Genomic DNA, 64,510 nt, shown 5'->3' with positions numbered 1-64,510 from the left:
AGTTTGATACTTGTGCAAATTGTAAGAAATTGTGTTGTAAAACTGGAGTTGTGCTAGGACCACTAAAAATGGCACAACTTTGTGCCACAACTCGCCACATGGCGAGTTGTGACTGGTGAAGGAGTGTCTGTGGGCCATGTAAGGACACACCTTCACCAATCACAACTCACCACGAGGCGAGTTGTGGCACAAGGTTGTGCCATTTTCAATGGTCCCAACATTTTCCGCTAAAAGGTAAAACTTTCCATAGAAGAACTCTGTTGTGTATTTTGAGTAAACCAATCCTAGATCCTTTGCCCAATTTGTTGACAACCACCGTGCTTTTGGTTAGCAATAACATTCTCCACCATTTGGATTAGCTTGCCCCAGCTCATATTTGAGGCGGTGGTAAGAGTTTTTGTGCATTTTTACAAGGTGATATTGTCATAAGTAGAGGAGAAGTACTATATCCGCAATATTTTCACATCAAATCCTAGTTGGCAAATTATTACAGGTTTTTAATTTGAATTCACCATTGAAATTATTTTCTTGCTTACCAGTAATAACCTATCACATAAGATTTGTTGTAAGAGTATTGTAGACATATATAGCATTTCTCTAAATAGATGATATTTTAGGAATTTACACCCAAAAAATTAGGCGTTGCAAAGATGTGTTTGTTGTCTAAAAAACAATGTTTCCCAAAAAGCTGGAAGTAGCTCTGATTTTGAAAAGCAGGTTTTTTCCCGTTCTCTAAAATGCAAATTGTTAAAATTTGTGAACCAATAAAATGTGAAATTATTAGGTGTTTTAGTTGTAATTTTGTGATACTTACCTTTTTGTGGTAATTTTAGCATAGAATTTTGATAATTTTCATGGAACTAGTATTATGCTTGTGCCACTCAAGATTTGATTAAAAATTTATACGTAAATATATTATATTAATAATTAGTGTGTCAATTGAAACCTTAATAGAGCTTTAGGTAAAGTAATTAACTTAATGAGTCATATGAAAGAAATACATGCATTAATTTTACAAAGTGTAATACATACATATATTAAGTCACTTCAGGTAACCACAATGTGTAGTATGTATATTTTACCATATTAAAACAAAAAATTATGATGTATAATCAAAGACTCAAAATAATGAAAAGAAATATTAAACTTATTTTAAATTGTTTGAAACTTTTGATGATAGAATTTAGTTGAATTTATAAACTTTAAATTTCTTGAAAAGTAATATAGAGTTTGACAAATCAGTAAAACTTAGATACAATATTTTGGCTACTTTTCCTTAAGTTTCTCTCTTAAATTTTTGTCATCTATCCAGTTTAACAACCTAGACAAATATTATAAAACTTAAAATACATCTTCTGCTTTTATCCTTCCTTTATTGCAAGAGAACCCATGGCCGTGAGTTTAGATCTCTCAGACCGCATGGCCTAATATGTTCTTTCTGCTAAAGAATAACTAGAGACCATCGTCAAAGCAAACAAAACAGCCCCAGCAAAAAAATGAATAAAAGCGCAACAAAACGCTCTCATTCCATAAAGTATATTGCTAAAAAAAAATGTGTAACTGTTATTGTTATGTTTATTGTTATTGATATTATTCTTACCTTTTAATTACACAAATTTTGTATATTGGAATTTTTCTTATATTAACTGGGACAAAGTTAATTATGTTGAAATGAATCTTCTATTACTTAGGTTCTACATTAATATTAAAAGGATAAGTTTTGTATTGTTTGGGAGGCAAGAAATACCTGTGTAAAAAGTTTGTGTAATCAATAATGATTTGAAATTATGTATCATGATTAAAAAAAATTAAATTTTAGTATTCTTAGTATCGCTTTAATATATTTTAAAATTAAGTAACTGAAGTGCTATACCTTAAAAAAATTAAATAATTGACTCAATTAGTAGTATTTATATTTGCATCACTAAACTCTTTTAAATGAAATTTTCTTTTGCAAGAACAAATTGTCTAAAGTAAGGAATAGGGAATGGGTCCGAAAGGCTTTTTATAATAAAATTTGTAAAGAGTGGACTTGGAATCTAGGTTTTAGTAATGTTATAACAAAAATAATGGGCTTTTTCACAATGATACACAAAAGAAATTGTTTATCATAGTTTTGAAACCCGAACTGAACCGTACGGTCCAACCGGGATAACCGAGAACCGTTCATCAAAACGGTTCTTTTAGCTCCCAAAACCGGCATAGGTAGAAAAAGCAGCGAACCCAATGAACCGCGGTTGAACCTCCCGGTTTTGAAAACCGTGGACGGTTCTTAGAGGTTCAACCAAGTCAGATTTTTTTTTTTTAGGATACTTACCGCCATTGTTGAAGCTTCTCAACCACGGTGAGATGCAGTCAGATCTTGAGCTTGCATCTCCATTTCTTCTTCTTCTTCTTCTTCTTCTTCTTCTTCTCTCTCTCTCTCTCTCTCTCTCTCTCTCTCTCTCTCTCTCTCTCTCTCTCTCTCTCTCTCTCTTTTCTTCTTTCTTTCTGCGTTTTTGCTGTCTGTTCTACATTTTGGGTCTTCTGAAGTTTGCTATTTCTTTGCAAATAAGATGATGAATATCAGAATATGAGCTTTTAGCTTTTACTATCACGGTCTCCTACAGTACTAGAGAGTAAATGGTTGGCTGTTAAAGACTCAACATGTAAAGTTTCAAATACTTGTACCAAATTCTTGGCTGTCATCCACTAACTTGGCTTTGTATTAGTATTTAACTAATTTTGTAATGGTTAAGTCTACCAAACTTCCAGCTTTTACAATTTAGTTTTTAAAATTTTAAATTTCATAAGTAGTTGACCATTTAAATGGACTTTTCAGTCTACTATTATAAAGGTTAGATCTTTTTGTAGTTGTACTCTAATTATTTAATGTATTATAAACTCGGTTAAATCATGATTATTATTTTTGTGTGTGTTCTAATAAATATTATTGTTTACTAAAAAAAAATGTTTATCCCACATTGGTTGTGTGTGTTTAGTGTCCGCTATTTATAACCTTAGTCTACAACTACAAAAGGTTGTAGTTGTACTCTAGTTATGTAATGTACTATAAACCCGGTTTAAAATACTGTTATTATTTTTATGTGTGTTCTAATAAGTATTACTGTTTACTAAAAAAAAAGGACTTAGGCATTAGAGAAAATTTAAGATTAATTTAAATATAGGCTTGCAAAAAAATGTTAAGGATATATATATTCCCTCTCTTCACTAAATTGAAACAATTTCCATTATGTTATCAACTCCCTTGATTAAGAAATTTGATATCTAATTTATTTTTTCTTATAATTTAATATTTCGTATTTGTCTTATAAAACTTATGATATAAAAAATACATTTGAAAGATAAATTTCAATATTTATTTTAGTTATTTTAGTCATTTCTCTCCTTTTAATAAATTTAATAAATTTATTTATCTTTTAAAAAAATTTAAATTAATTATGACATCATCATGGTTTGACCTTAGTTTGACCTCGGTCCAACCTTCAAAACCTTGAACCTCTCCCTTTAACGGTTCATTAAACGGTTCGGGTCTGAAAACCATGATGTTTATATAAAAGAATCTTTTCCTCATACATGAGCCGAGGATCGTTTATATTATCTCTTCCTCAGATAGATTACAACTATGGATCATGAGGTATACAGTGTTGTTTTTCTCTTTTTATTTTCTCTCCCCTTTTCTCATGGTCCCTCCTTCCTCTTTATATCCCCTCCTTCTTCCCCTCTTCATCCTCCACGTAAGGGTTAGATTGTTTGGTTTAGATACTTGTCCCATCCACCTCCCTGAAGTCTTTGGAAACAGGAGCAAGGCTAAACTCTAGTGCTTAGGTTTCACTTCCCCATTAATGCGGTCAGAATAGCAGTTTTCAGAGCATTCAATGCGGGGGCAATGGTAACAGCTTTATCTTAGATATTTCACCGTCATTTTTCTCATCTTCCCCGTTTACCATGTTTACCCTTATCTATAGGATTTTCTAGCATATTGCTTGTGGATGTTTGACCAGCCCTTCTCCTACCTCGGCTCTATATAGCCGAGGACATAATCTTCCTTGGGCTATCTTATTGGATATACTTGTTTAGGTGTAACCTCCTTACTTATTAGTGTTGCTTTATGAGTTGACATTCTTACATCCTCAAACCATACAATGTCATCGGATTGGGCCTTTAGTCCAAAAAATACTCTTGGGTCATCCCCACACATATTCCTAGGCCTAATGACCCTACAATTACTTAGGGGGACTAGAATATTAAAAAGATACTAGCCTCACCACGCGCGCTTCGCACGTGAGATGAGGCTTTTTTTTTTTAGTGGTAGTAGCAAAAAAAAATCTATGTTTTTTTATTATATATATAATTTTTATTTTTAGAATCTAATTTATAAGTAGATAAATAAATTTGAAAATCAATAGGAAAGTAACCCTATTTTTTAGGCAATGTAGTGGAAGTTAGGGTTGTATTTTTACCGAATTGTCCTTTAGTTTTGTCTCTACTTAAACATAAGAATGTAAGGGTATTTTAGAATTAAAAAAAATCCGGATTGTCCTTTAGTTTTTTTTTATATATATATTTAGATTTGTTTTTGGATAAATGTGGGATGTTTAACTTATTTTTCTATTTTAAAAAAAATAAACGTATAGTTGATTTGAAAAAGTGGGTTAGTGGAAGAGTGTTCCTATTTTGTAGGTAATATTTTAGTGCAAGTTAGACATGTATTTTTACCAAACTATCATTTAGTTTTGTCTCTACTTAAACCTAAGGGTGTAGGAGTATTTTGGAACAAAAAAAAAGGTCCACAAAGGGGAAGCCCCTTAAATTGTAGTAGATATATTAATTGTTCGAAAGGTAAGAGTTCTAACCCATGTATAATAACAATCTCCAACGATTTGAAGTTGCAAGGTAAGAATTCTAACCCATGTATAATAACAATCTCCAACGATTTGAAGTTGCTTATCATGATAAAAGTACTTTGAAATATAAAAAAGTTCTTAAATGGCAAAAAAATCCAAATAAAGAAACTGTTAAAAGATTGATTATTATTGTTACTGCGTTACTTTTTAGATTTACGTATGCCATTTAAGATGTATTTGTTATTTTGTTGAAGTTTAATGAACATGTTTACCACAAAAAAAAAATAAAAATAATAATAATGAACGAATATTTTAGCAAGTTAATTGAAAATGATTTATTTATTGGGCATGTAATGTTGGATATAGGACTTATCCCATGAAGGATTCATAAGTGGCTTTTACTACCATTTCATACTCTTATAATGAACTTTTTTAGAGTTTATATTCTCACAAAAATTAGAATTTCATGTCACGTGAATTTTATTTCTATTACATGGGTCCTATATGTGAGAGAATGGGTTTTGAGAGTGGTTTTTTGGTTAACTTTCAGCCAAATAAAAGTAGAACCCACATGTCCTTTGGGTAAGTTGGCATTTGCTCGTGCTCTATTAGGATCATATTTTCAATGTAATTGGCTAATCCTTTGACAAAACACACTTCATCTATAATTGGATAGATCTAAGTTGGATTTAATATGTAAGGGACATATTTTTATATAATGGGCATATCCTTTGACAAAACGCACTTTACTTGTATTTGAGTAAATGTAAATAGGTTCAAGATGATCATTTCAAGTAATTACATTGAAGGCGTGAAGAATACTCAAGAACTGCTCAAGAAAAGTGCAATCTGCAGGTCTCGATATCTCCTCGACAAAAGCTCGATCTGTCAAGATTCATTAAATCTTGACACATGTTGCGATCTATAGAACTTACAGGATTCAGACTATAGCCAGCAACGTTTTTATTCTAAAAGGCTATTTGTTTATGGGTTTGTATAATTCTTATTGGACTAGGAAAGCCAAAGTTTGTGTATACCTATTTGGAATGGGAGAGCCCATTGAGATCCTATTTTAAAGGAGGTGGAAAAAGAAAAACCTAACCCTAGGGAGCTTCATAAGGTTTTCTTTTTGAAACCCTAGCCTCCTCCTACAAAAGAAAGAGTTCTTGCTACTTTTCTTGTATGCATTTGGATTCTGTAACCAAGAAAAGTCTCTCACACCATCATTGAAGATCTTATTGGTGTTTCTATGTGAAGCTGTTGCAAATCAACTACAACAATTAAAGAGTTGTTGAGGAGTTAGTCATGTACTGGGATCCGTGCATCATTGGTTAGTCACGTACTAGGATTCGTGCATTGAATAAAAAGATTGCTGCTACAATACAAGTCCAAATGGGTATTGGAGTAAGGGTTCAACTTTAGGTTGGTATTTCGGAATAGGCTAAAGGGTTTGGTAAGATTCCTTATACTTATAACCGCTTGTGATTGATAATAGTGGATTCTTGAGAGTGGTGACCTTAAAATTACCCGGTAGGGTTTTGCCTCGGTAATTTTCCCCATTCGTAAATAAATCACCCGTGTCAAATTTATTTTCTGCATTTAGTATAATTGGTGATTTGTTTGTGCTACTACGCTATTGCATATAATTGAACATAATTAATTAACTTGGGTGATTAACTAATTTGCAAGGGGTCAATTCATTTTTAACCTATCAAGTGGTATCAGAGTCGGCACACTCTGATTAGGTTCTAATCATTGCTGTGTGATTCATTGATAAATGTTGTCATGGAAACTCTTGATTGTTTTGATTTGCTTGATCTTGTGTTGAATGATGATGGTGATATTCAAGATGCTTATTGTAAACTTCATAATTTTTGTATGAGATTTCTTAAAAGTTCTACAAAATCAAAAGCTAAATTTAAAAAGGTCAAGCTTGAAAAAGATGATTTGATTGCAAAATTGGATGAAGCCAATAATTTGAACGAGAATTTTAAAAATCAAATTTCATCTTAGGTGGACAAAATTAAGAGTTTGGAAGAGTAACTAGTTGAATTTAAAATTGAAATTGAAAAATTAACTAGTGCCAAACTTGTTGTTGAGCCTAACTCAAAAGAAAAGATTTTTATATTTCTCAATTTAAAAGGAATAATAAAGAGTTGAAGGCTAATATTGCTAGGATAGGCAAAGGTAAAAATTCTGATGTTAACGCTGAAGTTTCTAAACCTATGTCTAAAACTCCTCTTCGAAAGAATAAAATTTTTGAATTTGTCCCCACTTGTTATCATTGTCATATTGTTAGTCATATTAGGCCAAATTGTCCTAAATCAAGATCTTCGTCAACCTCTAAGGTTAGACCTCCCTCTAGGAAGTATAGTAGTTCGAAAACTACTCATGTTTATCACCATTGTGGTGTTTTTGGTCACACTCGTCCTAATTGTTTCAAGTTGTTTCATCATAAGCGAGTGTCAAATAGGTCTCATCATTTGTCTAAAGGTTCTGTACCTATTATTGGTGAGTTATTACAAGCTTTGAGCTTTTTGACTCAATTTCAGGGGAATTCTAATTACTTTATGTCCTTTAATAGTAATACTAGGACACATGTATTTTCATCTTCATGGCCAAAAACTCATGTTGTGTGGGTGATAAAGGAGCCTAAGACTTAATTGTCTTTCTATTTGTCCTCTACTTTAATTCTTTCTATCTAAAATAGAACTCTCTTGCTTGATTTCTTATTTATTTTTGGAATCATGCTTTCATATCTAGTTTTTCTTATGCTTTATAGTTGTTTGTCTGTTTTTGTTTTTGTTTTCAATTTTTGTTTTATTTGTTTTTCAAAAAAAAATTTGGTAAATGAGAAAAATACAAAAATAATGTGTGTTTGTGTATTTTGATACTTGTGTACCCTAAATGGCCATTGAAACAAAGTTTTCTAAACTTTGTATCTTTTGAAACTTAGATGAGCATCTCAATACACAACTAAGCAAGTGAGTTTTGTGGTTCATGTTTCTAATGAGTACGATTAAGATTATCTCCCATATCTCATACTCACATCACTCTTTTTGACGGGAAGAACTAGAAAATCCTAAGAGAAAGGCATAAATAACCATTTCACAGCTAAAGCTCGTCAATCATGTATAACATCTGTGTGCTTCGGCATAGCAAAATTGTAATGTTTTGGCTTACATAATTGAGTATTTCTTTTCTCTCTTATGTGCCCATGCATAATATGTTCAAAAAGAAAATATGCAAAGAATATAAAAGTAAGAAGAATCAAAATACTTTTAAAATGATTGTAAACGTGTTTCTAGGAGATGTGGTAGTTATATGATGTGGGAGTTATATGATGTACCTCAAAGGTGATAGTCTCCATCAAATAGTTATGATTGTGTGTGAGTGTATTAGATGTTTTTATATCTCAAATCGTCATAATATAATAAACTTGTGCACACTTGTTATGTTTTCACACACAACACGCATACTCTTTGCTACTCTTGATACATGTGCAGGTACAATGTGTTTTGGTCATCACAAGGGATACATGTGTTAATATATACTTGCTAAACTATCTTAATTTCTTTTTGAAATATAAAATTGATTAGACTTGTTTAGTGTATTTGTGGATCTAGGAATGCTTTGCATTTAGAGTTGAGGTGTGATTTGAGTGCTTAACATGTTGCTTAGATACTTATTTGAGTAGCTATCTTGTTGCTTTCTCATCTTATTTGTTTTCCCCCCTTGAAAAACCTCTTTTCCGCATCCTCAATAGCTTCTCGACAAATAGGTCGATCCATCGAGCCAAAATAATGTGCTCTCTGTCTGCTTGACACATCCTTGACAGATTCTCAATCCATCGAGGTTGGCTTCTTTTCAATAGACTCTCGACACCTCCTCAATCGATTGAAATACCTTTGCATGCATTTCATTTTTCTTTGTTTTGCATTTTTTTCCTTTGCATCCATGGCATCTTGTTTTTCTTTTTCTTGTAGGTCTATGGTTCCTTGTTCTCCTCGTTCCCTCTATATCAATTTTCCATCTATCTCCGGTTAAGTTTTTTTTGGCTTTTTATGCCCTTTGACAATCGTGTCAAAAAGAGGGAGAATTTTGAGAATTGAATGTCTTTCCTCAAAGGGAGTAATAAACTTAGGGGAAGAATTTCATGTTAAAGAGAAGAACTTCATGTTAAAGGGAAGAAAGTTTTTGATGTAACTAACTTAGAGAAAGAGTTAGTCTGATACACTTTGATATTGATATATATTTTGTGTTGTGTATCTTTTGATTTTGCAACCATTTACATACATCATATGTTGTTGCTATATTTGATGATGATGTATGTGTTTCACTCTTTATCTCACATATTTTGTTTCTTTTATCTCTTTATACACATGTTTCTTGTTTATTTAACTTGTTATTATTTTTCACATGGTACCTTGATTTGTTTTGTTTAGTGCCTTTCAGGAAAGACAAGTTAAAGCCAAGTCAAGATTCCAAACCTTCTTCTTGCAACAACTTCCAAGGTTCAAATCTTTTAGACTAAGCTTATTTATTATGTAATCTTGAGTAGAATGTATTCTAGGACATTCAATATACTCTTGTGGTTTTGTCACGAATTGCTAAAGGAGAAGATTGTAAGGGACATATTTTTATGTAATTGGCATATTCTTTGACAAAACATTTTTTAATTGTATTTGGGTAAATCTAAGTAGGTTCAAGATGATCATTACAAGTGGTTACATTGAAAACATGAAGATTACTCAAGAACTGCTCAAGAAAAGTGCAATCTGCAGGTCTCAATACCTCCTTGACAAAAGCTCGATCTGTCGAGATTCATTAAAGCTCGACACATGTCTCGATCTATAGAGCTTACGAGATTCAGACTATAATCCTTATTGGACTAGGAAAGCTCAAGGTTTGTGTATTCCTATTTGGAATAGGAGAGCCCATTGAGCTCCTATTTTAAACAAGGAGGTGAAAAAAGAAAAACCCAACCCTTGAGAGCTTCATAAGATTTTCTTTTTGAAACCCTAGCCTTCTCCTAAAGAAGAAAAAGTTCTTGCTACGTTTCTTGTACGTCTTTGGGTTCTGTAACTAAACAAAGTCTCTCACACCATCATTGAAGATTTTATTGGTGTTTCTATGTGAAGCTTTTGCAAATCAACTACAACAATCAAGGGGTTGTTGTGAAGTTAGTCACGTACTGGGATCCATACATCATTGGTTAGTTACGTATTGGGATTTGTGCATTGAACGAAAAGATTATTGCTACAATACAAGTCCAATTAGGTATTACGGTAAGGGTTTAACAGTAGGATGGTATTTCGAGATAGGCCAAAGGGTTTGGTAAGATTCCTTATACTTTTAACTGTTTGTGATTGATAATAGTGGATCATTAGGAGTAGTGACTTTAAAATCATTTGATGGGGTTTTGCCTCAGTGGTTTTCCCCATTCATAAACAAATCACCCGTGTCAAATTTATTTTCCACTACATTTAATATAATTGGTGATTTATTTGTGCTACCACTTTATTGCATGTAATTGAACCTAATTAATTAACTTCTTTAATAATTAATTTGCAAGGGTCAATTCATTTTTAACCTATCATAATATATCAAAGAGTATGTTGTTCAAACATATTAAGTGGTATTGTTAAAGATATGAAGATCGATCTAAGAAACAAGTGAAGAAAAGTTGTCTCATTAAATCTCGACATAAGCTTGATATATACTAGTACCAAGTTTAATGGAGAAGCTCAGCACAAGCTCGATCTATCGAGATCTACAATTTCAAAATTTTCAAATCTAAATTTCAGTCTATGACGACTTGTTTGATTATAATTTCTTTTCTCACAACCCTAGTCATATATAAGGTTTATTTTAAAAGTCATTATATACGGAAACAGAGACCTAGAACTCATATACTCAGTTTGAAGCAACTGCATTTGTACGTCATCGGGTTTTGTTACCAAGTGATTCCTGATCTTCATCGTTGATGAAGTGAAGAACTTTTCAGCCAACAACAATCATTCAAGTTGCTAGAGTTAGTCACATACTGAGATTCTTGCAAAGAGTTAGTCACAAATTGTAGATTTGTGCAACAAAGGAAAAAAGGCCGCAATAAGATCAAGTCCAATTAGGGATTGGAGCGAAGGTTAAACTATAGATTGGTATTTTGGGATAGGCCAGGGTAGTAATAAGTTTTATTTATACTTGTAACTTCTTGATTATTGATTAGTGGATTCTTGAGAATGGTGACCTTAAATTCACCCGGTGGAGTTTTTGCCTTGCGAGAGGTTTTTCCTATTTGTCAACAAATCACTATATCAATTTAATTTCCACTGCATTTAGTTTATTTGGTGATTTATTGGTCCCTTCACGATTTAAATGTAATTTGATCTAATTAATCAATTTAGGTAATTGAATTAATTAACCGCGGTCAATCTATCTTAACCCAACACACTCCATCTGTGGAGGGACTAAATCAGTATAGTTTAAAGCTTAAGGCGATAACTTTAAATAGGCATTTTTATTTTTAAATATCACTTAATAATATTTAATTAACGTTCTATTTAAAAAATTTATTTAAATCCATTATTCTTACTTTTTAATATTACTTATTTATTTAATGATCCTAAAGCTCTTATAACTTTAATAATAAAAAGTTTACAAACTAATGTAGTAATGAATGTGATTGGTGGCACTTCTATAAGATGATAAATGAGTATTTGATTACTTATTGTACATATTGACATATCAGTTTGTACTACTAGTAAAATTTGTAATATTCTTAATATTACTTTTTTTAGGTCTTCTTAAGACCAGAGGGAAAAATGTACAAATCACATGTTTTATCTTGTTATTTAAAAAAGAAAACACTTACATCCCTCTACATTTAAGGGCTTCTCTAGTAGGAGGCCTTAGGCCATGCGTACGTGGCCTAAGCTTAAAGCCTGCCTTGACTTCGGATGTCTACTTGCTTAAAATTATTAGAAGACATGATCTAGCATTAGAAAGATTATAAGAATTTGTGAGTTTGTATACCATGACGTTGGACATTGGTTACAAGAAGCCCAAACTTTAGAGGTGTAATTTGCAATTTACAAAAAAAAAAAAAAAAAAAAAAGTGTGTTTGGCCTAGTTATTGTTGCAAATTTATATGCTTTCTTTACATAAATAAATCAGTAGATAATTTTTCCCAAACGTACATTTTTGTTTTTGAGTTTTGTGATCAACGACTCATTGTAATCAGTTGCCACTAGTTATGTTACAGTATTTTCTAAGGTTTAATTGTTTTCTTCAAGAATTTTTTTTTAAAAAAAATTGTTTTCTTCATGAATTAAACATTTCATTCAATTAATTGAATAAAGTAGAATTAGAAAGATCTGCATCATGAAAGTATAAACACGTTGGTTTGTTTCCACAAAGACAAATATATAAACAAAAACTTTCACTTATGAGTTTTGTGATCAACGTTCATTGTAAATTTGTACAGCTTTCACTTATAGTTACAAATATCTGCAACATGAAAGTATAAACACGTTGGTTTGTTTCCACAAAGACAAATATATAAACAAAAACTTTCACTTATGAGTTTTGTGATCAACGTTCATTGTAAATTTTTACAGCTTTCACTTATAGTTACATTATTATCTAATATCTGCAACATGAAAGTATAAACAGGTTGGTTTGTTTCCACAAAGACAAATATAAACAAAAACCTTCACTTTTGAGTTTTGTGATAAATGTTTTTTTTTTAGAGAGTTTCAACCTATAGCGTCCGCTCTTGATAATAGCTCTTTATTATCAGACCAATACACCAATCAGTTTTTGGTGTAGGCGGGGATTGAATCCCAGATCTCTTATACAACTATCAGATATTTTACCAGCTGAGCTAACTGGAACTCACTTTTGTGATCAACGTTGATTGTAAATTTGTACAACTTTCACTTATAGTTACATTATTATCTAAGTGTAAATGCACTTTTGGCCCCTACATTTTTTGGTTTCTACTTTTTTATTTTATCACTCTTAGTCCCTAAATGAAAAAAAAAAAAAAAAAAAAAAAGTTTCATTTTGTTCCCTACCATTAATCACTTAACGGAAATATCCTACGTGGCAAATGGAGTACAATGTTGATACACTAAATGCTGATGTGGCCATTAAAATAATAATAATAATAAATTTATTTATTATTTAATAAAAGCCATGTCAGCTTAGATTTTTAAAAATTAATTTATCAATTTTAAAAAAATAAAAAAAGGAAAAAATATAATTAAAAAAAAAAAAAAACACCTGAATTCAGATCTAACATCCTTTTCATCAAGAACACACAAGAGCACAAACCCAAAAATAATCATACAAACTCAGAAAATCAAACACAAAAAAATCATAAAAGAATATTGTATAAAACAAAATCAATTCACATATACACATAAACCAAATTATCCAAAAGAAAAAATAGATTTAAATCCGAAACCAACAGAATCAATACAATCATTAACAAAATATCAATAAAATTGAACAAAACCCAGCTCAATCCCTCAACAATACCAACACAAACCTAGCTCAACCATACCAACACAAAGCAAAATTAAAGTTGAAAAATACTTGAATTTAGATCTAGTATCATCTATAACAAGAACACTAAAGAACACAAACCTAGATTAAACATAAGAACACACACTCAGATTTTCTAGGATTTTCTTACCCTTTCTTATCAACCAAACACAAACACAAACACAAATTGATCTCCAACAAGAACACCAAAACATCACAAACCCAACAATCAACAATCAACAAACCCACCCTATGACCCACTCCAACAAAAAACCCACCCTTCGACCCACCATCGGACCCAACAGACCACTACTTCACAACCACCACCACCACCACCACCACCACCACCACCGATTTTCGTTTCACAACTACCACCACACTGATCTCAGCCTCTCTCTAAACATGGAAGGGCAAGGCAGAAAGGGGAATCAGAGAGGGAGAGAGACACACCAATAGCTAACCACAAACCCACCGATCTGAGAGAGAGACCCACTGAGAGAGCATCAATTTGAGAGAGAGAGAGAGAGAGAGGAGCTTGAGGCATTTGGGTTTGGATTTGGGTTTGAGCAAAATCAAGAGATAAAGAGAGTGGGAACCGGTTTGATAAGGAAGTTTAAGGGTTCAAGAGAGATCTGAGAGTTTTGGAAGAGAGAAAGGAAGGTTTGAGAATGTTTTACGCTCCGTTTGTTTTGATGGAAAACATTGTGTAAAAATAATTTTCTGTATTTTCTAGTGTTTGGTATCGTTAGAAAAAAATGAGTCAAAGAAAAACTATATTTGGTCAGCATAAAAACTACAGCTTATTTTTAGAGATTGTTTTCCACTAATTTTTTTGGAAAACAAATTTATCTCACAGTAAGCTAAATAAGGGAAATTAAAATATTGTTTTTCAACTTATTTAAGGTTACTACTAAACATAAGAAAATAAGATAGTTTTATAGAAAACATTTTTTGGAAAATGATTCATTTTCTAAAATATTAAATTAATATTTTTGTTTCTCTAACATGAGCTTCTTCTTTTATGGTCTCCCATTTTTGCCGTTAATAAATTTCCTAATAAAAACTTTATGTACTCTTATTATTATTACTTGGATTGTTTATGGTTTTCTTAGTTTAAAAATGATCACTCACTCTGCATGTATCATGTATGACCATGTTTTTACATTTTCCCACTTTTTATTGGATTTGATTTTCCTGGAAACTAAGCTTCAATCTAATGCTCTCACTCTCATTTATTATAAATAAATTCTTGTAAGAGATTATTATCAAGTTGCTTTTTTCTTTTTTCTTTTTTCTTGGGTGTCTTTTGGCTGTGTTATTGTTAACTTGTGCTTGGTTTTGTATTCTTTTCATGGCTACACAACTTTTGGCTATGTGGATGTGTTAAGAATAGGAATCAAGAAATGAAGTTTGGTAGCTGGATTCGAGGTCAGCTAGGCCTCCCAGAAATTAGGTAAAGAACAGAGAAGGGAAACAGAGAACAAGACATAGAAACAATGGCAATTTTATTATATTCCTCCTTTACAACCACTCCTCTTTTATACATTGGCCCAACCCACATCCTCTAAACCCGTGTCTGTTACTTCCCAACTAAGCCCAACCAACTAAGCCCAACTTCCTAACTAACTTCTAACTAACTGACTTAGCCAGCCCCTTATTTTCTTAACGTGTACATAACCATCCAATCCACTATACAATATCAATACTAAACTACCAATACAATTGTATTACTACTATATTGTATTACCAATATACCCCACCCAATATATCCCTAACAATACCCTTCCCTTAAAGCACCTTGCCCACAAGGTGAGGGAATTGTTGGTGAAGTAGATATAAGTCTTCCCAAGTAGCATCATCAGTACTTTCCCCTTGCCACTGCACCAAGACCTGAGTGAGAGTTCTGTTCCTCAAATTCAAGGTTTTAGACTGCAAAACAGCCACTGGTTCAGGACTGAAACTACCCTCTACATCCACAGAAGGTAAGGATGGAACCGCGGCCACATGCCTACCTAGCTTCTCCTTAAGGCACGAGACATGGAATGTAGGATGGATTTTTGAATCTGGTGGAAGATCCAGCCTATATGCTACCTTGCCCACCTTATGCAAAATTTGAAAGGGACCATAATATCTAGGTGACAGCTTGCCCAAATGCTTCTGCTTCATTGACTTCTGCTTATAAGGCATCAATCTGAGGTATACCCAATCGCCATCAGCAAATTCCCTTTCAGTCCTGTGTTTATCAGCATTCACCTTCATCATTTCTTGAGCTGCTACCAAATTCTGCTTCAATAAGGCCATCAGCTGCTGCCTAGTCCTCAATTGCACATCCACACTTTCAACTTTAGTGGTGCCTGGAACATAATCCAATAGCTTGGGGGGAGGATAACCAAACAAGGCTTCAAAGGGAGTCATCTTGGCGGATGTATGAAAATTGGTGTTGAACCAAAATGCAACCAATGGTAACCAATCCACCCAATGTTGAGGTCGATCAGCTGCAAATGCTCGCAAATAATGTTCTAGACTCTTGTTGACTACCTCAGTTTGGCCATCAGATTGAGGGTGATAAGCTGAAGACATAGCCAGCTGCACCCCTTGTAACCTCATCAACTCTTGCCAAAAATGAGAAGTGAAAACAGGGTCCCTGTCACTTACAATTGTAGCTGGCATTCCATGCAATGTAAACACATGTTGTAGGTAGAGGTTAGCTACCTTAGCAGCTGTATAGGGGTGAGACAAGGGAATGAAATGAATAAACTTAGTAAGCCTGTCCACTACTACTAGAACAACATCTTTGGATTGAGACTTAGGAAGGCCTTCAACAAAATCCATGCTTACATCAAGCCAAGGTTTGTCAGGTACAGGTAAGGGCTGTAACAAGCCAGCAACATGACAAGTTTCAGTCTTAAGTCTTTGGCATTTGTCACATTCTCTAACATGCTGCTTCACATCAGATCTCAAGCCAGGCCAATAGAAGTCTCTCTGCACCCTATGTAAGGTCTTGAGGAAGCCTGAATGCCCTCCTAAAGGACTGTCATGGACTTGCTGTAGGACAGCAGCCTTCAAAGCTTCACATGACCCAAGGTAAATCTTACCTTTATACAATAACAGCCCGTTCTGCACAGCATATCCTTTTGGAACCCCCTTCCCCAATTGAAAAGCGTGGAAAATATCTTGGACTTTCTGATCAGAAGCATAGCTGTTCTTAAGATCAGTCAGCCAGGTATGAGAAGGAAAGGAAACCATGCAAAGGATCCCCTCATCAACCTTTGGAACCTCATAGGGAACTTCACAGGCAGTACCATTATCAAATTCAGGCTTCCTAGACAGTGCATCAGCCACTAAATTGTCTTTACCCTTCTTGTATTCAACCACAAACACATAACCGAGCAATTTAGCAAACCATTTTTGCTGGGCTGGTGTGCCAATTTTTTGCTCCAACAAATATTTTAAACTCTGTTGATCAGTTTTAACAGTAAAAGGTTTGCACACCAAATAGGCTCTCCACCTCTTAACAGCAATGACCAATGCTAGCAACTCTTTCTCATATGTTGATAAGGCTAAATTCTTACCTTTAAGTGCCTGACTATGGTAAGCAACTGGTCTGTCCTGCTGCATCAGCACTGCACCTATCCCTCTTCCAGGAGCATCACACTCTACCACAAAAGGATGATCAAAGTTTGGTAAAGCCAGCACTAAAGGATTAACCATAGCATCCTTAAGTTGATAAAATGCCAATTCAGCCTCCTTAGACCAACAAAAAGAGTCTTTCTTTAATAGGGCTGTCAAGGGGGCTGCAATTTGGCCATACCCCTTGACAAACTTCCTATAATACCCAGTGAGCCCCAAAAAACCCCTTAGGGACTTGACATCCTTAGGAATAGGCCACTGTTGCATTGCAGCAACTTTCCTAGGATCAGTGTGAACTCCCTTAGCAGTGATAACATGCCCCAAATACTCTACTTCCTTGCATGCAAACATGCACTTTGACCTCTTAGCATATAGCTTGTGAGTAGCTAAATTTTCCAAAACCTTCCTTAGATGGATTATATGATCAGCCAAGGACTTGCTAAAGACTAGTATGTCATCAAAAAATACTAGTACAAATTGCCTAAGGAAAGGTTTGAATACCTGGTTCATCAATGACTGAAAGGTTGAGGGAGCATTAGTTAGGCCAAAGGGCATCACCAAAAATTCATAGTGACCCTCATGTGTCCTAAAAGCTGTCTTAGGTATGTCTGCTTCCTTCATCCTGATTTGGTGATAACCAGACCTCAAATCTAACTTGGAGAAAATGGCAGCCCCATTCAATTCATCCAGCAACTCATCAATGACTGGAATTGGAAATTTGTCCTTGATTGTAATGTTGTTAAGGGCTCTATAATCAATGCACATCCTCCATGAGCCATCAGCTTTTCTTACCAACAACACAGGAGAGGCAAAGGGGCTGCTACTGTTTCTGATTGAGCCAACAGACAACAAGTCTCTTACAATCTTCTCAATCTCATTCTTTTGGTAAAAGGGATACCTATATGGCCTTTGGCACACAAGTTGAGCTCCTTCTTTGAGCACAATGGCATGTTCATGACCCCTAACAGGAGGTAGTCCTATGGGAGTCTCAAAAACATGCTCAAATTCTTGTAATAAGAGTTCCACCTCAGCAGGAAGCTTCACACTGGCTGCACCTGCCTCGACACTAGCAATTTGTAACAGCAGTCCTTTCCTCACAGGCACCTTAAAAAACTGCTCACAATCCATAATAGAAGATCCTAAGGATGGAGTCAACCCTTTAAGCAAAACATTCTGATTCTCATAGTAGAAACACATTGTCAAAAGTCTAAAATTCCATTGAATCTCCCCTAAAGTGCTTAACCATTGGGTGCCCAACACTGCATCACAACCACCCAATGCTAAAACATGGAATTGAATGGGGAACTTAACTTCTTGAATGTACACTGGCACATTACTACAAAAACCTTGAGTTTTAACCAAGGACCCATTTGCTACCTTCACCTCTAAAACCTTAGAGACATCAACCTTTAATTGAAACTCAGAAACCAAAGAAGCATCTACAAAATTATGGGTACTGCCAGTGTCTATTAGGATTACCAACTCACTTCCATTGACCCTACCTTTCACCCTCATAGTACCAGGTGTAGGAGTTCCTGTGAGTGCATACAAAGTGATCTCTACCTCTTCATCCTGACTAACCACCTTAGAAGCAACCTCATTCTCCACATTTCCTTCTAATTCCATGATTTGTACCCCAGAAGCTAATTCAATTCCCTCTAATAAAAACAATTTAGAATTCTTACATTTATGACCCAACACCCACTTCTCATCACAATTATAGCAAAGGCCCCTCTTCCTTCTCTCATCCATCTGAGCAGGGGTTAATCTCTTTACAGGTATCTTAGAATTAGATTCTATTACTACATTATTCTTAGGTAAACCCAGAATAGAATTCTTACCTATTTCTTGTTGGAATCTGGTACTCTTCTTGCAACTGAGCACATATTCCTCTTGAATCTTGGCTAATCCGAATGCTTCATTCAAGGTGCGTGGGTTAAGCATCCTCACTGGAAGTCTGATTTCATCTTTCAAGCCACTTAGGAAACAACTAAGCTTGTGCAAAGGAGATAAACCCTTCACCCTATTAGATACAGCTTCAAACTCAGCCTTGTATATTGGCACTGTTGAAGACTGTCTTAATCTTGTTAGCACTTCCATTGGATCATCGTAGGCTGTTGATCCAAACCTCACATGTAGTGCTTGCACTAAGGAATCCCAATTCTCAAACACTCCAGCCTCCTCAGCTTCTTGGAACCACACTAAAGCTTCCATCTCCATATGGAACGAAGCAATGAGCAACTTCTCTGCAACTGGAGTCTGGTAATAGCCAAAATATTGGTTGGCTTTGTAGACCCAGCTCGCAGGATCATCCCCTGAAAAGCGTGGAAACTCCAATTTCACGGGTCTGGCAAGTGTTAACGTTGAAGAACCTTGATTCACTAGTACAGATCTCTGAGGTGAATGTAGATGACTCTCTTGAAGGTTCAATTTCTGTAGAATGGCGTTGATATTTTGACTCATGGCGTTGATATTTTGATTCATTTCATTCTTCATGGCGTTGACATTTTGATTCATTTCATTCAAGGTCCTGGTATGGATTCCTTGAATTTTCTGAATTTCTTGGATGTCTTTATTGTGGTGGTCTGAAGTGGTGCGTAAAGAAGCAATAGCTTCATTCACGGTGTTCATGGCGGCGGCTCGAGTCTCGGTCATGGTAGATGCAGGAACGATGCTCTGATACCAAATGTTAAGAATAGGAATCAAGAAATGAAGTTTGGTAGCTGGATTCGAGGTCAGCTAGGCCTCCCAGAAATTAGGTAAAGAACAGAGAAGGGAAACAGAGAACAAGACATAGAAACAATGGCAATTTTATTATATTCCTCCTTTACAACCACTCCTCTTTTATACATTGGCCCAACCCACATCCTCTAAACCCGTGTCTGTTACTTCCCAACTAAGCCCAACCAACTAAGCCCAACTTCCTAACTAACTTCTAACTAACTGACTTAGCCCAGCCCCTTATTTCCTTAACGTGTACATAACCATCCAATCCACTATACAATATCAATACTAAACTACCAATACAATTGTATTACTACTATATTGTATTACCAATATACCCCACCCAATATATCCCTAACAGGATGTTTTGTTTTTTTGAAAGCCATATATTTTATAATCCAATGCACATCATGGGTAGTTTGAAGGGCTTCATTTTGTGTTTTCCCATATTAGTGCTAAGAAAAATTACATTTTACGTTCTACAATTTAAGAGTGTAACAAATTAAACCCTATAGTTTCAAAAGTTACAAATTAAGTCCTCGGGTTTTCAAAAGGTAACAAATTTAACCCTCAGGTCTAAACCCATATTGATTTCCAAACACTTTGTAATTCAACTCAAGTGGGTGGGATTTAATTTGTTATTTTTTGAAACTACAGGGTTTTGGGTTTTCAGTTCTGTTTTGGTGCTAGATTTTTTAACCTTGAAACCAACCGTACAAACTCATATATATATACTTACTCCGTCCTAGTTTATTTGTTCTATATTCCATTTTAGGATGTCTCAAAATGTTGTCCTGTTTCTAAAAATAAAATTAATTAATTTACTAATATTCCTATTATACCTTTACTTTATTTTCAAAACTATTTGAAAAGAAAACTAACAAGACAATTTATTTAAGAAAGCTGATAAATTTATTTAAGAGCAGTTTTGTAAATTTATGTATTTTTATATGACAAACAAGATAATAAATTATGTTTCCTTAAAAAGTTTGTTTTTTTAAACAGGATAAACAAACTGGGACAGAAGAAGTAATAACTAATAATCGCATGACTTTTTTTGTTAAGGGTTCCTTATTGCAGCATATGGTGACATAAATTTTTGCCATATTTACTTAAAACAATATTGAACAATTGTGACTTTAGGTTTAATTAAAGGGTCCAGTTAATATGTGCTTTTAAGACACACATTAAGCTGTCTATTTTTCAAAATATTTTCTCGAAAATTGAAAAAATTGTCAATACTTAGAGCATCCACATTGAATGTGGCAAATGGCAAATGGAGCCCTCCTTTGCAATTTTTTTTACAATGCAGCCCAAAGTTCCAGCTCCATTGAATGTTGTATTTTGCAACAATTGTAAAAAAATATACAATTGAGCTACAGTACCATCTTAAATGTATGATAGTACTATAGCTAATGGGATAAAAAAAAAATTCTCTCTCTCTCCACTTTTACCCCGGGAATTTCTCTCTCCTTTATCATTATTTCTCTTCTTTTCTCTCTCTTCCTTTTCTCTATCTCATTTGCTCTCTCACTGTTCAGACTCAAGACCCCATGGGTTTGCTCCACGGTGGAATTGCATGGCTCTGATGGGTCAACGTGAAGGCTCCGATGGTTTGAATCGGAGCTCCGATCGGCGTGGTATAATTTTTTGTTGTGGGTTTCTGGTATGATTTTTTTGTTGTGGGTTGCGATCGGCGTGTGGGTTGAGATGGATGATAGAGGAGGAGTCTGGGTGTGCAATCGGCGTGGGTTTCTTTGGAGGTGGTGGGTTTTTTTTTTTTTTTTTTTTCAGTTTCACTGATTGGATAATGGAGGAGTTGTGTGGAGGAGTTTGGTTGATTTGGATGATGGAGGAGGAGTCTGGAAGGTCGGTGTTGTGGTGGTTGTGCCGTTGATCGGCATGATGGTTTTTTTTTTTTTTTTTCCAGTTTTGCCGACCTAGGTTGATATGGATGATGGAGGAGTTGGGTTGATATGGATGATGGAGGAGGAGTGGAAGATCGGCGTTTGTGGTGGCTGTGCCGTTGATCGGCGTGATTTTTTTTTTTTTTTTCAAGCTTCACCGATCTGGAGTTGTATGGAGGAGTCTGAAAGAGAAGAGGTGAAAAGTTCAGTGAGGATAAAATTGGGAAAAAAAAAGGGAAAAAAATATTTTATTGTAAAGATATATTATTTTAATGTGTAGAATCTATACTATTATCTATACTATTATTTAAGGGGCTTCCCCTGTTTGGATTCCACATTTTTTAGTTCAAAAATGCCCCTATATCTTTATGCTTAAATAGAAATAAAACAACAAGACAATCTGGTAAAAATGTAACTCTAACTCCCCTAAGTTTAAGTAGAGACAAAGCTAAAGGAAAATCTGGTAAAAACATTGCCTACAAAATAGGAACACTCTTCTACTAACCCACTTCTTCAAAACAACTATATGATTATGCTTTTTTTTTTTAAAATAGACTCCTAAGTTTAAGTAGAGACAAAACTAAAAAATAGTGAAGTAAAAATACATGTCTAACTCCCACTAAAAACATACCCAACAAAATCGTAGCATTCTCTAAGGCAAGTTTCTTAGAATCACCTTACCCACATTTTCCGTGTATCTTATCTTCACACAAACCGCCCCAAAAAAGAAAACCTCCAAAAAGACTTGCTCCACCCTCTCTCTCTGTAGTGTTCGGGTAGATATTGAAGAATAGGAACTGCAAGGGAAGATGGCAAGCAACTGCCTAGCCAAAAAAAAAAAATTTACTATTATTCTTTCTCTTTTTTTAATCTTTGTAGTTCGTTTCTGTTGAATTGTGTTTGTTACTATTGGGTTTCACATAGCTTTGTTAATAATGTTAATAATGTGTACATACCATTTGCATCATAGGAATGATTCTTTCCTTGCAAATATACACTCACAATCGTTTATATTTTCCCTTTTTTTTGGGGTGAAACTAACGTCTTATTACACCATCCCTTTCTCTCTAGAGTGAATAGATTTTGTGTTGTGAAATGATAGATCAAGTTGGTGTTTCTGTGGTAGAACATTGTCAAGTCGTGGAGGCTATAGCAGAGCACATAGTAAGGACGCAAGAGAAATAAAATTCAGCCTCTTCGTCCTATTATGCTTCTCCTTCGGCGGTTATAAGGTCAAGTGTAGAATTTTCATCAATGTGATTGTGTTTATATTCCCTACTTAGGTATATGTTTATATGGTTTTAATGTGTTCGTTTATTTTCTTTTCAAATTTGGTCATTGTGCACCTTTCAAACTGGGTGGAAGAGTGTCATTCTTTTCTGAAATTAGTGGTTAATATGGATTGTGTATTTTTTGTATTCTCAAAGAGCTTGAAGTTAATGTGTCAAGGCCCTCACTTGGGTTTCATTTTGGTGGGCAGCAAGTGTTTGACGAAAGTTGTGAGTATTGGCACTTTGTAGCAAGTGGTTTGTAAAAGTTGCAACTGTAAATTAATTATTGGGATAAAGGCTTATTTAACGTCCATGGTCTTCTTTATTGGTTCTTTGGGAGTCTAAGTCCTTTTTTAATATGCCCTTGCAAGCTTTGTTCTTATACATTGGTTTCCCCCTTCTTCCCTTAATATATTGCACTCTACTTGGGTAGAATTTTGTTTCATTCCTGATTTCTTCGCCTCCACATGTGAATGATTTTTAGTTTTTATTTTTGGCTCAAATGGTTCTAATTTGTAGAAATTATTGTATTTGGAGTGTAATTAACTTTTGGGATTTTATTGCCAAATTAGACGAATTTATGGATCATACCTTAGTTGTTCATTTTGAGTTTTGATGCTAGGATTCATGAAAGGGAAAATAAGCCTCCTGTAGGTTTCAATGTCAAGATTATGGGCCCACAATCCAAATTACATATGAATCAACCGAATATGCAGTGAAAGGTTTTAATAGATCTTCAAATTCCACATTAACTTTTACTTACAATTGTAATTTTGGTCTATTTTTGTGGTTTATACTATTGTATTCATCTTTTTTTAATCATCCTATTGTTTAGTAAACTTCACGTTACAGCAAGCGCATAAATATAGAATTGACACTTAGGGTGTGTTTGGATATCGCTTATTTTGCTGAAAATTGAAAACATTGTAGCAAAATAATTTTTAAATATGTGAATAGTGCCGTGGGACCCATTTTCAATAAAAGTTTTGTTAAAAAAAGAGGTTTATAGATCCCGTGATCAGTGCATGAGACCCACTGGAAAGCACTTAAACACGTTTCTCAATGAAAAAAAAGCGTGAAACGCAAAACACAGACGTGAAACTCAGTATCCAAACGGATACTTAAACCTGTGATAGGACAAAATTTTCTATTGACTTAAGTAGTTGTATAAAATAATGCATATGAGTGAGTGAACCCTGTTCCCATTTTTTTCTAAATGTAGACCATTTCACATACATGGAGCTATGCAATATCATCACAAGGTCAGTTCAAATATTTCATTTCACAAGTTTATGCTTCATGTTTATTGTACTTATCATTATTGTGTACGTTTTAAAGTCTCTATTAACAACACAAGTACACATTTTGTATCACAGTTGTATCTGATGTAAATATTTCACTTTTCTACGTAGATCCATTAACTTTTCCACGTTTAATACTCATTTTTATCATAAAATTGTTTGCACATAATACTCATTTTTATCATAAGATTGTTTGCAAATTATGTGCGGTGAAATAATTTTTCATCACACTCCTAGGTTTTTTTTTGGTGATTGGAAAAAGTAGTTATTCCAAATTATAATAAATGCTCTACATTAATTCTGCTGGAAAGCAATTAGAATGTGGATCAAACAGCATCGCTCCACCAATTTCTCCACCGTAGCCTGCATAATATTAATAAGTTTACCTATTCCATGTTTCAGATGTAGTGCATTATTTTTACAATTTTACCTGATGTAAATATTTCAGTTTTCTACATTGATCCATTAACTTCTTCATAATAGCTTTTGTAAAAGCCATCACATGTATTTTGTAAGTAGTTTTATTATTACAATTTTATTATGCATTTTCAATATATGCACTATTTATAAGATTTATTCAGAGGATCTTTTTTTCCTCCCCTAAAGGTTAATACTAAATTGTTGCATCATCTTCCAATCAATAACACGTTGATTACTGCATAAATAAAATTGGCAGAAATGGATAATAGTTACGGAATACTAGCCTCTGAGCATGCTCACGCGCGTGCTCAGAGGCTCTTCTATTTTTTGGGTAATGGTTAATTTAGAACATTTATTATAATTTGGGATTACTACATTTTTCAATCACAGAAAAAAAAAAAAACCTAAGGGTGTGATGATGCAATAATTTTTTATCATACCCCCTAGGTTTTTTTACCACACATAATACTCATCACACCCCTAGGTTTTTTTTCTGTGATTGAAAAATGTAGTAATCCCAAATTATAATAAAAGCTCTAAATTAACCATTACCCAAAAAATAGAAGAGTCTCTGAGCACGCGCGTGAATAAATGCTCTAAATTAACCATTACCCAAAAATAGAAGATTCTCTGAGCATGCACTAATAAATGCTCTAAATTAACCATTACTCAAAAAATAGAAGAGTCTCTGAGCACGCGTATAAGCGCGTGCTTAAAGACTAGCAGAAAAATAAAAGTTTTGATGTTGAAGTATTGTAAAATGCTATGGTATAATTGATAAAGTAGTTTTTTAGATGGTAAAATAAAATAGAATTAAAAAAAATGAATGTGAATGTTCTTACACAATTTCTAAAAAAATATTTTTAAAAATGATTAATTATTGCTCGGCCGTAGGCACAAATTAACAAAATCCATAATTAAATATCAAAATAAAAAACTACCTGGAGAAAACGTACTTATGGCGTAGGAAGAGAAACAAAGAGAATGAGAAATCTGAGAGCGCTACTACCGTCAAGTAAGCACCCCGTTCAGGCCGGCATCCCACAACCGCAACTGGTACAGGTATTCTTTGATCGTTCATATATACTATCAACTCTCAATCCCTAAATCTTGATTTAGAAGAGAAAGATAGTGAAAAGGAAGAAGGATATCGCTATTGTATCCCCTTGATGAAAAGGTCAGAAAATATTTTAAAACTACTGTATTTGATTATTCAAAACCCTAATTATATTTGAAAATTAAATTCAAATTCTCTGCATTTTGTGCTACTCTGTTGTAAGTGCAGAATGGATCACATTATGTCCTACTTTGTCGAAAATTGAGTGAAACTCCAGGCTTATTCTTTTTTTTTTTTTTTTTTTTGAGAAATGATATGTCTACAATATTTTTACAACAAATTCTAAGTGGCAGGATGTTACTGGTTGTTATTGTTGGTGCAAAAAAGTAATCTTAGTGTTAGGTTCAAATTTGAACCAATAACAACTAACCACTATGATTTGTTGTAAAAATGTTGTGGACGTAGCACTTCTTTTTTTTTTTTTGAAGAGACTTGTCTTTCAACTTCCAAATTTGAAACTAACCGTTTTTTCTATTTTTTTCTTCTTTTTTCAAATGTTGAAGATTTACTTTGGAGGTTTGTGTTATCTGCTCCCTCTAAGTGTTCGTGGAAATGCCTAGACAAAACTTTCTATCATTTAGGAATTATAAGGGAAAGTGGCTACAAGTAATGCTCATAATTGTCATCAGGATGATCTTGTTTTAGTTTAGGTGAGGCCCGGCTACCTCAAATTAGTCAGAAATTCTTTTTCTGTTTCTTTGTTTTTTTTTCTGTTTTGGATCGATATGGGTGGATCTCGCAGTTTTTTTATTGAATCGAAGTTGTTTCAATTGGTGGTTGAGGAAGGGAGGAACTTTTTCTCCCTTAAGATTTTTGAACGAGGGAAGTATTTCATGCACTCAGTGTTTATGGGTAGGATTGCAACAAGTTGGTTAATGCAGAGCTTGGAACAAATGGTGCTTGGGGTCAACCCCAAACATTTCTTCACGCTCAGGGATGGAGATTCTGCATACACAGTGCAACGGGGTTCTAACCCGTTTGGGCTTTTTATTTTAGTAACAGAGTTAAAAGTTGGCGGGATGAGAAGATCGATCATTATTCCGGCGGGCAGGGCACAACAAGGTTGGAGGGCCTTTGGAATTGAATTGCGGAGAATGTTGGAACCTTCTCATTATGCGTTGGGTTCAAAAGCCATACCGTTTAAGGCTAAGTTGGGTTCAGTGATTCATCCTTCCCGGTCCTTTGCTGAAACAAGGAAAAGCGCCTGTGCAAGTAAGGAAGCCTTTGCACCGCCCTTCATTAGAGAGACAGAGAAGTTTCAGGCTGTGGAGAATACAACGCAGCCTCCGAGAGACGAAGTGGGGATTCAGGTGGTGGCTCTTGAAGCTCCGGCTGATAATGCTTTACCGTTTGCCGTGGGTGGTGTGGAGGGGAGCCACCGTAGTATTAATGGTGCTGCTAGGCTTAAGGAGAAAATCCCGGAACAGAATAAATTCAGATTCACTAATTTGAATTTGAAAGCTGTTGATTCTGGCAGGGTGCGTCAATTTAGGAGTTATGGCTGGTTAAGGAAAGGTTTGACTGTGGCAGTAGATGAATTTGGTAAGAGGCGGGTGTCTTGGCAACGTTATAGGGGAGATAAGCAAGCTGTTAAGTGGGTGGCACGTGAGGAATTTTCTGCCTGTGTTGTGAAGGAGGGAATGGACAATGGGCCTTTTGAAGCCCGTACGGCCAAGTGTTGCCCAGGGCCCACCGTTGACTAGCCCTTTTGTTTTTGAGGCGGGGGCCTGCCGGACAATAACTTATACCCGGCCCGGGGTCTTATAGGCCCATTCTTGAGGATGATAAGTTAGAGTCAAGCACGTCGGGTCCGAGCACATTCTCGAAGGGTGCGATCGTCTCGCCGAGCTCGTGCTCGGTTCTCTACCACCAAGGAGGACGACGAAGGCTCCGGTGGATTCCATAGGCTCGACTCCTCCCATATCGGCGCCGGAAGTTTCGGCGGAGTGGATCTTGCGATCCGGTGAGTTCGAGCTGCCTTACCCAGCCTCCTACAGTGCCGATATTGACGTCTCAAGTGGTGCGGGATGTTTGCGAGGTGGGTTCGTCAACCGGTAGCTCCGATATGTACTTGGCGAGCCACAGTGATGATGAAGGTGATGTCTTCAGGGGTTTTGGTTGAAGAGGTGGTGGAGATGTCGTCATCTCCGACGAAGATGATGGAGGAGGATGATGAGTTGTTGGGTCCGGAGGTAAGGGCGACGGAGCACGAGGCCTCTGATGGTAAGATGGTATTTAAACATCCTCCCACTATTAGGGAATTGGTTAGTGACTTGGATAAATCATGGGGTAATTCCAAAGAATGGATGCTACAATTGCGAGATGGTCGACAAGTAGTGATTCCGTTAGCTCTATATCGATCTCCAGAAAGTGTGTCGGATTGCTCAGTCACTGATGTAGAGGCTGTAACAGGTAATGACACTGTTATCATTGACGGTCAGATAATTAGTTGGGCAGAGGACTGTGATGGGTTAGTTGAGTCTAGGTCTGTTGTTAAGGAGGCAGAGGAGGAGATGGGGGATTTTGATGAGAGGTTGATGTCTTGGGAGTGTAGTGGCAAGCCGCTAGAGGTGGTTCCTTTGGCCACAGAAGTTCCTTTGGATTTGGAGTGTAGTTCTGAGCGGGGGGTTGGGTGTTTGGAGTCGGGTGATGGTAATAATTTATCAATATGGGTAACAAATCGGATTAAGGCTTTTAGAAAATCAGTGGGCACCTCGTTGGAAGGTTTTGAGGAGCAGATTACGGGATTGCTGCTGGCTATAGAGGCCAAGAGAAAGAATAAAAAGCTTAAGGCAGTAGATGATCTTATGAAGCACGGTAAGTCAGGGCAGAAAGGTCAGCGGGAGTTGAAAAATTTATTGACATCTCTGAATGTTGAGGTTGATTCAACGAAACCGAGGAATATAAGTAAGGAGAGGGCTGTGGTGGTTCATCAATGAATTTGAAGATTATTTCTTGGAATGTTAGAGGGCTGAATGATAGGGATAAAAGGCTTCGGATTCGTAATTTGGTAAGGAGATGGAAGCCACATATTATTTGTATTCAAGAAACTAATTTGGAGTTGATAACTAGAGATGTGATTCACAGTTTATGGAGGGGCCAACATGTCGATTGGTCTTATCTAGGCTCTTGCGGAGCTTCTGGAGGGGTGTTACTGATGTGGGATACACGGGTTGTGAATAAAGAGGAGGAGGCTGTGGGGCGATTTTCAGTTTCTTGTAGATTTACTAGTATGTCAGATCAGTTTGTTTGGGCGTTTACTGGTATCTATGGTCCTAATTCTGTGAGAGATAGAAGATTCTTATGGGAAGAATTATTTGGCTTGAATAGTTGGTGGAATGTTCCATGGTGTGTGGGTGGTGACTTTAACGTGATTAGGTTTCCTTCTGAGCGATCTGGTTCAACCTCTTTTACTAATGCCATGCAGGAGTTCTCCAACTTTATTTCTGAGCTAGGTCTCATTGATATTCCGCTTCAAGGGGGATCTTTCACTTGGTCTAATACTCGTGAAGTTGCTTCGAAGGCTAGGCTGGACAGGTTTTTGTTTTCTGTAGATTGGGATGATAAGTTTCCGTCTGTTTCTCAACAACGCTTGCCTAGGCTGTTATCTGATCACTTCCCGATTGTTCTTGAGGGTGGTTCCTTTCAGAGCGGTAGGAGGCCATTTAGATTTGAGAATATGTGGCTGAAAGATGAGGGTTTCGTGGAGAGGGTGCGATCCTGGTGGGCATCTTATAATGTCCAAGGAGTTCCGAGTTTTGTGTTGGCCTATAAATTGAAGCTTTTGAAAAATGATTTGAAGAAATGGAATGTGGAGGTTTTTGGAAATGTTGAAGATCGGGTGAGAAAATTGTGGCAAGAGCTTCGTGATTTAGAGATGATTGAGGATAGTCGAACTTTCGTTGCGGAGGAAAGGCTGGAGTTGGAAAGAATTCGAGGTGAATTAGAAAAAGTTACTTTGATGGAGGAAATCTGTTGGAGGCAGAATTCTAGAGTCCTTTGTATTAGAGAAGGAGACAGGAATACCAAATTCTTTCATCGTATAGCTAATTCTCATAGAAGAGTTAATTCCATTGATAGGCTTATGGTAGATGGTGAATTGTCTTCAGATCCGGAGGCTATAGCTGGTTGTATCTCTCATTTTTATAGGCAGCTATATGCCGAAACCGGTGGCTCATAGACCTTTACTAGATGATGTGGAGTTCTCTTGTATCTCAGAGGATGATGCAGTGTGGCTAGATAGGCCTTTTGACGAGGAAGAGGTGTTTGGGGTGATTAGTGATTTTAAGGGTGATAAGGCTCCTGGCCCGGATGGCTTTTCTATGGCGTTCTTTCGATCTTGCCGGTCTTTGTTGAAGGTCGAAATTATGGCAGTGTTCCAAAACTTTCATACTCGTCGTGTTTGAGAAGAGCCTTAATGCTTCTTTCCTTGCTCTTATTCCCAAAAAGGTGGATGCTGTGGAGATCAAGGATTTTCGGCCTATTAGTTTAGTGGGTGGGATCTATAAGATCATTTCTAAAGTGTTGGCTAATCGTCTCGTGTGAGTGGCACATGGGCTTATTTCGAATTCTCGAATGCATTTGTGAAAGGTAGACGATATTGGACTCTTTCTTGATTGCTTCAAAATGTATTGATAGTAGATTGAAGTCAGTGTTCGGGAGTGTTGTGTAAGTTGGATGTGGAGAAGGCTTATGACCATGTAAGTCGGGGTTTTTTAATGTATATGCTTCGGCGTTGGGTTTTCGGAGAAATGGTCAAAGTGGATAATGTGTTGCATATCTACTGTTAAATTCTCCATCCTGATCAATGGTAGTCCTTCGATTTTTTTGGTAGTTCTAGGGGATTCGACAAGGGGACCCCTTGTCTCCGTTGCTATTTGACATTGTTATGGAGGGGTTGAGTCGTTTTTTGGATGTGGCTGTTACTCGGAGTCGCTCTCGTGGCTTCTCTGGAGGTAATTCGGTGTCTCGGTGATGGTGTCTCATCTTTTGTTTGCCGATGACACTCTTATTTTTTGTGATGCTGATTCTTCGCATATAGCTTGTTTGAGAGCGATCCTAGCTAGATTTGAGGAGGTCTCGTGCTTAAGGATTAATTTGGGGAAATCGAGTTGGTTCCTATAGGGAGGTCTACAATATGGATGTGCGGTGGGGATGCTGGGTTGTAGGCTATCCTCTCTTCCTTTGAGATATTTGGGGCTTCCGTTAGGAGCTAAATTTAAGGAGTTGTCTATTTGGAATCCTATTTTGGAGAAGATGGAAAGGAGATTAGCAGGGTGGAAGAGGTTGTATCTATCGGGGGGTAAGGTAACTCTTATTAAAAGTACTCTTTCCTCCTTACCTACTTACTTCCTTTCTCTTCACGCCTCTTCTTGGGAAGGTGGCGAATCGTATGGAGAAGTTACAATGAGATTTTTTGTGGAGTGGTCTTAATGGTGACTCTAAATTACACTTGGTCAATTGGGCTCGTGTTTGTAAGCCGTTGCGGTGTTGGAGGGTTAGGTATTAGAAGATCGAGGAGTTTTAATGCTTTGCCTTACTAGGAAAATGGTTATGGAGGTATGGTATGGAGACCGATGCTCTATGGAAGAGGGTTATTGCAGTGAAATATGGGAATGATTGGGGTGGTTGGTGCACGAAAAAGGTAACCAGTGCTTATGGTGTTAGTTTGTGGAGACATATTAGGAGTGGTTGGACATGTTTTTCTAAACTCCTTATGTACGATGTGGGTGATGGTACTCGAGTGAAGTTTTGGAAGCATGTATGGTGTGGTGATCGTACTTTCCAAGAGGCTTTTCCGGAGCTCTATTGTATTAGTAGGACAAAGGATTCTTCAGTAGCGGAGGTTATGTGTTGGTCTGGTGGGAGGATTCATTGGGATGCTAAATTTCGTCGTCCTCCACAGGATTGGGAACAAGAATCCTTTGATCGGTTTATGGATATGGTCTACTCTTCGACGGTACGGGGTTTGGGTCCGGATCGGTTGTGTTGGAAGCCAGCAAGGAGTAGAGGTTTTGAGGTTAGAGATTTCTATCGTTCTTTCTACCCTCCTATCACCTTACCATTCCCTTGGAAGTTGGTTTGGAAATCGAAGGTTCCTCCAAGGGTAGCTTTCTTTTCATGGTCTGCTTCTTTAGGTAAGATTTTAACAACAGATAATCTTCGCAAACGACGAGTGATAGTCCTGGATTGGTGCTATATGTGTAAGAATTGTGGGGAGTCGGTGGATCATCTTCTTCTTCACTGCCCCATTGCTTGTGAGTTGTGGTCGTTGGTGTTTTGCCTATTTGGAATTCATTGGGTTATGCCTCAGAAGGTTATTGAGTTGTTTGAGTCTTGGCAGGGTAAGTTTGGAAGACATAGAAATATAGAGTTGTGGAGAATTGTGCCTCATTGCTTGTTATGGTGTATTTGGCGCGAAAGGAATGAGAGATGCTTCGAGGGCTGTGAACGCTCTATATTAGAGATTAAGTCTTTATTCCTACACACTCTCCTCGATTGGAGTGTGGTTTTTTGTCATTTTTCTTGTTCTTCCCTTCCTGTTTTACTTGATCGTTGTAATCTTGGTTATTGATTTATGCCCCCATAGTACATTCCCAATGTACTCGGGTTGGCTGTTCTTCATTTTTTAATAAAATTTTCGTTACTTATCAAAAAAAAAGGAATTATAAGGGAAAAAATCTTATAGTTTTCTATCCTTTCTTAAAGTTATTTTGTATCTAAACTACACTAAATCCACCAATGATGTCTTAACTACAAAATGAGTCCCAAACATTGGTTATGTTAAATAGCAAACTGGAGTAGTTTGAATCACACTTTAGCTTTGAATATGTTCAATTTATATTTTAACAATTTTTGTAGTCATTGTTCCCTGTTTTGGCAATCTATCTAACAGTAGATATTCCTCTATTCACTCTTATGCAGGGTAAGACATGAGTGCATTGTCATTATCAGTCCATGCTCTACTATTACGTCTTCTGGTGCAACCATGGACTTCTTTTCTGTGGAACATGTCACTTCTAAAACTGATTGGCTGATCTGCAATCAATGACTATGGATTATTCTTCTAAGGGTACCGCCTTTTTCTTTTCTTTTCTTTTTTTCTTCGTTTTCAGTCATACTTTTTTTTTTTGCTTAGTTTCAATAATTTCTAAGTTTGATTATTAATTTTTTTGGCCCTTTGGAAGTTCTAATATATGAGATTTTGGTTTTTTTTTTCTTGGGTTTATTTTGGTGTTAAAAGTTAAATCTTTCGAAAAATTTGTAACCTACATGATTATCTAACTTATGTTAAATCTTTTGAATTGTGGTTTATCTTCTCAATCTTGTGTTTTTTGGTTACAAATGCAAGATTGTCTGAAAATTTGTAGCTTCAAATTCTGTTTGGTTGTTTTGAAAAATGGACAAAAAGGAGATGAATTTAATTTGAGTCCTATGTTTTATTTTTCTTTTTGCGGTCGTTTCCTTCATGGTATGTAATCATTCATAACCAAATGTAGCAGATGGGTTATTTTGTCAGATTTATGCTGGTACATACTTTTCATATTTGCTTCTATTTGTGGGTATTTGAATTTTGGGCTATGGAAGCATTATTTACTTACTAATGGTTGTTTGGTCTGAATGGTTTTGATTGTACACTTCTTTCTTACTTTTGTTGGTGTTATCATAAGTGAATTTTAATTTTGATGTTTTTAATATGTGAGATGCACCTTCCTCATAATTAACATCTAGAACTTAGTTGCTCTTATGATGATCCATAACTTTGGATTTATAGATTCACACAATTGAAATTTAATTGTAGGGAGAGTAATTATTAAATTAACAACACTGTGTAGCTTTGTAAAGGGTGAATCTCTTTATTAATTTGTAATTGAGTGAAAATCCATAACTTCATATGTATACATTCACACACAATTGGATTTGTTGGTCACGAGAATTTTTTAAATGAGATCAATGTTGTGTGACTTTTGTATAGGTTGAATCTATATTGAGGTGTAGTTTAAAGAAAATAATTGATTACATAAGTTTAGGATTTTAGCCAGAATTTATGCGCTTCTCATAAATTCTGAGCTATACATCTGCTTGATGAACAATGAGTGTGGTATAATATGCATTTTCAAAGTAATCTATAGTGAATAGAACTTTTCATTTTTAAGTATTTTTGCTTTTGTATTGATTACTCAATCTTACCTAACACATGCTTATGATGGAGGATTCATTGTTGCTCAACAATGGACTACAATTTAAGGGCTGCAATATATGCTTTAGATAATCTTTAGAAAAATACACTTCATTTTATTAATGAAAACTTCAAATAATTAATTGCTGCACATACTATATGCTTTTAACAATGCTAATGCATAATTCTTCCATTGCATCTTTGTCATGTTTTGAGTTTTCTTTTTTTTTTTTTAACTTCCAAATCAGGAAGGACAAATGGCCATTTATCTTGATCAAATGTTACAACAAATTATTATATATGCTAGGTGTTAGATAAAAGGCCTAAATATGTACTTTGATTCCTTATACTCATCTAATCTCATCTATGGGAAAGAAGAGTTTAGCTTGACATCTAGGTGAATATCAAAATAGAAACTTCACAAGTTCCTTTATACACCCCAATGGTACTTAAATTAATATCAAAATAGAAACTTCACAAGTTCCTTTAAACTTCACAAGTATCGTTGTCATGAATAATGCACATGACTTACTAAACCATATCTAAATTATTTTTTGAGAAGACAAATTATACAATCATTTCAGGTGATTATAACCAAACTTTGTCCACAGTATTTTGTATTTTAATTTCTTAATACATATCTCCTCAATAGGTTCTATTGACAACCTGTAAAACTGCAATGGAAAAATTGAAAAAGAAAATAACCTAATGTTTCTTTAGATTTGTGTTGAATAAGAAAATAATCCAATGTTTCGTTAGGTTTCATTATCAGTTATTAGTAATTTTACCGTGCATATCACATAGGTTAGCAACTAGTATTTATATAAGTTTAAAACATAATAGAGTAAGTAGCTTAGTGGAATGACACGCATGTTTCGGCCTCTTAATCACAAGTTCGAACCTTCGCGCTACTTTTTTTGGAGTTTTTAAATTTTTTTTAAACCCTAGCTTATAACCCTAGCCACCCCTCATTCCAGCCGCCCTCCTCCAATTTTCTCTATCATCCTCAACAGAGTTAGTAACTCCAACCCAAGATGACATTTACTTTCTCCTTTTCAGTTTTTTCCCAGGAAATTGTTTTCCAAGAAAATGGGCTTCATTTTTTAACTCTTATCTAGGTGTTTGATTTGTGCATTCTAGTGAAAACTCTACAAGTTTTGCCTAATGTGTCTTCCAGTTTCTTTTTTCTCCTTTTCCAAATTCATTGGGTATCTGTTTCCAGGAAAAAAAAATGAGCTGTCTTTTAACTGTGTCATGTGGTTATACACACTATCTGGATGAAATAATTGATGGGTTATGTTTCATTTGTGTTCTTTCAATGACTTTTATATAGATTTTGGTTAGATATAGAAGATTAAGATTCAGAGTTTGCTTTCCCCTTATGTTGGCATTTGTGCAGTATTTATAGCTATTGAGAGAATAGCAAATCAATGTTTGTTTCTTATGCCAAAAACAAAAAGAACCCTTCAAGTTATATATATATCTTCTCTTCAAGGAGTTCGATTTGAAATTGTGATTAAAAAAGTGGCCTTGCTTGTTTTGTGAAGTGTGATTTGTTTTATGGGTATGCTTGGGCTTCTCATCTACATGATCAGGATCACAAATTCGGCCTTTTAGCCCTTGATGGCAAAGTAATGGCTTTAGTATTATGATTGTTTACTGTTACCTTGTTTAAGACTTCTCTTATAATTTTCTCATTCATTGCACTAAGAATAATGTCACGTTTTTTTTTTCCACTTTATAGAAATTCTTATAGCAAATTTTGACCCACTGCATATCAGAGTTTTCTATGATTACTATGATGTTAATTATAATGGCTCTTTGGCCAATCTTTTTGATAGGGTATAAGGACTGACTGACTGAGTATATTGATGAACAAATTGTAAGCAACATGTTGCAGAGGACAACTGAATATAAAATGGTAGGGGAGAGAAGGGAGAACATTATGCCTGTGGATGTAGCAATCCAAAGAGTGCTAGCATATAGGAGGGAGGTAGCTATGTTGCAGTTCACATTAGATGAAGATTTGAAAGATCTTATGCATTTGCAGGTGAGGATTCAAATAGAAGATTGCTTCAATCTTTCTCACTGGCAATGATTTATATCCCTTTGCTTCAACTAAAGTTTTTTTTATAGCCTTTCTCTTGTCTTTCAGACACCCTAAACTTTAACCAAGTTACTTTTGAGGCTCTGCTGTGAATATCTTTTTTTCCTTATACAAGTGCAACTTTTGTTCAAAAGCATAAATGACTTGCATACAAATCAAGGCCTGTAGTTGGATTTGAAGATACAGTCCATATCTAGTTGATGTAGAACTCAACTTACATTTTCTTTTTCCTCTCTCCCACATGGAAATTTTAATTAGTCTACTTTGTCAGAGAATGCATGAGAATTCAAAGGAAGGTTTATTAGGCACTAAAATTTAATATCTCTGTTAATTATAATGTTTCTTATGGCCCGGATTATTAGATGCTGTCATATGTTTATTGGTCTTCATTGAAGAATGACCAGATGTGCAATTGTTCTATCTTAAAATGGCACCCATCACATAGGAAGCAGAGATATTTCACAATGAAAATATAAATTATGAAATGCATAAAAAAAATTTGTGGTAGAGTCAAAATTGAGTTTTGGAACCTAGCTATACAATATGCTTAGTGAAAATTTCATATGCATACAATTGATCTGGTTATCAGTAATTTCGTTTTTGAGCACATTTTGCTATGATATAATGGTGTAAATTACTCGAAGTTGTCTAGTCTCTTCAAAGTTTTTGATTTTTACACGATAGGTTTCTTCAGTAGATGCATTGCTAGGGTATAGTTCTTCAGCTAAGTTGTTTGTGATATTGGGAACTTCACCCCCCCCCCCCCCCCTCCTTTTTTCAGGTGCTGCTATCTTCACATTCAAGTCCCAGTCACAGCCCAAGACCATTGGAAAGGCAAGTGCAAGTGCAAGTGCAAGTCCTGTTCCAAGCACAAATCATTCAGTGCTATCTTCACTTTCAAGTCCTAGTCCAAGTCCGGTTCCAAGCACAAATCTTTCAGGGATAAAGCGAAAAGAGCTGACCAACTGCCTTCAATACCTGCAACCTGAAAAGCCTCGGCTATCTCATGGTAGTGTCATGCTTAAGGACAGATAGATAACTTATTTTGCAAGATTTGCCAAGTGCAGTGGTCAGGTGCCTTTAATCTCAAGCAACACTTTAAAGAAAGAAAACACAAGGCGAAGGTAGAAGAGTTGGAACTTAATAGGAAATATGGAGGAGAGAAAGCAAACCAGCTTCAATGTTGTGAATTGTGTAAAGTAACATGCATGAATGAAACTTTGTTGAAGCTGCATTTACAAGGAAAAAAGCACAAGGAGAAACTGCAACAATTGGAATCGTTACAACATGGAGAAGAAATCCCAAACCAACCAAAGTGGTGTGAATTGTGTAAAGTAACATGCATGAATGAAACTTTGCTGAAGCAGCATTTTCAAGGAAAAATGCACAAGCACAAATTGCAAGAAGTGGAATCGTGAAAACATGGAGAAGAAATCCCAAACCAACCGAAGTGGTGTGAATTGTGTAAAGTAACATGCATGAATGAAACTTTGCTGAAGCAGCATTTTCAAGGAAAAAAGCACAAGCACAAACTGCAAGAAGTGGAATCATTAAAACATGGAGAAGAAATCCCAAACCAACCAAAGTGGTGTGAATTGTGTAAAGTAACATGCGTGAATGAAACTTTGGATGGTAAGTTTGAAAAGTTGAATGGCAGAGGGAGACTGAAGAAAAAGCTACATGCGTAGAAGCTCTAAATGTGCTTTCTAAGTATTGAGTTATTTTCTTAAACGGGTATCATCACAACAAAATATGATAATATTTTGATTTTAGAGATGGACGCTGGAAAGGAGTTTGAAATGGGCAGTTGTTTAAAGGGCGCGGGGGGGAGAGAGAGAGAGAGAGAGGTAGTTGGGAGATGTTTTTGATAATTAAGAGTATTATTAATTAAATTACAAATTATTATTGCTATCTAAAACTGTAGCAGTTTATGCTATCATAAGCGGAAATACTTTTCACTCAAAATTATTTGAGAATTCTTTTTATCAGTGATTGATATGTACATCAGTACATGTATATATCTCTAAGCGTTACTTAGTATGTGGTTCCTTTGTTTTATAGAGCAGACAGCTCTTTTTCTTAATTTCCTGACAAAACTTCTTTCTGGAGCAGGTTGGAGTCTTATGTTTCATATCTATGTGCTTTTGCAGAACCATACTATGATGAGGATCTTTCTATTCCCAATTCTCCAGACATCTCTGGAGCGGAAAGTCAATCCAGTCTCAGCAATGTAAGTGGAGTTTCTGATCCTATTTTATCAAGCACTGACAATTTAGTAAGAGAAGCTATATTTTACTACATATGTAGAATGACTGTGATGGAGTTTAAAAAAAGACGGGAAGAACTTATAAATATGTTAATCTAACTATATATAATTGTCATGATGAGGGCTGAACCAGATCAATTTATGTCAAGACTGAAAGTCCATGTGATATATCTTGATGTATAAAATTGTGCAATTTTGTTATCTTTGGTAAGTGCTGGAGGGTTTTGTGATGTTATGTTAAGGATTAGGGGGAGAAGATAGACCATAGTTATTTTGGGTAGGATGCCTTTATTGCGACTGTTCTTTGTACAAAATATATATTTACAAACCATTCTGCATTTTACCGTATTATGAATATCTGAGATTTTATATATATATATATATACACACACACACACAAACTTATATTATGACTTACATCAAACTCAACTCTGCTGCTGCGCTTGACAGTTTTTATGTATTTGGGGTTTCCAGTCAGATCCACGTATATAAGGAGCCAACCTAAAATTGCTAATTTGATTTAGTTTATGAAATACTGCAAAATCCATCTTTTTGAGAAGTAAAAAGTTCGTCATATGTCATGATTCAATGTACTTGGCTGGCACAAATTAAGTTCTTAAACATTTAGTGCTTGTTAGCAGTTACATACTTACATAGTGTAGCTGTATTGTTTCCCCTAGAATTCAAGTGGTACTTTCAGTACTGGATATGGATGCCACAACTGAGTAAATATTGTGGTTATTTTGATTGGATTCTGAACTATTCAACTCTTGTTCTAGAGATCCAAATTAATTATCTAATGGGAGAAATTCATTTACTAATTAAGGCTCATTTACTGCTTTAGCACTATCACAACCTCCATCTTTTCTGACACTGTCATGACTACTGTGGTCACTGCCCTTACTTCCACATCTGCATTATTTTTGTTGCAGTATCACCATCATTTTTTTTTTATCTATCCACCATCATTTTTTGCTAACCACCATTTTTTACCATCAAGTAGCTCTTAAACCCCTCTCTCTCCTACCCTTTAAAGAAATACTGAAAGGGAAAAATGCAATTGCTACCATATTACTACCACCCATTGGTCCTCCACTACTGCCTCTGCAGACCACTCCTGCACCAGCAGCATGTGTACTTCCAACAGCATCACCTTCATATTCTTAACACATATATTTCCCCAAGTTGAACCCCAACTTTTAAGAGATTCCACCTGGTGGTAAAAAAATAAATAAATAAATAAAATCTGGGCTGAGCAAGTCTTTTTCAATTCTTTGGTTTAATTTCTAGTGACAGTACAATCTATATTTATTTAAACTGTGGATTTCTGAAAGCTCTGAACAACAGAGCTCACTCCTGCACTTTTGCTTTACTGCAGCAAATAATATTTCTATAGCATTCCTAGAAGCCCGATAAACTTATCTGTAAAGCCTTTGCATCAATTCTAGTAGGAATTGCATTCTTGCTGCCGTTTGTATAAGTGTCTTCCTTTATACTCCCTCCATTCCAATTTGTTTATCCTCTATTCCATTTTGGGATATCCCAAAATATTGTCCTATTTCTAAAATTAAAAACCATTAATTTATTAATGTTCTTATTATGTCCCTACTTTATTTCCAAAACCATTTTTGATAAATTTATTTAAGGATAGTTTTGGAAACTTATACATTTTTATGCAGTAGACAATACAATAAATGATGTTCTTTTAAAAAGTTGAATTTTTGAAACAGGATAAATAATTGGGATGGAGGGAATAATACTTTTGGTGACTTGTGTAATTTTCCCTTCACCATGCCTTTTCAGGGATATGAGCCGTATAATTCCAAGTTGAGTTCACAGGATTTATATATGGAAGAGGCAAACAGTAGCGGGATGCATGGGTCTCATTACCAGGATAAGATATCTCAGTTAAAACAGAAGTCAATTGTTCTCAACCATGTCAAACCTTTCCCTAAGCAGAACTCTTCCTTGGATCTCTACGAAGATTCTACTGGAGAAACCTCTGTTTATAATAGCAAGAGGAATCAAAGAATGAGCTCTGAGCATGGTGTTGAAGGGATGAGGATTGATTCTGTCACTAACCATTGTGGTCCCAACTACCTCTCTCTCTCTCTCTCTCCCTCCCCCCCCCACCCCCCCCGCCCTTTAAACAACTGCCCATTTTTAAGAAAATAACTCAGATACTTAGAAAGCACGAGCTTCTACACATGTAGCTTTTTCTTCAGTCTCCCTCAAACTTACCATCCAAAGTTTCATTCATGCATGTTACTTTACACAATTCACACCACTTCGGTTGGTTTGAGATTTCTTCTCCATGTTTTAATGATTCCACTTCTTGCAGTTTGTGCTTGTACTTTTTTCCTTGAAAATGCTGCTTCAGCAAAGTTTCATTCATGCATGTTACTTTACACAATTCACACCACTTCGGTTGGTTTGGGATTTCTTCTCCATGTTTTAATGATTCCACTTCTTGCAATTTGTGCTTGTGCTTTTTTCCTTGAAACTTCAACAAAGTTTCATTCATGCATGCTACTTTACACAATTCACAACATTGAAGCTAGTTTGCTTTCTCTCCTCCATATTTCCTATTAAGTTCCAACTCTTCTACCTTCGCCTTGTGTTTTCTTTCTTTAAAGTGTTGCTTGAGATTAAAGGCACCTGACCACTGCACTTGGCAAATCTTGCAAAATAAGTTATCTTTCTGTCCTTGATAATAATGTAACTATAAGTGAAAGCTGTATGAATTTATAATCAATGTTGGTCACAAAACTCATAAGCGAAGGTTCTTGTTTATATATTTGTGGAAACAAACCATCGTGTTTATGCTTTCATGTTGCAGATGTTAGATAATAATGTAACTATAAGTGAAAGTTGTACAAATTTACAATGAATGTTGATCACAAAACTCATAAGTGAAAGTTTTTGTTTATATATGTCTTTGTGGAAACAAACCAACGTGTTTATACTTCCGTGTTGCAGATATTTCTAGTTCTACTTTAATCAAGTAATTGAATGAAATGTTTAATTCATTAAGAAAACAATTTTTTGTTTAATCTTCAAATGCTTATAAGTTCTTGTGGAATTCAAAACTTTTAAGCCATTTTTGAACGACTAATATAAAAACAATTGCTTATAATTTTTACATGGTTTGAAAGTACATTCCAGAAACTTAAATCTAAGAATTGTGGCTTCAATTGGACATTAAATGAGCAAGTAGTTATAAGCATTTGAAGATTAGACTTCAACTTTAAGAAAATTTGAAAAAATAGCGACTGCCAAGATGTATGTATATTTTAGAAAATTTGAAAAAATAGAATGCCTGTTTGCATGACTGATTTTAACAACTTACCTCCAAATCGGCACATGGCCATTAGCAGTAGCACCAACCTTGAGGGTCTTTAACATCTATATCCGTTTACCCTTTTTTTTTTTTTTTTTTTTTTTCTGTTGTGGAATGTTGTACTATTGGATTATTAAAATTAATTATCAAGTTATAAGTTTAAGGATTTATATATGATCCAACTTTTATTTTTTTAATTTTCTTTGTGAATTTATATGTATCAAAAGGAAATAAATTTTTTTATAAAGTACATTTAAGTTTCTTTATTTGATTATTTTTTTCTACACAAAAAAAAAAAGAAAAAAAAAATCAAATCATAATGAGTTTACTCAATTCCCCAAAGACAAGGTGTGTTCTAAGCAGTACTTAATAAGTCATATCCAAACCTACTCTTTTTTCTAGGTCTAGCTTAAGCAATGGTTGACTAAGCTTTGTGTTAGGTCCAAGCGAAATTTGGACCTTTGTTAAAGGACCGAAAGTTGATTGTGAGTTTGTCATGTGGTTCTTAATCAACTATAAGGGTTAATACTATCGTGAACACCTTGGTCCTCGCTTCTTAGCTTCAAGGGGCCTCAACTTTGGTTCTAATTAGGCAATGCCTGAGGTTGTGGTTGTGTGATTGGGTTTATCTTAGCCGCGGATAACTGAAAATTGGTCCTTTGAAAGACTGATACAGTGATAATAGCACGTTCAGCGACCAGTCATGATTTGTCAAGAGGTAAGCTCTACAAAAAGTCAAAGAGCCTAAGACCACAACTTGTTTAGACATTTGACACAATTTAGATTAGATTACTTTTCATTAAGTTCTAGTAGTGGATCGGTATGTAAGTGATGTAATTCAATCACACATTGATAAATGTGAAAATTGTGTCAAAGTGCGTCAGTGTGCATCTATAGAATAATCGTAATCTCAACCTACAAATGACATTGGATTGTTGGGTGCCTTCAATCTATCCACAAGGGACAAGTAGACGTTATTCCGATGCCGCGCATGCTTCCCAAATGGTTCTCAATATTCTCCCTGAGTAAATTCCATATGCCATTAAGCCTTGGTAGAATGATCTGAGAGATCAATATTACCTTCTTGCATATACTTGTGGTAGAACTGTTATATCTTCGATGTCACATAGTGCACATACTAATGGAAGAGACCAGTTTTTTTTTTTTAATAATTCAATAGCTACATCGAAGAGGAAGAGATCTGAATCTTGGATGTTTTAAAAATACTAATAGTTGCAAATTAGTTGAGTGATTGGTCAAACTTTTTCTTTGGCTCTTGAACTTTTAGGCTTTTAGCTACCCATCCATAAATTAATGATCCACAATGGTGTCTCGCAGCTCTCATCTATAGTCAAATGTTTAAATTTTCACTCCTTTTATGAATTTCCTTTCAGTCTATATTTCTACTCAACCTCCTGATATTTGATATAAGTGACATGAGTAATTCCTTCTATTACTTGATGCTATATACTCAAAAGAATAAATCACGGAAATACGAGAATTATAAGCCAAGTCAAATATTTTACATGCATTATTATAAGTAGACAAAGATATATAACATTAGAAAAAAGTGTATAAAAGTGAATACACTTCTTTCATTGCTAGAAGCTAACTTAAGCAAAAGTACCATGTGAATTTGACATGAATAATTGTTATTAATATTGTTATGTTTAATGAACATTGTTTATTATTTTTGTTTTTAAATATGATTATTTGATATGGTACCCAGTTTGGATATTTAGTATATTGCTAGGCCGAAAATATAATTCTTGCAATTAGCCATCTATTATTGAGGTGCTAGAAAATTAAAAGGATAAATCTCATGTATATAGAACGCTAGCCTGAAAAAATTAAGTTTTTGGGCAATTTACTAAGGTTTGACACTACATATCATGATATAGATGTCAAGTGACTATCGCACTAAAGGTGTGCGGTGGTACTGACTCCTCAAAATTAATTTATTATGTTCTATGAGAGCACAAATATGTAAACGTTTTATCATAATATTCCAAGTTATATGATCAGGTTAGCTTTTACGGTAACAACGTTATACATCTTAGAGGTTTCGCCTGATATACAAGGTTTTACAAGAAGTGTTATGCTCTATGTTTTGGGTCAAATTATGGAAACTGTTGCGAATTCGATTATCAAGAGCATAAGAAAAATATTTTAATTTTTTGCTGAAGTTTTTTCTTTTATTTTTTATTTTCCCGATTTTTTGGTTTTTTTTTTTTAACATTATGTTATTACTTATTTAAAATATTTTTTTTAGGTATATGGTGACTGGCATTGTGGACTATTTGTACCAACCATTCCTCTGGTAAAGATATATATATATATATATATATATATATATATATATATATATATATATATATATATATATATATATTTTTTTTTTTTTTTTTTTTTATTAAATGTCATCTGTTTTTTTATTGGGATATATGCTTCAAATAGTTATTATTATTTTTATTTTTTTGAGAAAAGCTTCAAATAGTTATTATGTTGTTTTATTAGGATATAGTCTATGTTTTTGTGAATTAAATCAAAAACATAGGTGTAAGTGCACAATTGCACCTTCAAGAACAAGCCATTCTCTCGAGGCCAATGAGCCTTAAACAATATGAATTTGTAGAGTGTGGGCTTGAAACCCAGGTTAGAAGTGTATGAGGATGAAATGACAAACTAAAGATTAAGTACTTGGAAACAAAAAGGAGTAATGTAAATAGCCTCCTCGGACGTAAGCGAGACGGTGCTTATATTATATCTCTCTCTTTTTCCTTTTTCTTTTTAGGTTACAAAAAGTTCCGTCCCGTTTCTGTCCTAGGTCCCTCCTTAAATACTCCTCTTTTTAATACTTTATCCACGTGTTGCCCCCAATTCCTCCCTTAGCCTAGATATTTCTTTTCTTAGTGCCTTTGAACAGTACTTAGAAGTTTCCCTTCCACGCGTTTAAGTGTCACTTCCTCATTAATGCGGCCAGGGGTGGTAGGTGCAGGGTCTTTAATGTGGAGGTAGCAGCCTTTACCTTTGATATTCTTCCAACATCGGCGCTTCTAGGACATTCAAGGGTTCTCTCCCTTTAACCATTGGTCTTGACCGTGTCATTCCCTAACCTTTACCATGAAGTCTCAGGTTCTTTGATGTCAGTCCGAGGGGAAAACCATCCTCGGCTGGATCCTCGGATCCTCGGCGTATAGGCCGACCCATAGCACCAACAATCTCTAACCCCAGGGGTCAGTCGGCCTCCTAACAAGGCCCAAAAGGCCCACGTTCCCACCAGGATCCTTTTGCCCCACACAATAGCCCCTCAAAACTCTAATTTTCGACATCCGAGGAGAAAAATAGGGTTTTGATCTGACGAGGATCCCCTCTACACACTTTATAAGTGATGGCACGTGTGGAAATCGTTTCGCGTCCCAGAAGATGACACTTGGCGGTTTTATTTTCAAAAACGCGCGCATTTATTACTGTAAGTTACTCTTTCTCTGCCACGTTCAACGGTGAGATGGGCATCCAACGGTTCTCATTACTCCACGAAATTTTAGGCGGGACAGACATAATTTCGAGGCCGCCTTTTCGCACGTCGTGACGCTTTGGGAACCCGCGCCTTCATTTAATTCCTCAGGGGGTAATCCCATCAAGACATCAGCCATCATACCTTACTTTGCAGAAAACCGTGGAGATTTGCACACCTTCGACCTTGTAAGTTCTTGCTCCTATTCTTAACCTTTTCTCCTCGATATTTGTCCTCGGCTATCACTACAAACACTCTCTCTTCTAAAGTCTAGTCTATCGTCCTTCTGTAATGGGAAAATTCAAGTGTCTAGTTGATACCGCCGCTGGGATGGAAGGCTTTAGAGCCAAATACCATATTCCCAGCGACGTAGGGTTAAAATACTGCCCGGCAACAGCCGTGGCCGGTTCTAGGACAGAGGGAGAGGTTATCATTCCTATGATAGCCTTTATAGAGGGTGGGATGACCATACCAATGAAACCTGTAACTAGGGAGTACCTCCGCAACCATCGGTTGTGTCCCGATCAATGCCTCCCAAACGTTTTTAGAGTTCTAGGTAGTGTAGATGCTCTAAACGAGCAGATGGGTTTAAATCTCACATGGCACGATGTCGTGTTCCTATATGAGTCCCATAAACTTTCTAAGGTAGGTTATTACATTAAATCTCGGTCCAGCACCGTTAGACTAATCTCCTGCCTGCCCAAATCAAACAAAGGCATGAAGGACGACTACTTGATCGTGTCGGGAACGGCACGACGGCTTCCAGCCCAGTTGAGTGGGGGGATCAGTGCGACGCCGTAGGATTAATCTCCCCACAACTCAACTTCTCTTAACACATACACACAGAAATGCGTATTCACACTTGCTTAAATTTGTTAAACTTCTATATAAATCTGACCAAGTTTGTTTGTTTGATGTCTTTTTTGCAGATAAGCAACACGTGCGTCCTCGTCTAAGTCACGCGTTAACGTCTTGCATCTAAAACCGGGCACTTCGCTCCGAGGTGTTCGTTAGTGAAGACCTGCAACTCCGAGCTGCTCATCTTATTCTAGGGTACACCCCCCTTTCCAAAGACTTCCAGGAGATAGAGGACGTCATTATTGCAGGCGACCGAAGACGAAAGAGGATAAACGTAGCTCGGCCCCATTTTTTGGACGACCATGACCTCCCAGACGCTCCTAACACCATTCTGTACAACCGGGCGATAGCAGCAGTCCCCCTTGCCGTGCACTCACAAACAACTGTCATTCCGGAAGAGCAGGTGTCTTCTTCACACACACTCGACGACGAGATAGATCAATTCCATCTCGAAGACACCGAGAGACCTCGCGGGAACCAGTTTGTGGTACTTTCCGACGAGGAAGAAGAAACCACCGAGGCTTCTGGAATTGCAAGGCTTGTAGTTGCCCTTCCCGAGGACGAATTTGAAGAAGACATGGGACGAATGGAGGGTCTTCTCACTAGTAGGGCTGCTAAGGTTGCAGAGAAAAAGAAAGCGGGAACGTCCCAAGTTCCCCCCTACCTCCTCCTCCTCCTCTAGGCTCGAGCCAAAATTGCCGAGGACCCCAAGAAGAAGAGAAAGGGGGATAATGAGGGGACGATTACTAAAGACCCCAAGAAACCACGCCAACAACTCCCACCGGCCCAACAGCAGAAGCTGGACAAGGGCAAGGGTAGAGCCCGTTCAGTTGAACTCGGGGAAATCAGGGATGAGGCTGTAGTGCGCCGAGCACCGACCACCCGGTCCCCGATCTAAGGCCGGACGGCGCTCCCATCTCTGCCGGTCCGGTATAAGGGCGGTTCAACAAGGCCATGCCCACCACCCGGCCGAGGTCTTGGAACGTCCTCTTCGCCGCCAAGGACATGGAGACCTTGGAGAAGATGGGCCAGCCACAACTAGTCCTCTCACTAAAAAGAGACTTAGCGCTGGTAAGTTTTTCTACTTTTTTTAGGAAGATTCCACCTTTAATAATATTTATAGGCAAGTTTGTTTTTTTTTTTTATTGCTCCTAACTCCATCGTACTTTGTTTCAGGCTATTCAGGAGGTCTTTGTAGCTGAAAAGTTTATTGAAGACACTCGAAAAATAGCCAGAGCTGAGCTCGAAACTAGGGTGGAGACTGAGAAAACCTTAGGTACAGCCCTTGCCGAGAACGAGAAGCTGACCTCGGAGGTAGCAGAGCTGAGGAGAGAGAAGAATGGGGTCGAGTCAAACTTGAAGACCATGAAGACCCAGATAGAAGGACAGCGCAAGCTCCTTTGTGAAAGAGATGAAGAGCTCTCCCAAGCTCAAAGGGAGTGCTCGGATCTTAAGAAGCAGCGGCGATGAAGGAAGAAGCCGGCTCCTTCCAACTCTCTCTTCAAGCCGCCAAGCGAGGCAAGTTTCGATGAAGGGGTAGCCACTACCGAGGAGCGGTGACAGAGGAGTGCGCGGCTTTATGCCGCGAATGCGTCAAAAGTATGGGGGGAAGCTTTAAACGTAGCAGGAGTTCCTCAATCTTTGGATTTGAGGAAGTCCGAGAACGTTTGGCTTCCCCTAGAAATACAGGAGATTGAAGAGGCTCCTGCTGCTACTCCTACTCCTGAGACAACTCTTCCTGCCCTACCTCCGATGGTCCCACAGCAAATTCCTGATCCTACAGAACCTTCTGGTTCCAATAAAGAGAAGGAAGGAGGAGTAGATGCAGAGAAGGACTTGAGCCAGACAGTGGAACCCATCGTCCTTTCAACAACGACAGTGGATAAAGGAAAGCAGATTATGACTCCTTTTGAGCTGGAGTTGAGAAAGACCGAGGGCACTAGTACCTCTCAGCAAGATCCTCCTCCAACAGCTTAGGACTTAGCTTAGGGCTTCTCTTTTTCCATTTTTTTTTTTTTTTGAATTATATGTAATGCATACTCAATTGATTAATGAAGAACGATTTCGTTTACTTTTCATTTGGATTGTCTCCGTTTCTACTTTACTCTTTTTTTGTACTTATTACAAAAGTTTCCCATTAAGTCATATCAAAAGTTTCTCAGAGTATAAAAATCTAACTCCAAGGATTGCACAATCATAACTTCCACATAATCATGCGTATATTACTAAAGATTTAATACAAGGTGACATAGTTAATACGTTTGAACAATGCCTTGATTAAAAAAGGAAAGAGGACTTCATATAACGGTTAAGCCCTTATAATGCACAACACTGTTTCTAGTAGGATGTAAGATCCGAGGACCATTCCTTACACAGATTTACTCGATACTTAAAGATATAAAACTTAAGATCCAAGTTAATAAACAGTAAGGTATTAACATCCAGACACAATCAGAAGTTAAGTTTAATCAAAGTCATAGTCCGAAGATAAATCTTAAACAATCTTTCGTTTAATTCTTCAAAATTGTAACTGTAAATGATAAGACATCAATTTCCACAAGGTTTGTGGTCCGAGGACTACACTTAACCAAATTTCTGTTTGATTCTTTAAAACAGTAACTTCAAATGTTAATTTTCCCAAAGTAGGAGGTCCGAAAACCCGGCATAACTAAGGTTCTGTTTAACAAATGACAAGACATCAATTTCCACAAGGTTTGTGGTCCGAGGACTACACTTAACCAAGTTTCTGTTTGATTCTTAGAAATTGTAACTTCAAATGTTAATTTTCTCAAAGTAGGAGGTCCGAAGACCCGGCATAACTAAGGTTCTGTTTAACAAATGACAAGACATCAATTTCCACAAGGTTTGTGGTCCGAGGACTACACTTAACCAAGTTTCTGTTTGATTCTTAGAAATTGTAACTTCAAATGCTAATTTTCCCAAAGTAGGAGGTCCGAAGACCCGGCATAACTAAGGTTCTGTTTAACAAATGACAAGACATCAATTTCCACAAGGTTTGTGGTCCGAGGACTACACTTAACCAAGTTTCTGTTTGATTCTTAGAAATTGTAACTTCAAATGTTAATTTTCCCAAAGTAGGAGGTCCGAAGACCCGGCATAACTAAGGTTCCGTTTAACAAATGACAAGACATCAATTTCCACAAGGTTTGTGGTCCGAGGACTACACTTAACCAAGTTTGTTTGATTCTTAGAAATTGTAATTTCAAATGTTAATTTTCCCAAAGTAGGAGTTCCGAAGACACGGCATAACTAAGGTTCTGTTTAACAAATTACAAGACATCAATTTCCACAAGGTATGTGGTCCGAGGACTACACTTAACCAAGTTTCGTTTGATTCTTAGAAATTGTAACTTCAAATGTTAATTTTCCCAAAGTAGGAGGTCCGAAGACCCGGCATAACTAAGGTTCTGTTTAACAAATGACAAGACATCAATTTCCACAAGGTTTGTGGTCCGAGGACTGCACTTAACCAAGTTTCTGTTTGATTCTTAAAAATTGTAACTCCAAATGTTAATTTTCCCAAAGTAGGAGGTCCGAAGACCCGGCATAACTAAGGTTCTGTTTAACAAATGACAAGACATCAATTTCCACAAGGTTTGTGGTCCGAGGACTGCACTTAACCAAGTTTCTGTTTGATTCTTAAAAATTGTAACTCCAAATATGAGAGCTAGCCATAACTTTGAAATATTATTTGACAAAAGCTTATTTGATTAATAATAATACCTTCTAAGATTATTTACATTCCATGGACGTGGTACAACTCGTTCATCTAGGTCAACTAGCCTATACGACCCTATGCCTGCTATTGAAACAATGCGATAGGGGCCTTCCCAGTTAGGTCCTAGCTTACCCCATGCTGGGTTCTTAGAAGTGCCTACAACTTTCCTTAATACAAGATCACCAGGTGCAAGTGGCCTTAGCTTCACGTGGGCATCATGTCCTCGTTTTAGCTTCTGCTGATAATAAGCCAATTGGACCATAGCTGCCTCACGCCGTTCCTCAAGTAAATCAAGATCTTTCTCTAGAAGTCCCTGGTTATTCTCTGGGCTAAAAGAACTTGTCTTTAGAGTAGGAAAACCAGATTCTAGTGGTATCACCGCCTCGGCTCCATAAGTCATAGAGAATGGTGTTTCTCCAGTGGACCTGCGCGGTGTGGTCCGATATGTCCACAGAACATGAGGGAGCTCTTCTACCCATCTGCCTTTCGCATCATCCAACCTCTTCTTGAGCCCATTGACTATGACCTTGTTAACGGCCTCGGCCTGCCCATTCCCTCGAGGATAAGCTGGGGTAGAATATCTATTTGTGATACCCATGTCACCACAATATTGCCTAAAGGCGTTCTTTGTCAAATTGAACGCCATTGTACGAGACAAGTGTGTGCGGTATACCAAATCTAGTAACAATATTTTTGCATATAAATTTAGTGGAATGAGCATCTCGGATATTGGCTAATGGCTCGGCTTCAACCCATTTAGTGAAATAGTCTGTTCCCACGAGCAACCATCTTTTGTTGCCAGCAGCTCTCGGAAATGGCCCGACAATGTCCAGGCCCCATTGTGCGAAAGGCCAAGGGCTAGACAGAGGGTTAAGAACCCCTCCAAGTTGGTGGATATTAGGGGCGAACCACTGACATGGATCACACTTTCGGCATAGTCACGAGCCTCCCTCTGCATATTGGGCCACCAATAACCACGAGTAAGGGCTCTATGAGCTAAGGACCTTCCCCGAGTGTGACTCCCACAAATTCCTTCATGCAATTCCTCCGGTAATGATTACGTTGATTCGGGGTGTACACACAACAAATACGGTCTGAAAAGGATCGTTTGTATAGCTTACTGGTCCTCGGACAACCAGAAACGCGGCGCCTTTCGACGTACCTTTTCTGCTTCAACTTTGTCTTCGGGAAGGATGTCATTTTTGAGAAAAGATATGATCGAATCCATCCAACTAGGACCAGGCCTTATTAGATGGATGCGAGGTGCGTTAGCAGCTACAAGAGAAGGTTCTACCAAATCCTCAACGAGAATAACCCTTGGTAGACCTTGAGCCGAGGATGTTGCCAACGTAGCCAAAGAATCTGCATGAGTATTTCCACTCCTAGAGACATGAGCTAAGGCAAAGGAGTCGAATCGCCGACGCTTGACTGGGCCAAATATTCCCGCATTCTGGACTCTCTAGCTTCCATGGTACCCATGACTTGCCCGACTACTACCTGAGAGTTCGAGAACAAATGGATTTCCTTGCCACCCCTCTTACGTACCATTTGCATGCCTACCAAGATCGCTTCATACTCGGCCTCATTATTAGTAGCCGAGAAGGCCAATCTCAAAGATTTTTCAAAGACAATTCCCTCAGGGGACATTAGAACAAGTCCAACGCCGGACCCTTTATGATTAGCGGCCCCATCCACATAAACTTTCCAAGCCGAGGGCGATACGGGCTGTGATCACACCAACCGATTTTTCACCCATGTGTGCTTCCTTTGAAGTTTCTTCTAACAATGGTTCGGCAAACTCGCCACCAAATCGGCGAGGACACGACCTGTCACCGAGGTGCGAGGCTTGTGTTTAACAGGAAAGGCGCCCAAAATCGTTCCCCACTTTGCCACTCTGCCAAAATAATCAGCCGCGCAACACGGCCTTGATAGGCAATCGGGTCAAAACAACCACGGTATGAGGCCGGAAATAGTGAGGGAGTTTACGCGTGGCGTGGACTACGCCGAAGCGCTTTTCCAAGGGCAGATAGCGCACCTCGGCCTCATTCAAGGACTTACTAACATAGTAGATCGGCCTCTGCACTCCATTTTCATTCCTTATAAGAACTAGACTCACCGCATGAATAGCCACGGCCAGATAAGCGAATAAAACCTCGTCCACCTCAGGGCGAGATAAAATGGGTGGCCGAGAAAGATATTGCTTAAGCTGTTGGAAAGCTGACTCACAATCCTCAGTCCATTGAAATCCTTTCCACTTGTTCAACAACTGAAAGAAAGGACGGCACCGGTCAGCTGACCGAGAAATAAATCTATTCAACGCAGCAATCATTCCGGTCAATTTCTGAATCTCCTTTGGGTTCCGAGGCGGCTGCAAATTCTGAACAGCCTTAACCTGCACTGGGTTCACCTCTATGCCCCTATGAGTGATCATATATCCTAGGAACTTTCCAGATCCCACGCCAAAAGAACACTTGGCGGCGTTAAGGCGCAACTTATACTTCCTCAGCATCTGGAAGGTGTCGGCCAAATCTGTCATGTGCGAAGGTACCATCTTACTCTTCACCACCATATCATCCACGTATACTTCTATGTTTTTCCCCGATTCTTTGCTCAAACATTCGGGTCATCATTCTTTGGTAGGTAGCCCCCGCATTTTTTAACCCGAATGGCATGACCTTATAATGATAGTTCCGGTTGGTGTAATGAAAGCGGTCTTCTCACGATCTTCTAACGCCAAGGGAATTTGGTGGTAACCTTGGAAGGCATCCAAAAAACTCATCCGAGGATGTCCGACAGTAGCATCTACCGAGTTGATCAATCCGTGGCATTGGGAATGAATCTTTAGGACGGGCCTTGTTCGGATCGGTAAAGTCTACACATACTCTCCACTTGCCGTTCTTCTTCTTAACGACAACGGTATGAGCCAACCATTCGGGGTAGAAAACTTCTTTGATAGCCCCCGCCCTTTTGAGTTTAAGAACCTCTTCCTTCACGGCCTCGAATGTTCTCGGGAAGATCGCCGAGGTGGCTGCCTCCTCGGAACAATGGCCGGATTGACGTTTAAATGATGACAAATAAAGTTCGGATCTACACACGGAGCCTCATAGGGGTCCCATGCAAAGACATCTAGATTATCCTTCGAAATTTCAACAACTCCATCTTCTCTTGGTGTGGCAATCGTATGCCAACTTGGAAGAACCTCTGGATCATCGGTTATTACAAACTTCTCTAACTCCTCACAAACGGCCTCATCTTCTATCATCGCTCCGAGGTGCCTCCGGAGGCATTAATTGCTATGACTCTGGATGGGCAAGGTTGATGACTCGATTTCGACGAAGCACCGCGGCCGATATGCATTGCCTAGCAACTACACGGCTGCCGAGGATTTCCTCAACATGCTCCCAGGGGAATTTTACTTTAACATGTAAGGTAGAAGAGACGGCTCCCAAAGCGTGCAGCCATGGCACGGCGAGGATGGCTGTATATGGAGAGTACGCGTCAACCACAATGAAATCTACCTCAACCGTTTCGAGCCGGATTGAACGGGTAAACGGATCTGCCCCTTCGGCACAACGGCCCTTCCCTCAAAGCTTATAAGTGGGGAGTCATAAGGAGTTAAATCTTCCAACTCCAACCTCAGCCCTTTAAATAGATCAGGGTACATAATATCTGCACCGCTGCCTTGATCTATCATCACCCTTCTGACATCATAATTCCCTATCTTGAGGGTAACCACAAGAGCATCGTCATGGGGCTGGATAGTCCCTACTTTATCCTCCTCGGAGAAACCCAAGACAGGTAAAGTGCTCTTTAATCTCTTCGGCCTGCTACCCACATCCTCGGCCTGCGAATGGGAAACCGCCATAACCCTAGTGGGACCTGAGCCGGTCCTACCAGGTGCAGCGAAGATAACATTAATCGTCCCCAATGCTAGCCGAGATGAACTATTCCTCTGGTTGTTTGAACCAACTTGACTGACCTGCCCAGTGGGCTGACACAAGTGCTGCTTTAACTTTCCCTCACTGACGAGCTGTTCTAAATGGTTCCACAGGGTCCGACATTTCTCGGTAGTGTGGCCCACATCCTGATGAATGGCGACGAGAAAAGGTTTTGATTTCTTCTCGCGGGGTCACTGCCATTTTGCCGGCCATCGAAGAAGGGCTCTTTACGAACTTTTTCTAATAAGCGATGCCTTTGGTTCTCGGAACACAGTATTTACAGCCTGGGGTGCTGCCGAGCCGGATTGTCCGAAGTAATCCCTCCTTGGCTTGTTGTTGTGGTATATGTCCGACCTGAAATCCCTTCTCTCCTGCGGGATAACCTTCTCCTTTCCTTTTCCCCGCTCGATCTTCCTCTACCCTTTTATATTCATCAATACGATCCATAAGACGGCGTACGCTGCGGACGGGCTTTTTCGTCAAAGATTTTCGTAGGTCGTGATCAGTAGGGAGGCCCACCTTAAAGGTATTAAGCGCCACCTCATCAAAGTCGCCGTCTATTTCATTAAACATCTCCCGTATCTCGTCGGAGTATGCTTTTAGTGTCTCCCCTTCCTTCATGACCATGGATAGTAACGAGTCCAATGGCCGAGGGACTCGCTACAAGTAATGAACCGTGAAGCAAATGCCCTAGTTAGTTCCCCAAACGAGCCTACGAGACCCCGATTTGAGACCGTTAAACCATCTCATAGCCACGAGGTCCCAAGTTTGGAGGGGAAGACTTTACACATCAAAGTCTCGTTATGAGAGTGCTGCCATCCTTTGGTTGAAGTGACTCACGTGTTCCACGGATCAGTCCGGCCATTATAAATGGTAAAGGTGGGCTGGGTGAACCTCCTGGGAAGCCTCCCCTCTCAATCCTCCGTGAAAACGGAGACTTAGAGAGTTGGTGCAACGCCCTACTCATGGTATCGTTGCCTAAGCCCCTAGAACGAAGCTTCTTACGTCCGCGGGTTGGTGGTCGTTCTCCTCACCGAGGATGTTGCGGCCGGTGGGGGAATATGACCTCGAACTGTAGCCAACTCTCCTATCCTTCTCGAGGAAGAACTAGACGAGGACGGGGAAACCTTACGTTTAGCACGGCGTAACTTCCTCTTTAAACGATTGATTTCTTTCGCATGGATTTAGAACCCTCATCGTGGGTAGTGCTACCCCTCCACGAGTATGGCTAGCCCCCGGATATTCGTATGGACTCTTCCCTCACGATCCCTACGTTGTTCAAGACGTTCGAAATGATCTTCCGGTTGTGATCCTTGTGACTCTGCATGATGAGAGCCTAAGCTGCCATAATATCCCTACTACTTCTAGACTAGATTCCCACGAGACGGCGCCAATTGTAAGTGCACAATTGCACACGGACCCAAGAACAGGTTATGGGCTCAGGCCCAATGAGCCTTAAACAATATGAATTTGTAGAGTGTGGGCTTGAAACCCAGGTTAGAAGTGTATGAGGATGAAATGACAAACTAAAGATTGCAAGTACTTGGAAACAAAAAGGAGTAATGTAAATAGGCCTCCTCGGACGTAAGCGAGATGTTCTTATATTATATCTCTCTCTTTGTCCTTTTTCTTTTTAGGTTACAAAAAGTTCCGCCCCGTTTCTGTCCTAGGTCCCTCCTTAAATACTCCTCTTTTTAATACTTTATCCACGTGTTGCCCCCAATTCCTCCCTTAGCCTAGATATTTCTTTTCTTAGTGCCTTTGAACAGTAACTAGAAGTTTCCCTTCCACTGTTTAAGTGTCACTTCCTCATTAATGCGGCCAGGGTGGTAGGTGCAGGGTCTTTAATGTGGAGGTAGCAGCCTTTATCTTTGATATTCTTCCAACATCGGCGCTTCTAGGACATTCAAGGGTTCTCTCCCTTTAACCATTGGTCTTGACCGTGTCATTCCCTAACCTTTACCATGAAGTCTCAGGTTCTTTGATGTCAGTCCGAGGGGAAAACCATCCTCGGCTGGATCCTCGGATCCTCGGCGTATAGGCCGACCCATAGCACCAACAATCTCTAACCCCAGGGTCAGGTCGGCCTTCCTTAACAAGGCCCAAAAGGCCCACGTTCCCACCAGGATCCTTTTGCCCCACACAATAGGAATTTTGAGTTACAAAGTATGAAAATTATTCTTCAATCAAATTTTTTTAAAAAAAAACATGAAAATAATTTCCTTCAGCCAGCTTCTTCTTCCCAAATAATGAAGGATCTGCTGATTTTTTTGTTTTCTTAGAATACTTAGGATTTTAGCATTTGTGCATTTGGGCTTTGTCAAAATTATGCTCACCTCTGTTTGGATTTTCTGGTATTTTGAAATGGTTGATTGGTTAAAAGTGACAAAATTTCTTACATCACCGGAAGCTATCCAAATTAAATAAAGCGTATTTTTTTTATAAAAAAAATTATTACTGTTATTGTTATGTTTATTTTTATTGGTATTGTTATTACTTATTACATTATAATTAATAACCTAAAATATGATTCTTTGTCAAAAGCCTTGTAGCTGAATTGGTATCTCTCCATATACAAAGTGTTTGAGGGCCTAGGGAGAAAAGGATTCGAGTTGCGAGGTTAGTAGCATGTTGTAATTATTTTTCAAAATAAATTAATAAAATATGATTCTTTATTTTTTTTTATGACATTTTTGGATTTTAATAGTTTTCTTATTTTGAGTTACACAAAATTAAATATTTTGACTTGAATCATCTTTCTGTTACTTTTGTATTTAAAATGTGATTCTTTATTTTTTTTTGTAATGGAAAAATTGGATTTTGAGTATTTTCCTTATCCTAACTAGGACAAAATTAAATATTTTAACAAGAACCGTTCTTCTATTACTTTTTTTTTAGAAGAATACCTCTATTACTTTTGTGCTAGAATAATAGAAGGATAAATATTGTATTGTTTGACAGGCACAAACTGTAACTCAATGCAACATAATTTTTGGGCAATCATACTGTGATTCGAAGCTACGTATTACTCCAAAGAAAAAAAAAAGCCACATATCACGATAAAAGTGTTTAAAAGAAAGGAAATTTCTTAAATAGAAAAAAAAAATCCAAACAAATAACATGTAAAAGATTAATTGTTATTATTGTTTTTGCTTTATTATTAGGTTTGTGTGTGCTACTTCTACTGATTTTTGGTTGAAGTTTAATGAATGAATTTTATGACATTTTTGAAATCTTTTATAATTACCTGGAAGTCATCCAGGTGGCTCTTCCTAATTGCATATTTAATTTATAGTGTCACTATAACTAGCCATTTATGTCATATAATGTTATCTATTTAATTACATTGGTCCATGCGTGAGGAGATATGTGATGAGTGTAAGAGCAGTAGCATATGGTTTTTTCAAAAAATCTCATTTTACCATCTCAAAAGCTAATTTATCTATTATGTTATACAGTGTGTTCCAGTTAGCTCAACTGGTAAAATCTTTGATGATTGTATAAGAGATCTGGGGTTCAATTTTCACCTACACCAAAAACTGATTGGTGTCTTGGTCTGATGATAAAAAGCGATCATCAGGAACGGACCCCATAGGTTGAAACTCCCTAAAAAAAAAATCTATTATGTCATACCATTTTACAACACCCCCAACATCTCAACTTTTATTTTCCTATTCGACTAATTAAAATAATATATACTACCCAATAATCTAATCTAATCTCACTCTCTCTCCCTTCTCCCCCATCACTCATCTTTTCCTCACTGTCTCTCTCTTTCAACCACCCATCACCACCATCTCTGCCACAAGAATCCCACCACCACCACCATGAAAAAACCCATAACCACCACCTTTGCCACCATGAAACCCACCTTTGCCACCACAACCAAAGACACCACCGCGGCAACAACACACCCACCACCACCATGCACAAAAAATCAAAGAAAAATCCCCATCAGAACCCACCAAAAGCTGATCTCCATGCCTCCACCGCCGTTGTCTTCACGCCTCCACCGAAAGCGGAACCCACGATCTCCACGCCTCACCCGTTGTTGTCTCCATGCCGATCTGAGGGAGAGGAAGGAGGCCTGAGATGGTTTCGAGTTGAAGAAGAAAGAGCAGAAAGAAAGAGAGAGAAGGAAGAGAGAAAAAGAGAAATGCAATAATGAGATAGAGAGAGAAGATGAAGCAGAGATTAAAAAAGAATTTATTATACAATCTTGCTATAGTACCTTCCTTTAGGATCGTACTGTAGTAATATTGTAAATTTTTTTACAATTAAAAGACTGGGTAATGAGGCTTTTTGGGGCTTTAATATTTAATACTAAAATATATCAGTATATAGCATTTAAGAGACCGAATACTGATGCTCTAAGTTATTTGGTTAACTTTGAGGTAATATAAAAGTGGACCCACACACCCTTTTGGGTTGGATCTGTTTTGGGAAAAAGTATTTTCTTTCTCCTTTGTCCTCTATAAGAAGAATAACGTCAAACAATTTTTTTTTTCAAATGCAATGTAAAGATTTTAATTAGAATAGGATTGAGGAAAAGAAGAAGTGTGATTGATCCTAATTAGTTTGTTAAGGATAATAACCAATCTCAAAATTTGTGATAACACTTCTTGTTGTTTTTGTTGCAATTGTTAAACAATTTTTTTTTTGAGATAGATAGAATTCTACTCTAATCCAATTTAAATGTATATGTGTATAAAACTCCCTTCTAGATATTGAACCTAGGGGTGTGTAGCCAACCCACCAACCCACCAAAACCGACCCAACCCAACCCGCCGAGTTGGGTCGGTTTTTAGGCCTTAATGGGTTGGGTTGGATTACAAAAAAAATTTTGATAGTGGGTTGGGTTGGGTTTGGGTCATAAAATTTCAAACCCACCAAACCCAACCCAATCCACCCATATATTTAATATATATATTTAAAATATATTATATAATTAATAAATTTTTTAAAATAATCAGTTTTTCCTATCCTATATAAAAGTCAATTAGTTCACACAAACCCTAGTAAATTACTATTGTTGTTTAGTCATTAGTGTTATTTGCTTTTAAGGAGTTACATTGATACTAATCTTTGGGTTTTTTTAATATATTTATATTTATATTTTTTTTCTACTCACTTTAATAATAATAATAATAATAAAATATTTGTCCAACCCATGGGTTCAACCCAACCCATGTGGGTTGGGTTAGACTTATGTGATGGGTTGGGTCGGGTTGAGAGGATTTTTTGACTCAACCCACCATGGGTTGAGTCAAAAAATCCTCTCAACTCGACCCAACCCAACTCATGCACACTCCTAATTGAACCTTAACCCTTGCGCCCCATACTCCATAAGGATTTGCTGCAAACTAAGTTGCAGCAACTCCTGCAAAATGCGCACATGTCAAATGACCATTTAGTGAAAAAATCTTGACAAGGAAGTTTTTATTTAAACATAAGTCTGGATATGTGTCAATTTAAGGCATTGATATGTGTGCATTTTTGCAAGAGTTGTTATAACTTAGTTTGCAGCAAATCATTTTCCAAAAAATTTTATTATCAAGCTAAAGATACACAAGAGCTAAGAAGCCGGCTGACCAAATAGCACACAAATTAGACCCAACCAGATCTTGTTATATGTAACATTGTGTTTTGCTGATATATAGGAAGAATTTGAATCATGGAAGACAGTGCTCTTATTCCATGACCCAAAATGCCGAAGCTGTATGAAGAACAAGATATTCGCATCAACAACATATGTTTATCAAATTTACCTGACGAAATTCTAAAAATTCATCCTCTCCTTAATTCTAACAAAATTTGAGGCTGTTCAAACTAGCGTACTTTTATGAGGTAGGAATACCTTTGGACGTCCATTTCAAATGTTGAATTTAAAGAAGATTTTAAGAGAACATTTTTCTTGAATTCTGTGGAGAGTCAGAGAGTGCTTTTTCTTGATAAATTCTCTAATTTAAAAAAGTTCTATATCTCTTGTTATGTGTTATCTGAAAATTCTTAATACATGGATCACTACTACAATAAGGCATAATATTCAAATAGTTGTATTCCTTAACAACTTTGAATTGCCTTTTTCATTGCCTCATAGCTTGTTTAGTTGTCTAACATTGATAAAACTTGTACTTGAGCTGCATTGTCCCCTTTAACTTCGTCCTGCAATTTGTTTCACAAATCTCAAGATCTTGACTCTTAGATGGGTTAAATTTTTGGATGAGTACTTAACCCAAAAGCTTTTTTTAGGACTCCCAATCCTTTAGGAGTTGGATTTGGACGAATGCGACAGAATGAGTCTTAACTTTGTATGAGTCTTAACTTTGAAAGTATCACTACTCCCAAGCATCCATACTTGCACATAATTGAACAGCTGCCAAATTGTAATGATGAGGATGAAATGATATTTTAGTTCTTAAACTTTACCAAAAGTTTTTTTTTATTATTTTATCCTTAAACTAATGAAAAAATAAAGTTCTTTTTTATCCATAATTTTATCTCTTAACTATTAAAAAAGTTTAAGAACAAAAGGTAAAAAAAATTCAATAGTTTATGGACTAAAAATGAACTTTTCAATGCTTTGGGGACAAAAAAAGATTTTTTTAAAGTTTATGGATGAAATACAAATTTTTGGTAAAGTTTAAAAACCAAAAAAGTATTTTACCCATAAGTATAATAATAAATAAATCTAGAGAGAGAGAGAGAGAGAAAAAAAAAAAGGAAAAATATGATTCTAACAAAACCCACAGGCCACCTGTTGGGAGAGAGTATGGCCCATATAGGTAAGAAAAAGGCCTATTATCATTTTCTCACCCCCACATGAACTAATGGATCCCCCCTTGGGCCGAATTAAAACGTTGAGCACGCACTTCCCAGACGTTTATAACTGTGAAGTGTGAAATTCTAGGTAAATTTTAGTTAATAGCTCTCCTTTTGTTTTTTTATTATATTACATTGATATAAACTAGCCTCGTTGCTCGTGCTCCACGCATGTTTTGAGGCTTTTTTTTTTTTTTTTCAAGTGTCATAATTTTCAATTCACCTCTATTTGAGATTTACATATTTATCTACTAATTAATATTACGCATTTGCAAACTGCTGATACTACTAAAAAATGAACAAATCTATGCACAAACATATGATTTCAATGGTACAGCCTACAGGAATGGTGTATACAGATGGTTTAAATATTAGTTTGGTCTTCATGTATGAATGTGTTCTTTTTTGGGTGCTAGCCTCATCTTATCAGTTCTAACTGGATGAGCGTAATATCACTTGACAAATATAAAAGCCTCAAAGGTGACTCAAGTCAAAGTACACTATACGGATTGCGGACACTTGTTACTTAACCAAATCACAACAAACAATAAATACTAGGAGTCACATGGGATTTATGTACCTAAAGCCAAGCATTTATATGAATGAGAAATTTTAACATAAACCCAAATAAAAAAGAGCTTCTAATAATAGTAGTAATAATAAAACAAACAAACAAACATCTGAAAAACAAAAAGGGTAAATCACAATCTTTTTTTTTTCTTTTGAGAAGACAGTAAATCACAATCTAGTTTTGAATTTTGTCATAATTTTTTTTATCACATGTGTTACACGGACTAAAATATTAATTTCATGGATTTTTTCTTTTTTTTTAAAAAAAAAAAACTCCATGAATCTTTTAACAAAATAAATTTGTTTACAATTAGGTTGTAGATGATTTATAGGTCCAATAACTAAGGTATAGACGTATAGTGCTGCGAATGAGTATGATTAGGTTAGAGTAAAAATTTCATCTTCTATAAAAAAAAAAATAACAACAAAACTTATTTTGGTTTAGATAAAAATTGAAACTCTTTTTTGGAAAGAGTATGAAATATTCAAATATTTTGTATTTTACACTGTGTTCAAATGACTTCTCTATAACCAAGTTAATACAAAAAATAGAAGTAAGCACATAAATTAAAAGCTTCAAATTTTCGAAAGTTCGTGTCTTATACTATGAGCATGACCAAATAAATTTTTTTTTTTTTTGAAAAACTGTGAACCCCAAGTCCTCCTGCCAAAAGAATAAAAAAATTAATCAGAGAAGAGGATGTGTTAGGAAATAGCAAATGGATTCCAATATTTATTTTTAAGTGATTTTCCAAGGTTAGAATTACGCAATAATTGAATTAAGAATTTGAAATTATTTTGAGTGATCAATATAATCCAAAGTAGCAATAGTATAATCAAGGAGGTATTTTACATAGAGTAAATTTGCTATGATGCGGCACCTTTTTTTTTTTTTGGAATTTAGTGTTTTAATTTTGCATTTATCCAAATTTGAAGTTTACACATTTTCTTACTCGGGAGTGTCATGACTCATGAGGCTAGCTTATAAAAAATGAACAATTAAAACGTGGAAAATATGTAATATGAGATATATAAAGATGCAGTGTCTACTTTTATAAAGGCAGTGGAGTAATTAGAGAAAAAGAAACAAAGAGAAAGACAGAGGAAAAGAGAAAGTAATAAAATGAAATTTATTAAAAACAAATGGCATGGATGGCGTTACATATGGCTTGGATGGCGTTACATATGGCTCAGGGGTTCATTCCTGACCTAGCCCCAAAAACAATTATATATAATTTTTTTGACCCTGTAAAATAATATTTTGAACACCCTAATCCTAATTTTTTAACAACTTGTCACCTAGATTTTGTTGTAAATTTTGTAAAGTATTTTATCATTAGCACTACTCTTAAAATATTTAATTTTATAAGAAATTTTAAAAAAATGTTTATAATTTTTGTTCATTCCTTTAAAAAAAAAAAAAAAACTCCCTCTCCATAAATTTGGCTTACTTTGGCATTGATAGCAAAATGAAATTGTTTTTCCTTGTTTTTTCTTCTTCATGAACAAAAAATTACCACACTAGTAAAACCAACAAATTTGTATCTACATTTGTGATTTTTTTTTTTCCTCTTTCTCTCTATCTCACTTTCTCCCTTCTATTTTTTCTTAGTTTATCTCTTTATCTGATCAAGTAGTTTGATAAGTGCTCTACAAATTTCCAATTCCAAAAAGTAATTTAGTGATTGCTCCAATTCCAAAAGAGTGACCCCATATTTAAAAAACCATAAACATCAAAAGCAAGAATTTGTATCAATTACAATTTTTTCCCTTAGTTTCACGTTTACTCATAGTTCTATTCCTAGGTGTTTTACTATTCTTCTTTATCATATATATATTTTTTTTATTTAATTGCTATTACATATAAATATAATAAATTATTATTAATTTGAAAAAAAATGTATGATTAGTTTTTTTTTTTTTTTGAGAAAGAACATTGGAATTTTATTGAACCTGATTTGCCAAATTGGTCAAATCATTTCGAGCTACAGAAAGTAAAGGATAGGGAACCTCCTCCATCCATGCTGCATAGTAAGAAACATTTATCGAGTATCTAGCTAGACTATGTGCTAATTTATTGTTGTCTCTTCTACAATGAGAGTATAGCAATTTTATGTAAGAATTAGAACAAATAATAGCATCCTGGATAAGCAGCTGCACTGAAGCTATTGTACCTCCCCCTGCCTTTAAAGAGTTCATAATTAGCTCAGAACCTCCTTCAAGAATAGCTTCTCTTGAGCCTATTTCCAGTCCAAATTCCAATGCTCAAGCTGCTACGACTGCTTCAATTTCCACTGGTGTGAGTGCTGGGGAGAAGCTCTGAGCCAAGGACGCTAGAATGGAACCTGTGTGATCGCGGACAACAACGCCAATCCCACTTCTGTTTTCTGTCATATAGATTGCTCCGTCAAAATTTATTTTGATGAACCTTGCATCTGATTAGCTATTTAATTTTATTTGTTTATGCATTCAGTGGTTGTTATCTGACCAATCTTTAAACTATTAATAATTTTATTAGACTATTGTACAATATAGTTGTATTGTATACTAAATTGTATTTAAAATAATACTTTATATTATTGCATATAATATGGAAGTTGTGTGTGTATATATATATATGTGTGTGTGTAATCATTTATTTTATACTCACCCCCATGACAAATTCTTGGATTTGCCAGTGCTGACCCCTTGAGAAAAAAATCTCAAAGCCGCCACTTACAAATGGTATGTTCAATGTTCATACATTCTTGATTGATTTTTGAGTAATTATCTTATTTTTAAATTAGTGAGAACGTGGAAATAAATATATAGGATTGGATTTGGTTTTTAGAATTTGAAGAAGAAAGAGAAAAGATGATAAAGATGGAGGGACGTGTAGAATGAAGTAACTATTTCTTATGTTGAGTATTATGTTATTGGGAACGTGTGAGTAGATATGTTCAAGAGAAAAAAGGGGTAAAATGTACGTTGTTAGTAAACTGCTTTTTTAAATTTATCTAAAATTTAGGAGTTTTTTTTTATCAAAAAATTTAGGAGTTTTAAAATTAGTAATTTTGCATATCTAATCCTATTATTTAAACTTTCTAAACAAGTTAATTTGAGGGTATTTTTTGTATCGAAAAATAGGAATTTAAATATGGAAAGCCCCTTAAATATGGAGTAGATATAGATATAGATGAGATCTAAATTTTGGATAAGTTTTAAAACAAAATCCAAAAATTTTGCCAAAAGTTATTTTAAGATAAAGAAACGTGTTTCTTTAGTTGATTTTTTTTTTTTTTTTTTGAAGTAGTTAATAGTAATCCAATTTTTGTTGTGATGATAAGTAGATCGATCGTGAGAGAAATAAAAACACACTCAAATTTTAGGTTAAGAATGTTAAATTACCGATTGTCCCAACAGCTTAA

At 36.5% G+C, this 64,510-nt stretch overlaps 1 protein-coding gene and 1 pseudogene across 1 annotated transcript; both read left to right on the top strand.

Annotated features, from left to right (window-relative positions):
• Window positions 1–25,619: 25,619 nt before the first annotated feature.
• Window positions 25,620–43,742, top strand: LOC142609760 (uncharacterized; annotated as a pseudogene).
• LOC142609223 (uncharacterized) lies at window positions 31,334–32,703 on the top strand. Its single transcript, XM_075780822.1, has 2 exons — window positions 31,334–31,786; window positions 32,629–32,703. Exons 1-2 carry the CDS (start codon window positions 31,334–31,336, stop codon window positions 32,701–32,703), a joined length of 528 nt encoding a protein of 175 aa, XP_075636937.1.
• Window positions 43,743–64,510: the final 20,768 nt, after the last annotated feature.

This window comes from Castanea sativa, chromosome 9 (genome assembly GCF_040712315.1).
Source record: "Castanea sativa cultivar Marrone di Chiusa Pesio chromosome 9, ASM4071231v1".
In the NCBI taxonomy this organism is placed as follows: Eukaryota; Viridiplantae; Streptophyta; class Magnoliopsida; order Fagales; family Fagaceae; genus Castanea; species Castanea sativa.
Note: the sequence above shows the minus strand (reverse complement) of the source record. Positions and strands in the feature narration are given on the sequence as shown.

Bases quoted from the DNA above. Each gene is read 5' to 3' on its own strand.
- LOC142609223 (XM_075780822.1), top strand. From the start codon at position 31,334: ATGGAGACCGATGCTCTATGGAAGAGGGTTATTGCAGTGAAATATGGG. The intron at 31,787-32,628 runs GTTAGAGATTTC...CAATTTTTGTAG, and splicing joins CAAGGAGTAGAGGTTTTGAG to TCATTGTTCCCTGTTTTGGC.